General features: G+C 46.2%; 2 protein-coding genes across 7 annotated transcripts; both read right to left on the minus strand.

The window, feature by feature from the left end:
- Positions 1-25511: 25511 nt before the first annotated feature.
- Positions 25512-29241, minus strand: LOC120673349 (putative pentatricopeptide repeat-containing protein At5g13230, mitochondrial). Of its 4 annotated transcripts, XM_039954154.1 has the most exons (4): positions 26462-29241; positions 26289-26319; positions 26109-26144; positions 25512-25962 (listed from the first exon to the last, which is right to left on the minus strand). In XM_039954154.1, the coding sequence occupies exon 1, from the start codon at positions 29138-29140 to the stop codon at positions 26672-26674; it is 2469 nt and encodes an 822-aa protein (XP_039810088.1). In that variant the 5' UTR covers positions 29141-29241; the 3' UTR covers positions 25512-25962; positions 26109-26144; positions 26289-26319; positions 26462-26671. The 4 variants fall into 4 exon arrangements, with proteins under 4 accessions (XP_039810088.1, XP_039810089.1, XP_039810087.1 ...); XM_039954155.1 differs by lacking the exon at positions 26289-26319; XM_039954153.1 differs by having other exon boundaries at positions 26109-26319.
- Positions 29242-34149: 4908 nt separating this feature from the next.
- LOC120673350 (light-mediated development protein DET1-like) lies at positions 34150-42189 on the minus strand. Of its 3 annotated transcripts, XR_005674623.1 has the most exons (12): positions 41850-42187; positions 40424-40848; positions 40080-40308; positions 38835-38930; positions 37895-37963; positions 37573-37629; positions 37401-37481; positions 37154-37318; positions 35323-35418; positions 34995-35040; positions 34818-34917; positions 34150-34514 (listed from the first exon to the last, which is right to left on the minus strand). XR_005674623.1 is itself a non-coding variant. In XM_039954156.1 (11 exons), the coding sequence occupies exons 1-11, from the start codon at positions 41928-41930 to the stop codon at positions 34378-34380; spliced, it is 1536 nt and encodes a 511-aa protein (XP_039810090.1). In that variant the 5' UTR covers positions 41931-42189; the 3' UTR covers positions 34150-34377. The 3 variants fall into 3 exon arrangements, 1 of the variants encoding a protein (XP_039810090.1); XR_005674624.1 differs by lacking the exon at positions 34995-35040 and having other exon boundaries at positions 35336-35418; positions 41850-42186; XM_039954156.1 differs by lacking the exon at positions 34995-35040 and having other exon boundaries at positions 41850-42189.
- Between the last annotated feature and the right edge of the window lie 29664 nt (positions 42190-71853).

A 71853-nucleotide genomic window follows, 5' to 3' on the forward strand; every position in this document is an offset into this window, starting at 1 on the left:
GGTAACACCTCAAGTAAGCCACTGCTTGAGGGCAGCGTTTGGCTCGCATCACCGACGGGAAGGTCAGACTTCCTCAGCTAACTGAGGATCCTTACCTTCTTACCTTAGCGTAGGTGCGTCGTTACAGAATTTAAAAGATTGATTGTGCACAAAAGTAAGGTTTGACATAAATGTACAGTGCTGGAAGTCAGATATAAATAAACCATAAGTAGATAGCCACCTAGTAACTCCCATAAATTTCCTTAGGGCTTTACATTCTATGCACAATCCTTAACGAAACCAACGTAGTTTTATAAATACTTTGTTGGTCCAATTTTATACGGAAATCAATTTTTAAGGTTCCAACACCTCTGGTGTACACTTGCAGCTCTAATACCAGCTGTGGCAGAACCACCTGAATTATCCCGACTCAAGTGCGCTGGCCATCACCATAAAGACAACACCGACTCAAACGCACTTCAAACGGAACAATTCTTGGTCTATCGGGTAATGTCCCGATACAACCACCGGATCTCAGATCGAACAAGCATACCCCGCACGAAGGCGAGTCCAGAGATATTACAAACATATATTTTACAACACAGGCATAGTAGTTATTACAATAAGTTCAAAGTATTACAACAAGATAACTTGATTATCTTCACAAAGTAAGTTTTAGTTAGTTCACATAGTATGTAAATCATGGTTTGCTAAGAATTAAGTAACTCAGTACACAACCAACATTTAAATTCATTAAAATTAATTCAAATAGGAAGTATAGAGAGCAATCTATCCTGTAAATTTCATACCATTTGATGCAGCCAATTATTCAGAATAAAACATTTACTCAGACAGCACCTAGAAAAAGATTAAATTCTATAGACTAAACTAGAGCAAAACAGAGACTATAAATTTAACAAGATATCAATATAGAGCTAACACAGCTACTGTAAAATTTTCAGAATTTATCTAGGCTTAAAACAGAAGTAATAATTTTGACAATCTTAAACCACATATGGTCAAACTAATTAGTAAAGAAAGTTATATAATGTTTCTAGATCCTAAATTTTACAGACTTGAACATATATCGAAAATAGAGTTCCACAAATATTCTAAGATTTTTTTAAGTAAGGAAACTATTTATTATAATTAAATCCTACTTAACAAGCATTAAATCAAAGATATAGTTAAACAGATTTGAAATTTACCAAACTTTTGTAATAGCAAGGTTTTAGTGACATACATGCATAGAAAAAGTTTCACAGTTAGACCTTTAATATTTCTACAAGCATAAATACATTAGCAAAACTAGTAGATCTAGGAATCTTGAAACTTTGACATAGTTAATGATGTCAAAAAGAGTTCAAATTCTTACCAGGTACTAGTAACACTGCAAGACACATTCTAGCCAAAAACCATATGAAGTTACTGAGTACAACTCCTAGAACAATTAAAGCCTAATTATTCTATTCTTTTTCTTGGATTAACATGCAAACCAAAACTGAAGATGTGTAAGTAACAAAACATGTAGGTTTAGTAACGAGGATTCCAAAACATTTGGATTTATATTTTTTATTTTTCTACGAATTTCTAGGCATTTTCAAAGTTTACTGATTTAAATTCTAGAGTTCATGTACATTTCTCAGTTTAACCCCTAGAAGTTTTTGAATCCTAACAGATAGGCCCTTGGCCGGAGTCAGAGCAGAGGGAGGGGTTTGACAGCCGATTACAGCGAGATGGGTCACCGGCGGCAATGGCAAAGGTGGGAAAAAGCAAGAGGGGGCTGAGCCGCACCTGTAGGTGTGCTTGGCTTGACGGGAGATGGCCGGAGGAGGCGGGTCTGCGGAGGAGGATGGCCGGCGGCAGATCTGCGCGATGGCCGTGGCTTTCCGGCGGCGAAGGGGTGGGATGGCCTGGTCTGGGAGCTGCGCGAGAATGAGGTGGAGCTAGGGGTGGGGTCTGCGCGGGCAGAGCTGCCGTGGAGGAGCGGGGCGACGGTGAGCTCGAGCTCGCCGGCATTCGGGTGGGCGGTGGCGGCGTTCTGGGGTTTGGAGCGGTGAAGTGGCGAGGAAGGGAGGAGTTTGGAATGCGGGGGTTCTCCTAGTGCTGAAGCACACGAGAGAAGGCGAGCCGGGGCTCTTCCCCAAGCTGGCCACGGCGGCGGCGAGGTGGCGGCCGTGGAGCATGACCGGGGCAGCGTGGCGAGGGGAGGATGGCTCCAGCACGGGTGGGAGTGGGGCCAGGGGGTTGCGGGGGTGCCGCGTGTGGCAGTGGGCAGAGAGGGAGAGAGGAGGAAGATGACAGTTGGACTTGTTTGCAAATTCAGAAAAGTTTAGGGGTCCTACTGTAAAACAAAAATAACTAATAAACTAGGGCTCAAATGAAAAAGTGCCCAACATTAAAGTTGTTCAACTTTTCAAGATCTACAACTTTGGTGTTGTGCAAAAATTGATTTGATCAAAGGTTCAAGAGTTATTTTGAAAACATAGAAAGGATTTTGAATTTAATGGACTTTCAACTTTTTCAAAGCAAATTCATCTAAATTTCAGACTGAAAAGTAAAATTTCCTGCCATTTAATGATTACACTGAATTTTACAAAGAAACCCTCCACAAAAGCAATATTCACCCATCTTATTCAAATTAAATTATAGGAAGGTCCTTGCATCAAATCATATTTACACAATTAACCTTATATTTTTAAAATAAGACCCTTGTTCAAGCAAATTAAGAACATGATGCATAAAATAAATACAGTTCTACTGTGCTTACACCTAGGGTGTCACAACACAGTAAACCGACCAACCAAGCCCTGGCACCGACTTACCTGACAAAGGGGCCCACAAGGAGTGCACCAACCAAAGATGGGCCCAAACCGCCTCAAAAGGGGGTTGGCCGAACCCATGGTTCGGCCGAACCCCCACTGAGGCGGTTCAGGCTAATATTTATGGATGGTGGGAACCGACCTCTAGCACTATAAAAAGGGCCTCCCTCACCCCCTCTCACACACACCATCAATGAGCAACACCGCCATTCCAAGATGTACTAGTGTAGTACTAGCTGGAGTTGGGAGTTAGGGAGAGTGGTACAAGGTTTCGGAAGAGCCCTCGGCGGTCTGGCAAATTTTGTCTCGGCCCCTTTGTAAGACTCAAGTGCTTTAGATTTATCTTCTCTATTTACTGAATTGTCTTCATGGTTATATATTTCATACCTTAGTGCGTTAGTTAAGCGTGGTTGAGTGTAGTGTTTATATTATGGCACGGAATCTCCGTTCGACCGAATGCTCTGGTTTTCATGTGGCTAGAGTAGTAATCAATAGTGTAGACGTGGTGTCTATACTATCGGTTACCTGAGGTTGCGCCCAACCCCACGGATAGTTGTTGTAGCCCCGGGGGTGACAGCTCCAACCAGGCCTTTGTATTCCACCACGTTCGCGTTGGTGTTTCCGTAGTGTTGTTGGCGGCCAGACCCCGATCACCCCTTCCCAGTCTTTTCGAGGATCAGAAAGGTACCGTCGCTGCGATGTGCCAAGGTATGATCGCTATGTTTGACCTTTGCTTAGTTAACCCCTTTGGTATGAACCATAGTAGAATCGCAGTAAGGGAGAAGTAATTAGGAACCTTGACCTCTCTCGTTGACCTCCTAGCTTTGCTTGTCTGCTCTGCTATCTTATCATGGAGTTCTCCTGTGTGTGTCACTTATACAAAACTCCTATTCTTTCGTATACCCCCATATTAGTCTAGTGGAGTTCTCCTGTGTGTGTCACTTATACAAAACTCCTATTCTTTCGTATACCCCCATATTAGTCTAGTTTATATACTAGCTAGTAGTTACGTGGTGGCTATTTATCAACTTCTTTAACCATTACTTTCTTGAGGATAAATACGATACCCTGTAATACTCTTGGGTGAAAGCTACAACGTCATCCGTTCTCTTGCGGATTTATATGTTTGCATTAACAAATGCCAACAAGCTTTCTGCCGCCGTTGCCGGGGAAGCAATTGGCGTAAAGATTTTGATATTTATCTTGATATCTACTAGCCAAGTTTACCACTAGCTTTAAAAAAAAGAGTATCTTTACGAGCCCACGGTGCCTAATCTTTCATGAATAATCAAACCACCACCCTTCCATCTCATAGATAGGTACATATGTATACACACTAACTCTATGTAGATGGAGAGAAGGTCGCCGTCATGAGAAAATAAGACCATCATACGTGACGGAATGACTACATTGCATCACTCATAATTCAATCATCAATTGTAAGTGATGAATAGACCAAGGTAAGAGAACCAATCCAAAAACATTTGATTCCCAAGTTCATTTTCACCACTGCATTTTTGTAGTTCATCATATATCTAGTGCTTTCCTCGGGTGGCTCCTAGTCTTTGAGCTGTATTCGAGCACCATGCCTAGTCTAGGTAGATGACAATTTTATTTTTATCTATCTACCAAGTCTAGCTTCATGGGAGACGGATGTTAAACGCGACCATATCGGTTTCATATGTTGGCAATGCCAGTCGGTATGGTGTTTTCATTAGATGGTCGATGCTACGAGCAAAAGCTGAAGCCTAGATTTTCATGCATCTCATCACTCATTTAATTTCTTTTTTCTGAAACCATGGCATGTTTTTTTAAATGCACTCATCCACCCCGTTCGCATTGTTTTGCATACAAAAAAATGGTTCTTTAATCCATCATTCAGTGTTCGCACATCTATTGGCTGTCATTAACGACCAATTTTGACTGTCAACTCCTGCACAAAAGGGAACCACAAAGTGGAATAAATGCTAGCATAGGGTTTATTTAATAACAAATTCCACATATGGTGCTTGAGAATGTGTGCATGTGGTTTTGAACTAATTTCGCAGGTTTCAAGTACACTTTGGCCCGACATAAATCGCAAAAATTATCAAAGCACCGATTCAGGCTCAAATGGACCAAGTGTAGCCCAAGAACCCAGTTCAGACCACTCAAGACAGGCCAAGCCCGACTGGGTTAAGACAAGGAGGCCCAGGACAGCCTGCTGGACGAAGCTGGGGGCAGTTAGCCCACCTGGCAGGCCGACAGACCTACTGGTCGGCCGACCAGGCCCATGGGCCCCACCGCCTCAGCTTCGACACATGGCGCCTCCCTGCTGGTTGCTTAAGTCAGTTCCAGGTGCTTCAGCCCGTGGCTCCCTCCTATAAATACAAGGGGAGGGGGTACAGGAATGGACACACACACATCACACCCTCTCAACTCACCTTTCTCCCTTGGAGCTTGAGGCTTTCATCCTAGATGCTTAGGTAGACTAGGAGGTGTAGAAGATGAGGAGAGTGAGGAGGAGTCAGGGGGAGTGCTGAGTCTGTCAGCACTCTTCTCTGCTTGTACCTCGACGGATGCTTATTCGGTTGTAAGTGTTCGAGACTTTCTTTGTTTGTTTATTTGGAATTAGAGTTTAGATCGCAAGTTATCATCTCTGCCTTATATTAGTTGATGTGTATGCTAGCGAGTAGCATTTGATCTTAGCTTAAGACCCTGGATAGAAAAGGGTAGTCTTGGCCAGGGCTAAGGTTAGTAGGGAAAGGCGTAGACGTGGTGTCTAGGCTGGACTATACCACACAGTTGTCTGATAGTCCCACAATTTGTAGAGGTAGCCGGCAGGTGGTGACAGCCCTGTTCGAGCATTTTAGTAATCCTCCACGTTCGAATATCAGATAGAGCACATATTGGAACTACCGGTTTGCATAAGTCGGTCGATACCTTTAGCTCGAAGTATAACGGTGACGTGATCTCTTCTTGTAGGCATAGATTCTAGATATAGAAGTCCTCTCTTCTATCTTCTCCCCACCGATGCGTGTGTCCTTGGATGAGCCTGAACCTGTAGATAGCGTACTCACGTTCCTCAGTGGATACGATACCCTGGAATATTCTTGGGTGAAAGCTACAGCGGTATCCGTGCGCTTGCGGATTTTATTCGTGACGTTGCAAAATACCAACAAGCTTTCTGGCACCGTTGCCGGGGAACAGTAGCTACATTATCTACGGACTCAGTCATCCCCGTATCTCCCTTTTTCTTTTTCCTTGATTCTACCTCAACCCCCGCTACCCATAGAGCAGCGATCCCTTTTACAGCTCTCTTCACCCAAGGGCGAGTTCTACGAGCCAGCACCCTCTGCTGACCCAATTCTTTCTACTAGCTATGAACTCGACTCAGGCTACATAGCCTTTGTTCAGGAAAATTCCTTTTCAGAAAGGGATTGTGAAAATCCCTAACATCATCTGCGCGAGTTCGAGCAAGTATGTTCATGCAAGAAAATTTTGGGCATGACACACGAAACTCTTAAATGGAAATTGTTTCCTTTTTCCCTTTCGGGAGAAGCGAAGCAATGGTACATTAGTGTCGTAGGCGGTGTGAATGAAAGTTGGATTGAACTTCGGGATAGATTCTGTTCTGCATTATTTTTGCTTTCACGAATACGTGCCTTATGAACAGAAATTTTAACTTTCCGTCAGAATGATAAGGAATCAATCGGTGTAGCTTGGGCTAGATTTACCTTATTGGTAAAATCAGGCCCAGACTTGTCATTACCTGAGCATTTATTGCTCCAACATTTTTATGCTGGTCTTGACAAAGGGTCTGCACTATCTCGATCTTACCTCTGGAGGATCTTTCGCTCATCTTACCCCAACTGAATGTAGGGAAGTCCTCGACAAAATCTTGGACAAAACCTCTTTCGTTTGTATCCACGAGCCAGTCCCCACAGAGCCCGAGATGCGTCAAGCGGAGCCTTCAGAAATCGAATCGGAATCCCCTGAAAGCCAATCAGTAGATTAGATCTATGAGACCACCTCTGAACATAAATCTGAAACATCGGAGGAAGAAGACCCTCTACCTCCGGAATTTCTCCGAAGTATCGAGCCAGATGTCTTTGAAGATTTCAGCAACACCTCAAGATACTTCTGCCAGAAGCAACCACCAAACCCTGTCACTCCTACGGATCCCTTAGAGGAGAGTTTTCTTCGGGAGACAGTTCAAGAGTTGACAACATTGATCAGCAATGAATGGCTGCAGGAAGGAGAGTCATCCGTATCTCCAATTGATCTAAACTCTCCCTCCACATCATTCCGTTGCCGTCTCCAAAATCAAAATGTGGACGCTCTCTATAGTCCCGCTGTCGGAGCTAATCTCATGTCAGATGAGTTTGCCTTAGCTTTTCTAGGCAATTACAAACTCACTCCGACAGACAGACAGCTCAAGAGACCTTCAGGTTCTCTTACAAGCAGCTACGGGATAATCACCGATGTGCCATTATGGCCCAATGATGTTAAAATCTGTCTGAACTTCCATATCTTCGAAGATCTCAACTTCGACTTCTTGATAGGACATCCCCTTAAAGCTCTCTTTTCGGATGTTCCTAAGGATGGATGTTTAAACATCAAGTTAGGAAAGGACACATTCCACATCCCTGTGGATCGAGCATTGACATGCTCAGTGGAGGATCTCCCTATTCCAGAGCCGATCGAGGAAATAATGGCCACTTCCACCTCCGAGTTTTTTGACTTGGGCCTCGAGGAGGATATCGAGGAAATGCCGGAAGAAGTCAGTGATGCAGAAGAAGAATCCGGTGAAAATTCTGAATAGCTCGCGACTGAGAATCCATCACGACCTCCGATTGAGCTAAAGCCTTTACCGTCCGGGCTTAGATACGCCTTTCTGAATAGAGATGTAGAGTCTCATGTGATCATCAGCGACAAACTCTCAGAAGAGGAGATGAATAAGCTCATTGCTGTTTTAGAGAAGCATCGATCGGTCTTCGGCTATACCCTACAAGACCTCATGGGCATCAGTCCTACCCTCTGCACCCACCGAATCCCATTGGATCCCACAATAGCACCTTCTAGGGAACCCCAAAGAAGGTTGAACAATGCTATGAGGGAAGTGGTAAAGAAAGAGGTTCTTAAACTCCTAGATGCCGGAATTATCTATCCTGTTCCGCATAGTGAGTGGGTAAGCCCAGTCCAAGTTGTGCCCAAGAAAGGAGGCATGACGGTGGTGGAAAATAGCAAGAACGAGCTAATTCCCCAACGAACCGTCATGGGATGGAGGATGTGTATAGATTACAGGAAACTCAACAAGGCCACTAAGAAGGATCACTTCCCACTACCTTTCATCGATGAGATGTTAGAGCGGTTGGCGAAGCACTCCTACTTCTGTTTCCTTGATGGTTATTCTGGTTACCATCAAATACCCATCCATCCCGAAGATCAGAGCAAGACCACGTTCACATGCCCCTATGGAACATATGCCTACCGACGAATGTCGTTTGGGTTATGTAACGCACCCGCATCATTCGAAAGATGCATGATGTCCATTTTCTTCGACATGATCGAAGAAATTATGGAAGTTTTCATGGACGACTTCTCGGTCTATGGGACGACCTTCGATCATTGTCTAGAAAATTTAGACAGAGTCTTGCAGAGATGCCAAGAGAAGGACCTGATCCTCAACTGGAAAAAATGTCAGTTCATGGTCTGTGAAGGCATCGTTTTAGGACACTTAGTGTCCGAAAAAGGGATAGAGGTGGATAAGGCGAAGATTGAAGTCATTGAACAACTTCCGCCTCCCATCAATGTGAAAGGAATCAGAAGCTTCCTTGGCCATGCCAGATTCTATCGAAGGTTCATCGCAAACTTCTCCCAGATTGCTAGACCCCTCACAAGTCTCCTAGCCAAGGATGCTCCTTTCCAAGTCATAGATGAGTGCCATAAAGCCTTTGACACGCTCAAAAAGGCACTCATCTCGGCTCCAATCATTCAACCCCCAGATTGGAAGCTCCCATTCGAGATCATGTGTGATGCTAGTGATTACGCGGTGGGAGCCGTACTTAGTCAAACCAAGGATAAGAAGTATCACGTGATCGCGTACGCAAGCAAGACACTTACTGGAGCTCAGCTCAATTATGCCACAATAGAAAAGGAGCTCCTAGCAAGTGTCTTCGCTATCGACAAGTTTAGATCCTATTTAGTGGGTACCAAGGTCATCGTCTATACAGATCATGCCACACTCAAGTACCTCTTCACTAAAAAGGATACTAAACCGAGGTTGATCAGATGAATTCTTCAACTCCAAGAGTTTGATTTGGAAATTAAAGATAAGAAAGGAGTAGAGAATTCAGTGGCGGATCATTTATCGCGTATGACCAATACGAATACCCAAGACCCGACGATAAATGACTTCCTATGGGATGATATGCTTCTCAAGGTAACAGCTTCGCACCCCTAGTATGCGAATATCGTAAACTTCATGGTTTCGGGGTATATACCCCCAGAGGAAAGCAAAAAGAAGTTAGTGCACGAGAGCAGACGCCACCTATGGGATGCACCATATCTGTACCGAGTCTGTGCAGATGGGTTACTCAGACGTTGTGTACCCACGGCAGAAGGACAAAATATCATAGAGAAATGCCATGCGGCACCATATGGAGGTCACTATGGTGTATTTCGTACTCAAGCGAAAATCTGACAGAGTGGTTTCTATTGGCCATCTATGTATGAAGATACAAAGAACTTCATCCGCAGATGTCCAAACTGCCAGAGGCATGGAGGAATCACAGCTCGCGATTCAATGTCCCTGAACTACAATCTTTAGGTCGAACTTTTTGATGACTGGGGTATTGATTACATGGGACCTTTTGTAAGATCCCAAGGATGCGAGTATATTCTGGTCGCCGTAGATTACGTCTCCAAATGGGTCGAAGCATGCCATGCAGAGCCGCTGATGCAAAGCATACCCGTAAGATGTTCCATGAGATTATCTTTCCAAGGTTTGGCACACCACGGATGGTAATTAGTGACGGAGGGTCATACTTCATTGACTCAGCCTTCCGGAACTTTCTCAAGGAACTAGGGACAAGGCACAACATCGCGACTCCATATCACCCTCAGACCAGCGGTCAAGCAGAAACATCTAACAAGCAAATCAAGAATATTCTGCAGAAGACCGTGAATGAGATGGGGAGATGGAAGCTGAAATTACCGGATGCACTATGGGCATACCGCACAACATACAAGACACCCATTGGAATGTCACCCTATCAGCTTGTTTATGGGAAAACTTGCCACTTACCCGTAGAGCTGGAGCACAGAGCGCATTGGGCTATCCGGAAGTGGAACACGGATCTTAAAATAGCCGGAGAATACCAAAAGCGTCAAATCGCGGAATTGGAAGAATGGAGAGACAAAGCTTATCATAGTGCCTCGATTTACAAAGAAAGAACCAAGAGATGGCACGATAAGCGATTGAAGTCTAAGAACTTCAATCCCGGAGACAAGGTATTGCTCTTTAATTCCAGGGTCAAGTTATTTAGTCATGGGAAACTACGAAGCAAATGGCAAGGACCGTATCACGTCATCGACACATCACCACATGGAGCCATACAAAATGACGATGGAAACGCCTATAAGGTAAACGGTCAACGACTCAAGCTTTTCCTAGACCATAATAAAGCTATTGATGAGGAGATAGATGTGATTGACTTAGTTGATCCCGTACTTACATTCAAAAAGAGCCATATAGGCCAAAAGGGAAGGTGGGCCCATCCTACCTCTCAAACTTATAAACCCACCAGTTGACCCGCGCAAGCTGGGGCCCACTGGGGCCCAGCCTGGGCCAGCCGACCTATAGGTTTGCCGAATCTGGGCCAGCCCCAGTGAGGCCCAGCTTCGGGGCACGGCCTGCTTGACCCACCTAGAGTCCAATTCCGCGAGGCATGACAGCGTTTCGCTATGAGAAAAGGAGTCTCGTACCATTCTTCCTCTCTTCAGAAACCCTAAACTCCATACCTTGTTTTCATCTATTCCCGAAAATCTCCATTGGTTCCACCAGCATTCCATCACCATCAACCCACGGCCGATAAGGAGATAGTCCCTTACGTTGCGCCAGAATCCCGCCAGGACAATCCACTTAGCCCTATCAAGTAGTACTTCACGGAGGCTCATCAAGAAAAAGCCTTCTTGGTGACAGTAACCTCGCCGTCAACACCTCGAAGCATCCCCAGAAGGAAGGACCCAAGGGGCGCTAGGGGTAGGTCGGCCGATCACCTTGGTCGGCCAATTTCCCCACGAGCCCATTCGGCTCTAGGCTCCTCTGGTGGTTCTCCATTGCCTGGTGGAGCACTTCCAGATGAGGTACGGCGAAGCAAACCACGAAACAGGCCCTCCAAAAAGAAATTGGAGGTCTTTGCGGTCAAGTTGTTCTAAGACGAGAATGCACCCGGGCCAAGACTTAAGCCCGATGAAGAATATGTGCACTCGTGGATGACAAAGGAGGGCCGGATAATCAGCCACGACTACCGGCACAACAAGATATCTCCTGATGAGATGCCACTCCAACCACGCCTCACAATCTTTGGAGTGAGGCCACCAGCAAGAGCGGAAGATTATCAGGACAAGTCTGAGATAAGGAAACTTTCCAACGAGCTTACAAAAGCTCATATGGCCGGTATCAGATTGGACACATCTCAGCAGAGGTTGAGAGAGGAGGTCAGAGAAATGCAAGGGGACCTTGATCTTTACCTTGAGTTTCTTGATGAGAGGATGGATCGTCTAGCAAAGGCACTAGGGATCCAAAACTTTGAGTAGGGATCTTAGATAAGACCCCTCTCGTTATCATAGGTTTAGTTAGGGCGCTAGTCTTAATCGAGTCATTTAGGTTTAGGTCAGTCTAGTCGCGCCCCGTTCTTTATTTCATCAAGATTTGTGAACTTTGGCTCCCCGGTGTTAATGCCGGCAGAGCCCCATTATCTTTCATATTTGGTTTGTTTTGTCTATGATCGAAGAGCAGGTCAAAAACAAGTGTGGGGGGAGATCCCATGACGCTACACATCTACGATCACATTCACACGTCACGTGCACCTCCCGCTCCGACTCATAAATTTGCACTACCTCACTTGTTTCCTACCTTTGGCGTTTCTAAACATGAGCATATCTTTTCAAATTCTTGAACCTGTTTAAGAAATTTGCTAATAAGAGCTCTTGATAGATGCCTTGCATAAATGTTTTTTATACCGCGCTTAAGTTTGTGAACCATATTTTATAGGACCCATGATGCTTAGTTGTTGACTAACGTGACATGTCTGGTTAAAGTTGTTCGTCTCTTTCATGTTGACCAGTCTGGGATTTTTAGTTAAAAAACAAAAACTAAGTTCTTGGTCTTATCTCTTTATCCACCATGCTACCAGAGCCATATAAAAATCCCATGCTATGTCTCTCGGCTACATGATTGAGCTTGATCAATTTTGTGACCCATCATGGTTCTGCTCTGTTTGTGCACTTGATTTAAGGTTTTATGTTCAGATGAATCTTGTGCTCCTTAAACACTGTCTGACAATGTTATCAAAAAAAAGAGAGATGAAAAGAAGGCATGCCAAAGAAGCATGACCAAAAAAAAAAAGAGAGAGAGAGAGAAAAAAGATGGCATGCCAAAGAAGCATGACCCAGCAAATAAAATCAGACATGAAAAGGAGCACATATTTTTCTGTGCACTAACCTGATCAATCGTAAATATGAGTATACACCTGTGGATCCAATCTTTGATCTTGCAACAGATTTGGGCCAAGCAGACGACATTCTACCTCATCCATCGAAACTCCATCTATACCATTAGAGCCGGTGAGGTAAAATAAGGATAAATGCTGGTAAGAGGCTACGAGCGACTCTGAGAGACCCATGGAGGAGAGTAAGACCATGAACAATTTTATAATAATATTTTTCAAAATCCCCAAGTCTGGCAACATGACAGGATGACACTTGAAGCCAAGATCATTCTGCTCTTCAACAACTCAAGATATCATGATAGACACATTCAAGTTCACAAGCAAGAGCAAGGTATGAAATAACTTTTGTGCAGGATATTCTATCAGGAAGCTATCAGCTCACCTTAGTCCTGACCTTTACTCGGGACAAGCAAAGGGCCAAGTGTGGGGGATCTTATTGACGATCATTAACGGCCAATTTTGACCGTCAACTCCTGCACAAAAGAGAACCACAAAGTGGAATAAATGCTAGCATAGGGTTTATTTATTAACAAATTCCACATATGGTGCTTGAGAATGTGTGCAGGTGGTTTGAACTAATTTCGCAGGTTTAAAGTACACTTTGGCCCGACATAAATCGCAGAAATTATCAGAGCACCGATTCAGGCTCAAATGAACCAAGTGTAACCCAAGAACCCAGTTCAGACCAGGATTTACGAATCCGACCGGTCCGGTCAAACCGGCGGGCTCCGGTTCCGGTATACCGGACCGGTTTGACCAGAAACCGGTCCAAACCGGTTGGATTCAAATTTGAATTCAAAAGCCCCAGTGCTACTGGTTTTGATCGGTTTACCAACCGGTTTGACCAGTTTACCGGCCGGTATGACCGGTTTACCGGCCGGTTTGACCGGTTTACCAAGTGGGCCTTAATGGGCCGTCCCATTTTTTTCCTTTTTTTTGGTTTCACTTCAAATTCCCTAAAAGTATGTTAAATGAACAAATTTTTGAGAAAAATTGACACCATTATATTCGTCGCACTTTGAAGTATTTTTAGGAATTTTTTTGGGAATTTTTAATTTTTTTGAATTCAAATTTGAATTTTGAATTTGGGCCGGTTTGATACCGGCCCAAACCGAAACCGGGCCGGACCGGTTTGACCGGTAACCGGTCAAACTGGACCGGTTCCCACCGATTTTGTTAACCCTGGTTCAGACCACTCAAGACACCCTAATTTAAATTTCCGTATTTAATAAAAAATTTAATTGGCTTTATTTAATTTTCTAGGATTTAATTTGCTTAGCCTCGCATTTATAATTTATTTTCGTTTTATAAAGTAATTAAAATTTATCTTAGGTTCAAAATGTTTGTGCATTCATGCTGGTGCGTTATTTTATTTATTTGAGTGCTAGGGTTTGAATTCAAATAGTTTGAGTGTGGTTGGAAAATAGAAAAGAAAAGGAAAAGAAACCCACCCGGCAGCCCACCAGAACCCCTCCTAGCTCGGCCCAGCGCTGCAGCCCAGTTCACCCCCACCGCCTTTTTAAACGCGCCCCGCACCGCCCTAAACCCTATCCTCACCCCATTTTCCCCTAAACACCGGCGCCGCCGGCATAGGTCATCGCGACCTCTTGCATCGCACCCTCTCCCTCGCGCCTGCACGTCGCCCTGCATCGCCGGCGCCCCCAGCCTCCATGTGCTCCTGCTCTGCGCCAATCTCCTACTCGCGAAGCACCAGGAGGCCAAGCGCCCAGGCCTCCCTGCGCCCCTGTTCCCCGGCCGGCGCCCCCCTGCAGAGCTGGCCAACGTGGCGCAGCCCTAGGCAACTACAGCACGAGGCCAGTGCCTCCTCCCTACCGCGCATGCAGAAGGGGCGAGCGGCCAGCCCTGCATGCTCCCTGGAGAAAGGTGCCCCTTGCATGCGTGCGCCCCTTCTGCCTCCAGGATGAACAGAGCCACCGTCTCTCCTTCCGAGATGACGTTTGGCCGCCAACGTTGCATCCTGGTGCAAATATGCTATAAATCTCAAGCTCTCCTAGTTTTTGCGTTCTAACTCCATTTTAGGCGTTTTTTATGTCCACGCGCTCGTTGTAATGCGTAGAATAGTTCTAGCATAGTATTGTTTGATGTTTTCTTGTATTGTTGTACTGTTTCTTAGTTTTTGCTATTGTTTGCATGTATGTTTATGTTGTATATTATTTTTGGCCATGTGTTCGTGAGTAGACGTTGATCCAACGAAGGAGCCCCAATACCAGTAACCTGGAGCAGCATCCATCTTCAGATCAATTTGAGCAGCAGCAGGAGCAGTTTGAGGAAGGCAAGTATAACATGAACAACCTATCACTTTTAAATACATTTTCATACTGCATTTTAATATTGTATGCCTATAAGGATTTTCCTAGCCACTTTATTATCTTATATATATCCCTTGGGTTGCATTTTGGTTAGTTGTGCTAGGTTGCTGCGCTATAACACACTTGGTCCTTTTTAATTAATATGATTAATGGTTTATTGCAACCTAATTCTGGGAGTGGCCCTCTGTGCTCCGTGCTTGAGTGGCTCACGTCTCGTTAAAATATGTTTTGTTAGAAACATGGTTTAGGGGGCCAGCACGGTGCTTAGTGCTTGGTTGGCCACTCTCCATAAGGACCGGTTCATAGAGCGACAACCTGGGACAACAGTGCTACCACAAGACTGGAATGGGACGGTCTTGGCGTAATAATTAGGTCTTTTTGGTTTGGAGTAACTTACCTGCGGGGCAGGGGAGGTAAGCTTCTATGGCCCTCGTACTGAGTGGCCTCGTCTGTGCTCCGTGTCTTGACGCCCACTAGACCTGCTCCATAGTCGCCGATCCACCCTCGCGGTTACTCCTTACCAACGAGATTCTTTGTAAAGGTCTCATAGTGAGTTTGCTAGCCATCTCACCTAAGGAAGTGTGATGAACAACTAGCATAGCTCACGACTTGTGGGTAAAGATGTGCAACCTCTGCAGAGTGTAAAACTGGTATACTAGCCGTGCTCACGGTCATGAGCGGCCCAGATCCTCCTTTTGATTAGTGGGGTTATCTTCCTTTGGTTAGGAGGGTTTCCCCAGGTGGCTTGTTTTGGTATGGTTCTCAGTAGTATCATGATTAATTTTGATTAATTACTATGTAACTGGGTTTATGGTAATTCATCTATTTGTAGTAATAGCTTTAATAAAATTTTGCCAAGACTTAAAAGCTAATGCAGTTATGTCAGCCAACCTTAGAGCCTCATAGTTTGTGTTATACTTGTTGAGTACAAGTTGTGTACTCACTCTTGCCTACTCTACTCTTTTTCCTCTTGGGGATACTCTACTGCTGCTCAGTTCCTGCCGACGCGAGGGAGTTCACCCGGAGCTACCAGGAGTATGGGGACTTCTAGGCGTTCGTCTCCCAGTCGACGTCCCTGTGGTGCCCAGCTTCCGAGAGGCTTCATATATGTTTTACGCTTCCGCATACTCTGTATCAGACATTTTGTCATTAATGTAATAAATAACATTCGTACTCGCTTTATTATATCTTTTTACCTGATATGTGCTGTGATATATTGTTCATTCTGTTGTATATACGTGTGACTTGATCCTAGCACGTATATGATTGCTCGGTTTATGTCCCTTTATAAACTGGGTGTTACAACCAGGCCCATGGGCCCCACCGCCTCAGCTTCGACACGTGGCATCTCCCTGCTGGTTGCTTAAGTCGGTTCCAGGTGCTTCAGCCCGTGGCTCCCTCCTATAAATACAAGGGGAGGGGTAGAGGAATGAACACAAATATCACACCCTCTCAACTCACCTTTCTCCCTTGGAGCTTGAGGCCTTCATCCTAGATGCTTAGGTAGACTAGGAGGTGTAGAAGAAGAGGAGGAGAGTGAGGAGGAGTCGGGGGAAGTGCCGGGTCTGTCGGCACTCTTCTCCGCTTGTACCTCGACGGATGCTTATTCGGTTGTAAGTGGTTGAGACTTTCTTTGTTTGTTTATTTAGAATTAGAGTTTAGATAGCAAGTTATCATCTCTGCCTTATATTAGTTGATGTGTATGCTAGTGAGTAGCATTTGATCTTAGCTTAAGACCCCGGATAGAAAAGGGTAGTTTTGCCAGGGCTAAGGTTAGTAGGGAAAGGCGTAGACGTGGTGTCTAGGCCGGACTATACCACTCAGTTGTCTGATAGTCCCACGGTTTGTAGAGGTAGCCGACAGGTGGTGACAGCCCTGTTCGAGCCTTTTAGTAATCCTCCACGTTCGGATATCAGATAGAGCACATATTGGAACTACCGGTTTGCATAAGTCGGTCGATACCTTTAGCTCGAAGTATAACGGCGACGTGATCTCTTCTTCTAGGCATAGATTTTAGATATAGAAAGTCCTCTCTTCTGTCTTCTCTACACCGGCGCGTGTATCCTTGGATGAGCCTGAGCCTATAGATAGTGTACTCACGTTCCTCAGTGGATACGATATCTTGGAGTACTCTTGGGTGAAAGCTACAGCGGTATCCGTGCGCTTGCGGATTTTATTCGTGACGTTGCAAAATACCAACAACATCCATTTGAATCAATCTCAAATTTATCATATTCATGCTATGCTTTTATGCTTTGGTTTGGGAGTATTGTACATACTTCCATACGCTTTTAAATTAAGCATGGTGCTTGGGTTAAATGCCTACCTTAATCAAATTAGACATGGAGTTCAATTTCATTAATTGAACCGAAACTGCTAGTATAGACTTTGGATGTATGCCTGGACTAACCCCTACAGGAATTTCTCAAAACCATAAGGGTAAGTCTTTTGAGATGAATTCAAATGAAGGAAGATCAAAGTTCATTTGGTGAACTTTCAATGAAACCTTGATAAAAAAAATAATAATAATAGCATGCACCCGCCAAGCCAAAAACCACATAAAAAGTCACGATGGCATGGTGGAGGCAAGAAGTGCAATGATCCAGATCCTCATCTCGAGGACTGGATAACGAGCATTTAAGCTAAATCCAAACGGTGAAGTCCTGCTCAACGGACTTAAAATGTAAGCCATTGCCGAAGGTAAATCAGCAGTTATCAAACTTCTGATGCATTCTTAACTTCAAATCTTTTTGGAAATGCATCAATATATATGAAAAAATCTTCATCCTTCCAAAATAAAAAGAAAAATATTTTTATAATAACAAAAAAGTTACTTTAGAATAAAACAATAACCTCCCTTATCCCCCATAATAATAAACTTAATCTTTGTGCTAGACAAGTTCCCTTCGGGTATTATTTGCCACTAACAATTACAGGAATGAAGGACGAACAATGTCTAGGATCATGGGTGTAGTAATTCACGTTACGGAGATGCTTTAAACATCCGCCCTTGGTTTTTAGTGTCAAATTATATAAAAATCAAGTGTGGTGGAACCCGACACTACTATGCCATCTCTCGGGCATGCTGGTTTGCACTCCATTTTCTCACCCATGTTTTGCTCCTATAAGTTTGATTATGCCTAAAAGTGTCATACATGTTAATCAAACTTACAACATGAAATAATATCGTGCCAAACTATGAACTTGACTTTATAAAGATTGGCTAGTATAAACTTTATTCCTAGTTCATACACTTGTAACTTGTGGAGGAAAACATGTCAACTAAGTTGTTGTGAAGTTAGAAATGGGAAGACAAAAGAAATCCTATCTTTTCTATGTAAGCTCTTGGAGATTTACCTTTTGATAAAACATAAAATCAAAAGCCTTACTTTTCCTCTTTGGTGAAAATTCCTACCAAGGCCAAATGTGTTTTATGATATAAACTTTCCACATATGCTGCTTGTTTTTGTATTGAGCTTTATCAAGCTTTGTTGACCTGTGTTGAGAAATTTATCATGCACTCAAGATCAAGATCATGTACACTCCACCAAATAAATGCACTACTCCTACACTAGGAGTAAACGCAAAACATGTCTTTCATTATATCCACCCAAAAATGTTCTACCCCTACACTGGGAGAGAACAAAAATACGCTTGTTAGGTTCCATCAAAATAAATGTTGTGAATCCTTATTGATATCTCTCTCAAAAATTTTGCTGCGAAAAGAGGCATGAGGCTATCAAAAAAAAGAGAGATGGAGAAAGAAAAAAAAGAATAAAAGAAAGAAAAGAGAGAAAGAAAAAAAAGAAAAGAGAGAAAGGTGAGCATAAAGATAGACCATGTTCTCAGAAAAAAATTTCCAGTGCCAATGAAGAGAGAGATATCTTTTAATGAGCATAGTAGAATTACATTAGCCAAGAAATATTCCACCTAGACCCACACACATGCACATCTTGATCTAAGAGTATGACATATTTCTCCAATGGGTCCATTGTTTGACTTAACAATATATACAATGCAAGTATGCCTTACTCTTTCCCTACCTAGAGCTCCATATATGCCTATTAGAAGTAGGAAAGAAAGGCAAATTATCAAAGCCTTGGTGAGGGTGAAAACACCATTGAGGGGTTTGAGAGTACCATTTGAGCTTCATAGTTGGGTAATGATGTCTGGGTGTCTAAGTCGTTCCCCTTCTCAACCGCTCAAGGCAACATGGTAGACACTTCAAAAATCCACAGGTATGAGGAATGACATGGAATAACTTTTATGCTAGCATCACATCTTTTGAAGTCATGCTTCATAGTTACATATGACTTTGCTCGAGGACGAGCAAAGAATAAGTGTGGGGGACCTTGTTGACGGTCCTTAAGTGCAAAATTAGACAGCCGACTTCTGCAGCATTTCATAATATTTCATTCACCAAACTTAGTTCAAGGGCTTATAGCTAATCAATTCCATGAGTTTTGATGAATTGTGACTTGCAGACACCCATGAGTGAAATACAAGGGAAAACACAAGTGAACGCAGAAGAAACACACAGAAGATCCTGTCCTGCGTCACACTTACAAGATGGGCCCATTTGACAGAGTAAACTGACCAACCAAACCCTGGCACCGACGTACATGAAAAAGGGGCCCACAAGAAGTGCACCGACAAAAGATGGGCCCAAACTGCCTCAAAAAGGGGTTGGCCGAACGGCCAAACCCCCACTGAGGTGGTTCAAGCTCAGCTTTGGCGGGAAACTCAATCTTATCCTCTAGAAGGTGGTTGCTAATGTTTCCATATCTATGGATGGCGGGAACCGACCTCTAGCACTATAAAAAGGGCCTCCCTCACCCCCCTCTCACACACACTATCAAGAAGCAACACCACCATTCCAAGATGTAGTAGTGTAGTACTAGCTGGAGTTGGGAGTTAGGGAGAGTAGTACAAGGTTTCGGAAGAGCCCTCGGCGGTCTGGCAAATCTTGTCTCGGCCTCTTTGTAAGACTCAAGTGCTTTATATTTATCTTCTCTATTTACTGAATTGTCTTCATGGTTATCTATTTCATACCTTAGTGCGTTAGTTAAGCATGGTTAAGTGTGGTGTTTATAGTGCGTTAGTTAAGCGTGGTTAAGTGTAGTGTTTATATTTTGGCACGGGATATCCGTTCGACCGAATGCTCTGGTTTTCATATGTGGCTAGAGTAGTAATGATAGTGCAGACGTGGTGTCTATACTATCGGTTACCTGAGGTTCCACCCAACCCCACGGATAGTTGTAGTAGTCCCGGAGGTGACAGCTCCGACTAGGCCTTTGTATTTCACCATGTTCGGGTTGGTGTTTTCTTAGGGATGTTGGCGGCCTGACCCCGATCAACCCTTCCCAGTCTTTTCGAGGATCGGAAAGGTACCGTCGCTTCGATGTGCCAAGGTATGATCGCTATGAATGACCTTTGCTTAGTTAACCTCTTTGGTATGAACCAAAGTAGAACTGCAGTAATGGAGAAGTAAATAGGAACCTTGACCTCTCTCATTGACCTCCTAGCTTTGCTTGTCTGCTCTGCTATCTTATCATGGAGTTCTCTTGTGTGTGTCACTTATACAAAACTTGTATTCTTTCTTATACCCCATATTAGTCTAGTCGGTATACTAGCTAGCAGTTATGTGATGGCTATTTATCAACTTCTTTAACCATTGCTTCCCTGAGAATAAATACGATACCCTGGAATACTCTTGGGTGAAAGCTACAACGCCATCCGTTCGCTTGCGGATTTATCTGTTTGTGTTAACAAATGCCAATAGCAAGCCACAATTTGACAAACCCGAGACCGAAGTCATCGCACAAAAAATATACGAACTTACTGAACTTCAAAATCAAGGAAAGTTCAAAGCCAAGAGGGACAAGAATGTGCTTAGTACTGCCCTTGGGACCAAAAAGCATGGAGGGCGCGTCAGAGGCGTGTCCTCTAAGTTGACCTTTAGGGATGGCTTCCAGGAGGACCGGTCTACTTACAAGAGGCATGACCGCTACGGAAGAGATGATTCAAGTGGCTGAGAAAGCAGTGGAATCAAAGTTTAAGGAAATGTTAGCACAAATAGCAGAACAGCAGTAGTCCAGGCAAATATGGATGAATCTGTTGCAATTAGGGCAGCAGCAGTCCGGCCAGATGGTGACGATGCCTGCTCCGGTATTAGCCCAAGTGAATACAACCTATGCTCAGAGCAGTGTTGCCTCAACCATAGCACAACCATATCCGGTAGATTGTATAACAAGTACTGCTCCATGCATGTTGCTGTATCCAATAGGCAGAGCTACAAAGACGAAAGAAGTTGACAAGGCCCACATGGATCCTGTTGGGGGTTTATTTGAGGGAAAACCATTCCCACCCCTATATGCATGCGTGCGAGTGCAGGAGCTCCTGAAATCAAGCTATGAGGACAATGAGATAGATATCCCCATTTCAGATGGGAACATCACGCTTGGACAGTTTGTTGGCATCACCATTCTGTGGCACAAACGAGATACTTGTTTCACCAGAAGGGCTAGCACATCAGACTCTACTGGCTCCAGCATATCTACCGGCCCCGCCACCACTAGCTCCAGCATTGCCAATAGCTCCAGCATCGCCACAAGCTCCAGCATCGTCACCAGCTCCAGTATCAACACCACCAGCCCCAGCATCGCCATCGGCTCTAGCTTCGCCACCACCGGCTCCAGCATCGCCACTAGGTCCAGCATTGCCACCACCAGCTCCAGTATCGCCACGACCAGCTCCATTTTCACCACCACTAGCTCAAGCTTCACCGCCACTAGCTCAAGTATCATCAACACCTGCTCAAGCATCACCACCATGAGCGCACACGACACGGGGTCCGCCACCATCACAACAACAACTTGGGCAGTTGTATGTACCACAAGTGATACAATCATACCAGAAGGAAGGCTCAGAGATTGTACATAAATGGCATGCAGAAAACACCAAACAGAGGTCAAAGGATAAGTCGAAGGACAATTCAAAGGATGTTTCAGGTTCTAGTGCCACCAAACGACCGGGCTTTTCCTTGCCCCGCACTGACCATGAGTTCTGTTGTTATGTTGGGGTCAATGACATAATAGATTTACCAGATTGTCCAATAAAATTTTAGTATGGTAAACCATTTCTACCCGACTCATTGATGGAAGAGGTTCCAGGTTTCATGAAGAGGATGCACAGTTGGTACACAAGGGCATGTAGATTTGGCCTCAGAAGCATTTGGGCTTGGTATGATTCCGATATTTTCGGATCAAAAGTTGTCAGTGTCAATGATATCATGTTCGATTTTCAAGACATCCAGGAAATGTTTCGCCTCAAAGAACTAAGCATAGAAATGGTCAGACTCTGGTGCATGTAAGTGCGCATCCAAATTAATATCTTATATGCAATGGTCTACAATTATATATGTATACATATCTAATTAGTTGTGACATTTTATTCTACAGGATGCAACAACGACAAGTGGATGCTCTAAAACAAAAGATCGCGTTCCTTGACCCGGTAGCTATTTGTGAGTCCAGGCATTACGGGCCAATGTTGTGGAAGGACGATCACGGTGAGTTTAAAATTGTTCACGTGCAAGGCAAAACTTGATAAGCAAAAAAAGGCACACAAAGATATAGTTAGGATAGTTGGTGCCTACATATCGCTTCAGATGCAACGGTGGCAGGACAGTGATGTCATTTGGGCACCATACCACTTTCAGTAAGTGTAGTCTCAATTATTTGTTATAATATGCACTTGCTTCGAGTAAATGCTTAAGAAATCATATATGAGATTTTTGCGGAAGACACTAGATTGCATTTATGATACAGCCAAAGAAAGGAAGAATGCTTGTATTGGACTCCGCTGATTTTGCACCGACCAGATACGCTGAATCTGTATCCATCCTCAACATGTTAGCAAAAATATTATCCTCTACATGGACATCATACTAAATCTTGCAGACATAAATCACTTCTTATTTCTTTGTTTTATTAAAATAGGGCTTATAAGCACTACATTTACAAAGGAGGAATTCATCATGCCGATAGAAAAGATTAAATGGTGATGCGCACAAACTTTCCATGCCACAAGCAACCTGCAGGTTCAGTGTACTGTGGATACTACGTGTGCGAGCACATGAGGCAGCTTGGGAGATACACAAAAGATCCCGAATGTGTAAGCATCTACTCTTTCCTAGGATAGATGCATAATTGCATATTGTAATTGCTTGCATCTAACACTTGGCTGGATTTTTCCATGAATTTTTTATTTGCAGGATCAACGGAAAACCCACGAAGGTCCAATCCATGAGCAACAACTTCTCCATATAGTCAACGTTTATGTCGCTTCATTTTGCATGAAGTGGTCCATATACCTGGAGAATTTGCTCACCCTGAGCATGAATTATCAACCGACAACAAATATGCAAGCCTACGTCAGTGGGACAAGAACTCCGTGCCAACAATAGTAGCGTTACGCAACATAAATGATGTCTGTACTCTAATGATGCACTGTAATGATACTTCTATATGATTTTATTTTGAATTTATAATTAGTTATGTTTAAGAAATATATTCATCATCGATCACAAAATCCTGAATCACGCAATAGCTTGATAGGTGAAAATTGGCGGGAAACACAAATTTAAATAAAGCGGGAAACGGATTTGGAAAAGCTGAATAGAATCGCACACTAGCTTGATAGGTGAAAATTGGCGGGAAACATAAATTTAAATGATTTAATACAGCGAGAAATAGATTAGAATAAATTGGCGGGAACCAGAAAATATTTGAAAAATTGAAAACGGTTAGGGGGAAACCAATTTACAGGGGCGGGTCATGCCGTGAGCCACCCCTGTAAAAGCATTTCCAGGGCGGCTCAAGGCATCAACTGCCCCTGGAAACTCTATTTTCAGGGGCGGCTCACGGAATGACCCGCCCCTGGAAATGTGTTTACAGGGGTGGGTAGCCCGCCTCTAGAAAAGTCAATTTTTAGCTGCGAGAGATAGGGACGGGTGTCGCGCTCGCCCCAACAAATGTTATTTTACCCATCCCTGAAAACGATTTCTGCAGTAGTGCAAATCATCCGATAGTTTGGATGGATCCCCTCCCTCGTATTGTAACCGATATTTTGGCTCGCGATTCGGTTAGGTCCCGGGTCCTGAAGAAAGCAGTGAGGATTGAAATAAAAAAAAAGGCCTAGGAGAATGTTCCTTAGCCCTTAGTAATTGCATGGTCGAAACTTCACTTTGCCACTTTCTTCAGCTTACTGCAAGTAGGGGTGGTAAAGGGCCCAACATTTTGAACTAGAAAATCTAAGGATCGGGCCCTAAAAGGACCGGGCTCTAAACATATGTATTTTTGAACTAAAAATTTCAAGGCCTTTATTGGGCTGTGAAGAGGCCATTAGGGCCATGGCCCATTACCACCCCTAACTGCAAGGCCCCAAAAACAATCCCGCCGCCCATGAAAATATCCTACAGCCTAACTCCACCTGACGCCTTGCTCATCTCTATCGACACTAACCATCCACCCAAGCCAAAGATTGCACCACTACCACTATTTGCATGTCCCGAAAAGTAGTAAATATCATTCTAGATGTAGGAAAATGTTCCAACAATAAAAAAATATATTTGAGTAGTAGAAAAAAAAATCTTGTGAATAAAACAAGAAAATGTTTCACTGGTAACAAAAATGCTCTATGTATGAAAATGAATTGTTCCAAGATGAACATGAATTGTCCCATGATCTAGGTCCTTACTTTCTGTTCTTCTCCCTGATCAACAACTACAAATGTTAGGGACTAGGAGTACTGCGGAGAAGAATTCAGAAGAACATCCATGGAAAAGGAGAGGAAAATCAATTCCAAGCACAAATAATCTCCACAAGAAAGAGGAGAGGCATGGAATAGGGAGAACTTGATTTTAATGCTAGGATACACAAGACCAGGAGGAAGCATGGCGCTAATTGTGGTGACACCCGAAGGGAAGTAGCAGCAGTAGCTGCTATGGATAAGAAACATGAAAATAAGAAAATGGGATGGGCCACGCGTGATCATAAGGAATGAATAATCCAGTTCTGCTTTTAATTGTGGTTATAGGGAGGCACATGAAGGTGGATTGATGGGATACTTTGGTACGAAGGAGGTGCAGACAATGTCGGCATGTAGAAACCGGTCGCAGGGCCCCTGGAGACCCCATTTTTGAGTTTGGTGGGGGAGAATTAGGGTTGGTGAAGGGTTTTAATTTTTAGCCAAGATAATCGGAGACATATCCTGTGCAATCAAGCTTATGGTGCAATCACCGTGCAATCCAACTAAAAAAAGTCTCAAAAAATTCTGAAAAAAATCTTGAATGTGCATCTCAACCTACTTCATCTATATATAAAATTTCAGGGTCAAATTCGTCCTCCTCTGGAAGTTACAAAAAAGACAAATTTTCTGACAAAAGTAATAGTTCAAATGCAACCTAAATTTGTCTTTTTTGTAACTTCCAGAGGAGGACGAATTTGACCCTGAAATTTTATATATAGATGAAGTAGGTTGAGATGCACATTCAAGATTTTTTTCAGAATTTTTTGAAACTTTTTTAGTTGGATTGCACGGTGATTGCACCATAAGCTTGATTGCACAGGATATGTCTCCAAGATAATCTATGGGTCGAGCTCTAAAAGGCCAAGTTCTAATTCTATACAATTTTGATCTAAAAATATTAAATGTCAAATAGGATTATGAAAAGAGCATTAAGGTCATAGTCCATTACTACCCCTAAGGAGAATAGCCTCAAGCACACCAGTGATCACAGACAAGCACCATACAAGATTTAGACATGTTTGAACCATGTGGTGACGTAACACCCTCTGGTCGGATCACTTTTTCGGGGCTCTAAATGCCCAAGTCTGTGGAAAATACAAGTCTTTTTCCTATGTCCTGTTTGTAGCTCCCTCTAGCTTCCAACCCTTGCCCAGACCTCGATCCGCCCCTTTTATACCTCCCGGTGGTTTCCACATGTGGTCGGGCGAAGGGATAAGGTGGTTAAGAACTTTTGTCTTTAAAAACCTACCCGTCATCTCTGGTTGTCGAAAATTCCAGCCAGGTTCAATTTTTCCTCTCCGTTTTCTGCAAAAAAAAAAAGCAGAACGAGATGTGATAGAATTAAGTTCTGAGTGTTTCCTTTCAAACATGAAAAAATTGCAAAAACACACACAAAAAACTATTGAATTAGATGAAAATTCCACCAACTTGAAGACAAGAAAATCTCTGACCTTCTGTATTGCAATCTCTTGTAACACCTCACCACTCTGCAAAACAAATATCCTCTGCTATCAACCATATCAAACACAAGCTGTGCATGAACAAACAAGTTGTTCCGGGCAGTTTATGCATATGAGAAACATATCTTAGAACGGTTACTGATGTTGCAGTGGAACCTTGCAGAAACTCACCCATCAAAAAGCCGGCAGTGAAGAGAACAATCTATAATACCAAAAAACAACAATTGAAGGTGACACTGATGCGCATGCGCTTGCCCTTAACAAAACAAATCTTTTATACTCGCTAAAATGAGAATGAAAATGGATGCCTATGAGAGAAGAACAATGATTAAATTTTTGTCTACCTAGTAAGTTGAGCTCAACAATCTGGAGAACCATCAGCAGTACTCTTCCAATTTAGCAACATATCGTCCTCATTTCATCCACAACATTGAGCATGCATATGTATTTTTGGAGTTTTTTCATGGAAAAAAAGATTTCCCACAAAAATCATACTGCCAGCACCATATGGAATATGCTACATTCTGCCAAAGTAAATCATGAACAACACCACATCACCAATAATCACCACATGAGCATATCCCTTGCTCAAAATGATGAAAACGATTGATATCTCTAACGATGATTTCCCGTTGAACAATTTTAGATATCACTTTAAATACGGTATGGCAGTCCAAGCAGGAACGTAAATTTTTCATAATCCGTATTGGATGGCCAGGAGGTGTCATAGCAAGGCCATATGCCAAAGCCAGCCTTTCGCTATGCACCCATAGCATGCGAGCTTTTTCTTCCTCGTCCACATCATGCAACACTACATTAATATCTGGAACATAACCTTCTCTAATGGCCTTCAGGCTTAGCCATTCCAGCATTGCATTGATTACTCGCATATCTGGATGGTCAACTGATCCCACTGAAAAGGCATGAACTTCCCCCTTGATTTCAACCCAACTAAGGCCAGCCTCTTTCTTTACACCTATGTTCCTCATTGATTTCCTTAGAAGTGCAACTTGATCCAAAATTCCAGCTGCAGCATACATATTTGACAGTAAGACATAGGTTGTCTCATCTTGTGGTTCAATCTCAAGCACCTTCTCTGCGGAAAACCTTCCCAGAGCTACATTCTTATGGACTACACATGAGCTAAGCAAGGCCCGCCAAACCATAGCAGATGGTGCTGAAGGGATATCCCCAATAAACTTTAGAGCATCATTAAGATGGCCAGCACGTCCCAGAAGCCTAACAATGCAAGTATAATGCTCCATAGATGGTTTGATTCCATGATCCATCCTCATAGAGTTAAACAGGGCGAGTCCTTGGTTGACTAAGCCTGTGCTACCACAAGCAGATAGGAGAGCAACAAAGGTGACATCATTTGCTTTTATACTAGTTTTCTTCATCCTGTCAAAAAGTTCCAAAGCATCCATGCCTCGTCCATGAAGAGCATATCCTGAGATTATGGCATTCCATGAGATTACATCACATTGTTTGATAGTTTCAAATACCTTTAGAGCATCCTTAATGCATCCGCACTTGGCATATGTGTCAATCAGTGAGTTGCAAACAACAGTGTCACTACTGAATGTGGATTTCTCAATCAAGCTGTGAATTTGGACAGCATGTTTGATGGATGCTGTACTTGCACAAGCCCGGAGCACACTGGAGTATGTAACTTGAGTCGAAAGCATCTGCGCAGCACGCATCTGTCGGAACACACTCAAAGCATCTTCCCCAAAACCAGACTGGCAGTAGCCGACGATAACTGTGTTCCAGCTCACTTCGTTGGCATCCTGTAATGATGAGAAAATCTCAAGTGAATTTTCCATGTTCCTACACTTGGCATACAGATCCATTAGTGCATTTCCAACAAATAGTTCAGACTCATAGCCTAACTTTATAACAAGGTTATGAATTTGCTCGCCCAGATCCAAAAAGGCAACATTAGCACAAGCTTGCAGAACACCAGACAAACTAAACTCATTAGGCATCACAGAAGACCGCATCATTCTTAGGAACATCTCAAATGCGTGCTGATTTTGATAGTTCTGAGCATACCGGGAGATCATAAAGCTCCAAAGTAAGACGTCTTCATGGGGAATCATCTCAAAAATAGTGCGGGCATCCTCAATGTCTCCACATTTGGCATACATGTCAAGCAAAGCGCCACCAACATGAGGCTCGGTATCACAAAGGGTTTTGACTGAGCAACCATGGATGCCCTTGCCTAGCAAAGCAGATGACAAGCAAACAGCAGCCTTGAGCACACTGGTAAGCGCAAAAGGATTAGGCTTGGAACCTGCCATCCTCATCTTGGAGAAAACGTTAATCGCATCCTCAGGACTGTCATTCTCAGAATAGCAAGAAACCATCGCTGTCCAAGTGACGACATCCTTCCCCATGATCCCATCGAACACAAGCCTCGCATCACGGACAGACCCGCAAAGAGAATAGGCATCAATTAGCGCTGACCCCACAAAGGCATTCTGGTCATGGCCCAACTTGCATGAGCAGGCGTGCACGCTGCAGGCAAGCCCTGGAGCATCCATGGCAACTAGCAGCTTCAGGATTGTGGTGAGCACGAACTGATTCACCTCGTGACCCTCCCTCCGCAGCCTCAGAAACAGCTTCGCGGCCTCCTCGAACTCCCCACGCAACGTGTGTCCCTGCACGAGCGTGACGAAGGACACCATGTTCCGCTCGGGCATTCCATCGAACACGCTGCGCGCGGCGGCTAAGGGGCCGAGCTTCGCGTAGAGATTGAGAAGGACGTTAGCGCAGAAGGTATCCAGCCGTACCACCCCGCCGCGCTGCACGACGCGAGCGTGCACGGCGCGGCCAGTGCGGGCGTCGCCACGCGCGATGCAGCGTTGCAGGAGCCTTGCGCACGCGTAGGAGTCGAGCTTGGGGAGCGCGAGCGAGGCGAGCTCGTCGCCCAGCCACTGCAGCGCCGCGTTGGTGGCTAGGTCGCGGCGGGGCGGGCCACTGGGTCGATAGAAGGTAGAGTGGAGGAGGCGGCGGATCATACGGGCTATGGCAGCGAGGAGGGGGAGCAGCAGAGGCGCGTTTGATTTTCGTCTGCTAAACCAGGTGCTCCCATCCCCATAGCTCCGGGACAGACTCACGCAACTCACAACGAGCGCTGGTGATTTTACCAGTCGGTCTGGCCAAACGGCCCATATTGCTTTACTGACATTGCATCGTCTCTTCAAAAATGGGCTAGTATAGTGGAAAACTTCCTTTTTTAGGGGTACAGTGAAAAACTTACTGAAAGACGAAAAGTACATAAAAAACTTACAACATACATTTTGGGCATTGTCCTATGTCTTGATTGAACATCAATTAACCGTCCTACCAAAGCTAAGCAATAAAAGAATACTCCCTCCATTTCCAAAATAAAAGTCCGCTTAGCTTTCAAATTTATCCAACAAAAAGTGTTCATTTAATTGTAGTAAACTCTATCTAATTAAAATAAATATTTCATAATAAGAAAATTTTATATAGAGAAGGGTATGGAGCCGATAAAATGATTAAGTATATGATACTTTTCTGGTTTCAATACATTAGTATTTATTGAGTACTACAAAAAAAATATGTTAATCCATGATGAGTTTTCGATGACATTTTGAATTTTCATCACCAATTTGCTAATAATGGCCAATTTTGGCTCAATTTGGGTCCAGATTTTGTGATAAACCTGCACTAACCATCATAAAGTAAAATAAAAATCATCACGGATTTGATATCATCATTAACTGACAGTGAAAAATACATCACTGTTGGCATGGGCCCACTAATCAACCTAAGGTATTGGGTTTACGCACATATTCAATGTGCTACATAATATTTTGTTCAAACTTAAATTAAGCTTTTTTTAGGTTTCTAAATTGCTATTGCATAGAAAAATTAAAGAAAATGGCTTACGTGTATGGCAGCGGTCAAGCAGTGGAGCTGATGCCGTCATGGATGTCTCTCCGACCCTTCCTCCGTCTCAGAGGTAACAAGAGGGGTGTGACCGTGTGAAGCCCTACTGGTTATATATATTGAAAAAAAGAAAAGAGTTTTACAAGTGTTTATAGCTAAAAACAACAAAGTGAAATTACAAGACAGACTCTAGCCATTGTACAATTGTTGGGAAGTATTTTCGTTTGGCCTTATGGATCACCATGGCAAACTCTCGCCTCAAGACATTCTTGGTGCCTTGAACAGATAAATTTTCATTCTTGAATATGAAGTTATTCCGAGTGATCCAAATGCTCCACCATATTAGGATAATATATTATTTCCATGAAAAAAAAGGTTTCGTCAATTGTAGCTTTAAGTCTTGCAGTGCTGCAAATGGATCAACATTTGTGTCCACATGTAACCCAATTGAGTTCCAACTAGCCACTGCAAAGGGGCAAGAGAGGAAGAGATGTTCCACTGATTCGTCATCTTGACATACACACATAGCACAGCTACAATCATCAAGATGCATTGATCTTCGTCTCAACATTCCTCTAACGTTCAGCCTGTCTTTTAGGAGCAGCCAAAAGAACATATTATGTTTAAGCCGGCAGCTTGCTCTGTCTCTTCAACGTTCGCTCTAACGTCGGCAACGGGTCAGTGTGAGAGTTGGCTAGATTTGTGCTTTTGTGGAAGTATTGAGGGCCTGTTTGGTAGGGCTCCAAAACAGACTCCAGCTGGAACTTTGCCAAACAGTTTATATTGGATCAGCTCCAGGCAATGAGCCGCATCTGGAGCCCCTTCCGGCTTCCACTAGAGAGGTGGAGCCACGAAACGTGGCTCCAAGTGACTCCGTGAGTAGAAACCAATACAAGGAGCTATTTTGCCAAATATTTTCCAAAACGACTTCAGCTCCACCAGAGAAGCCGCTCCACTAGAGTAGCCAGAGCTGTATTTTTGGAGGAGCCGGAACTCTGCCAAACAAGCCCTGAGTCTTGGCGATATTCACTGTGCTGGAGTTCGATCCCATCGAATGCTTCAACTAGGTATGATTATGGTGCTGCCAGGGTGGTGCGGAGTGGAGGTTGTTGGTATAGCTGGCCAAACGGGCCGCACGGCACGGGCCCGATTATGGAACGGCATGATTGGCACGGCCACGGGTGGCACGACTGGCATCCCGTGCCGTGCCGTGACGGTCCACAGGCTGACCTCCAAGCCCGGGCACAGCTCCTGGAGGCCTTAGCCGTGCCGTGCTGTGCCCCTGGCACGACGTGCCCAGGCTGAGCACGCCGGGCCAGGAAGCACGCCGGGCCAGGAGGCACGGCTTGTACAAACCACCGAATCATTACAAGTTTACTTAAGGAAATCAAAGGAAGAAATTCAACAGATCTCAACTTCATCTAGTTCATAGCAAACAAAGACACAATTCAAAGGAAAATCAGCGGCGGCGGGAGCAGCATGACCCGCAGCGTCAGCGGGGTTGCCGTCGCCCGCGCCACCATCCTGAGGAGCAACGCTGCTCCCAAACAGCTCCTCTCGCTCGGCGTCCATGTCGTCCTCGTCGTCTCCGGCTTGACCTAGCAACCGAAGCTCATATTTGCTGGATGTCGGATCCAACTCCGGCGCTCGGTTCCTCGACGACGCCTGCAAAACAGAGAGAGAAGAGAGTGAGACGAGTGAGATCCAACCCTAACCCTAAACCTAACCTTAACCCTAACCGGCTAACCCTAACCCTAACTGTACATACTACAGTGACTCACCGGAGCGCCGGAGCACCGGAGTCGCCGTCGTGGATCCGTTGGAGGACGACGAGAAGCCAGGGAGACCGGAGCGGGAGAAGACGGAGCATAGAGAGGAGGTGGGGGCCAGATCTAAGAGAGAGAGAGAGGGAGAGTCGAGATCAGAGAGTGGACGGCGCCGTAGATCTTGCGCGGCGGCCGGCGGTCGGTGGCATCTCGGCGGCGAGGTCGACAACTTGGAGTCGGAGAGCCAAGAGCAGACTAGCGGAGGCGGCGCGAGTCGAGCGAATGGGCGAGGCGGCGAGCGGGGGGGGGGGGGGGGCGGACAGGAGGAGGCTAGGGTTTGCCTCCCCGGTCCCCGTCCGCCCTTTTTATATAGCTGGGGGAGGAAAAGAGCCATTGGGCCGGGGGGAGCCGTTGGGGTGTTGGGCTGGGCCGGGGGTGGGGGGCGCGGGGACCGTGCCTAGCGGGCCGACGGCCAAATCTGTTCGCGGGCCAAATCTGTTCGCGAGCCAATTCTCGTGCTAGACGGGCCAAGGTTTAATCGTGCCGGGCCGGGGCGGCCCACCGTGCTGAATGTAAGGCCCAGGCACGGTTTAAGGTTTGTAAGCATGCTCGTGCCGGCCCGGGCCCACAAAACCCCGTGCCGGGCCGTGCCATTTTTTCGTGCCACGGGCCGGCCCATCGTGCCTCGTGCTGCATGGCTAGCTATAGTTGTTGGTATTGTGGTTTGTGTGGAGGGTGGATCTGCTTTTCTTCCTAGCTGGCTTCCAGGCTTCCAGCGACGAGGGTGGATCCTTGGTCAGGGAGGCATGGGGTGTAGCCCGGGCCGATGTTGCTCCATTGTTTCAGTTTGCATCCTCTGTGATGGGATGTTTCTACTGCTCGTTTCAAAGCTTGTGTGCGACGGTGTCTCTCCTGGCTTTGGTGTTTATCCTGTCGTGCCCCCTTGCTCCGGTGTTGATCTTGCCGACGACGACGGAGTTTGGCGTCCGGCTGTAGCCACGGCAAGCATGCAGGATCCAAAGGTGCAGATTGTAATTTCTATTTTTTAAGGTCTTCTATAAAAAGTTGACTGGATAGGGGACAGCTATCCACTCTGTACCCTTCTAGTAGGTATCTGTATTTGTATCTGTCCATCTACGTTTTCCTATCATATTAATACAAGTATATTTCCATAAAAAAACTTTAGTTGATTATTGACCCGTTTGTACAGTATGTAACTTACTACAATATCTCCAAATATATAATATATTTTCTTTTACTAGCGATGATAATATATTTTCATTTACTAGTGATGACAACAGGCTTCAGAAAAATCTTAATAAAAGAGAAAAGTAACTCGAATAAAAATTTAGTGTAAAACCCAACGCAAGTAACTTTTCACTAGTAGTTTTTAGGAGATCTTCTAGTTATTCACAAATAAAACTCGAAGAACAATGTGCACCCCATTTGTTCATGCATAGTTTTTGCAGGCAAAGTGTCAGGATTTCCTCGACGACTCTACGCTAGCCTGTACTTAGTGGGCCGAGAAATTGGGAATGGTGAATGGTCCAATATTAAGCATCCGTCTACGCAAGCAATAATCCATTTTCCATGATCGCTTATCTTCGGTCTTGTTTAGTTGCGCTGTTTAAATTTTTTGAAAAAACATCTTTCTACATTTGAAGTACTAAACATAAACTAATCACAAAATAAATTACAGAACTCGTCTGTAAATCGCGAGACAAATCTAATGAGTCTAATTAATCCATCATTAAAGGTTGTTACTGTAGCAATTCAACATCTAATTACAATCTAATTAGGTTCATTAAATTCGTCTCGCAATTTATAGACAAAGTGTGCAATGCGGTTTTTATTTCATCTAGATTTAATTTTCCATGCAGGTGCTAGAAATTTTTTTTAGAATTTTGAACTTTGCAAAAACAAGGGGTTGAATCCAATTCCCATGCTACAGCTGGAACCCAACGCATCCTTTCTTTGCATGGCTCGACGCAATCACCAATCCATTTGAGAGTTTTGCTATAACCAGGTCAAAATAACTTTCATGAAGTAATAGGAAAAGGCAACGTGCATTCTTTTCCTACTAGGACAACCAAAACTTGCTACTGCTACAGTCCAAACTAACCTGTCATTCTTGGCCGTTCAACCATCCAAAACAATATCTCAACTTAGGTCACCCCCATCTTAAGCATTCGATATCCAGCTCTCTTGCAAACTTCAACTTGCCCAAGAACAATTTTATGTAACCAGACTCTTAAGCCATACAACCCCTTATAGCCAGCAAGCGTATCTAACGCTCTGAGCTCTTGGCAAACTCGTCATCTGACAGCATAACAAGGTCAACACTGTGAAGCCAGACCAAGATGAATAACGAGCCTCTTTACATGTTGTTCTTGTTTGGAAGGGAAACCAAATAAGTCATTATCAGTTCCCAACAACAGATCTCTTGTTACCCAACCCCCATTATAACATCCACCATCTAAACATCATCCTACAGATGGCCAAAATTTTGCAGCAAGCAGTGCTGCAAGCACACTGATGGTACAAATACAATTAGGGCAACACCTATACTTTTCCTATCTCCTGAAATGGATATTGACAACAGTTGGCTGCATATAAGTCTGCTGAATTGAAAGTGCAAGTGGAAAAAATGGGTGAAACAAGAAGGATGAGATTCTTTTCGCTCTGCTGTCAGAAGCACCAGAATCCGAACCTACAGAGTAAAAGAAAAGGATATGATAATGTGAAGTAAAAAATAATACTAGGAAAACTCATGTTTTTTCCACTTGCAGAAATAAGGGATATTTTATTTCTTGTGGTACCCTAAAAATGGTGGTACGTTTCTCTTGTCAGAGGCAAGGTAACCTACAGCTCGGTATAGGCACACGATTCACGATTGCACTACTGTTGTGTTCGCTTAGTGACTGTAATTGCACTTGATAGAGGCAATGTTGATATATTGCCACACAAGCTAGCTCTAGAATCTTAGCAGATGACCACACCAATTGACCAATACCTGGCTTGATCTTAAATTTGACAACATTTGGTGACCTCACTGATATAAATTTTATTGGATGCTCTGTGCAATGCCGGTGCCGATCAATTGCTGAAATCAGCTGCAAGGGAAAAAGGAGAGGAAAATTACCACAAGTCAGAGCAGAGAAGGAAAAATAATCGTATCAATAGATCATACACTTTTATCTTATATGGAAGCCAAGATGATTACAGGGCTCATGGAACTGCATAGAACAACAAAATGGTGGAAACTGTGAAATTTCTAATGCTCGTTGCTAGCATACCTACCAAGTAACCCCATGTACAGCATTGATTAATATATGTGATATTGCACAAATATATAAATTGAATTAGCAAGGTAATTTTTCTCATGGCTAGCGTTTTGTAGGATTATGGCTACTAAATTTCAGGGAAATACCTACATATAAACAACCATATACTTAGGGTATACAAAACATTATATACATTGCTTACAGTGTATATTTCTAACGAGGCACAGAGCATACCTTCTCATCATACCTAAAAAGGGATAGATCAAAGTATGGTGAAGGACTCTGTGATTGGCATGTGTAAGGCAACGATGCCATCATCTTTTTTACAAACTGCCAAACATAAACAAGAAGCGTTTAGTCGTTTACTAGAGGCTTCAGCATAATATCTTCAATAAGAACAAGTTAACTGATCAAAAAAGCATCTATTAAGAGATTAAGTGCCTGAATATTGAGTTGCATGCACCAACCAATTCAACCCAAAAGCTTAAGCTGATGGGGAGAGGTGGGCAATTCACTTATACTTCAACACTCTCCCTCACGTGCAGGCTCCGCCTAGGAGTGGTAAAAGGTCTCAAAAATATTTTTTTAATGCATTTCAGTTATAACCCAACAAATTTCTCCCTCCAAGACTTGCTTTCCTTCATCGTCTTCGCCTTCACCCATCCTCTAAAATTTCCCTGTCACCACCAATGAACAAGGTGGGCATTCGGTTCTTCGGTTCGGTTCGGTTCCTCGGTTTTCGAAGAAATTCGGTTCCTAGAAAATAGGAACCGATCGGTTCCAAGAAATTTCAGGAACCGAGTATTTCGGTTCTCGGTTATTTCGGTTCGGTTTCGGTTCTAACCGAACTAACCGGATTTTTTTACCGAAAGCTAAGATAACAAGAAAAATATACATGTTCTGTAGCAAATTTAGACAATACTTCCTCTACTTTAGAGAATAATAATTGAGAAGAGAACAATAACAATATAGTAAGAGAAATACATGGCAATTGAAGTATGATACATCACATGTAAACTAAATATACTCTTACAAAATGCAAAGTTTATGTAATTCGGTTCTTTCGGTTAATTCAGTTACCCGAGGCTAGGAACCGAATTTTTTTCGGTTATTTCGGTTCTTCAATATCTGGAACCGAACAAGGAACCGAATTTTTCGGTTCCGGTTATTTCGGTTTCGGTTCTGGTTCTTTCGGTTCGGTTCTTCGGTTTCGGTTAAATTTGCCCACCCTGCCACACCCATCACCCTCTTTCTTGCCATCACGCAAGGCCACCTCTCACAACATAGGCTGTTCTCAATCTAGCTGAAAGCTATGAGATATGAGTCATGATGGCAGCCCAAGGCCAGAGGAGCAGTACATGCCATATAGCAGTGGAGTTGACGGTATAGTTAGGCCAAGCACAATGGTAGAGGTGTGGTGGGCAAGGATAAAGCTCAGCTAGGCACCATGGTAAAGCCAAAGGCATGGCATAGGCCAATCCCAGCAACTAAAGCTCAAGGACCTGAGTTACTGAGTCTTTCTAACAGCCACAAAGTTTTGCACTCATCAAAGTAGTCAAAAAAAATGTGCATAAACTAATAGTTCATGTCTCTACTTTTCTGCAGAAAGATAGTATATGTTTTAATATTAACAAGCAAACACAACAGGCTAGGTTTCATATACACTGGAAGGCACACTCAAATCTCAAAAACAAGAATTCAACTGTTTTGTCTAGTATAATACAACGAGCATGTCCTATCATATTAAGTGCCAGGTTAATGGATCCTTCAGTTGATGAGACCAGAGATATTTGCACAATTAACAATTAAGGAAAGCAATACTTCGTCAATAAAACTGTTTTATGAAATGTGTTATTAAATATCATATGCTGCATTTAAAAACATACACTGGAGATCAAGTGTTGCTGCATACATATATCTATATAGTTTAGTATATTGTTCTGTGTACATGTTTGCACAAGTTTGGAATATGAGGTAACACCAATGGAAGATCACGTCATATCTTGTCAGACCAAAAGCTAAATGGTCTTTGAAATTTGGACCATACTTGATCTATCAATATTACCTGTGAGGAGCTGCTTGCTTTATTTTTTAGTGTGTGAAGTTGATCAAGAGCATGAATATCATTGGAGTGCGACGAGATAAATTTTCCATGCGATGAATCTTGTGGATTGGCATGAAAATGGTCATAAAATTGTTCAAACAAGGAATAGAGCTCCTCCGATGAATTCTGTTGAGAATTTATAAAATAAACTCAGCACACTAAGAAGATATGATGCAATGTGTAAATCTATTTCCATGGTCGTAAGTACCTGGTAAAGCGAAACGATATCAGTTGTCTCCATGTTATACACGGCAAAGAATGCTAAGTTTTGATCTGTGCTTCGAGAAACCTGGGGATATCCAAAAAATGTTTGCAGTTACAGTTAGAAGACATTAAGGTATGCAACGCCTACTGGCAGGATGACAGAAAAGAAGACTTACCCCTCCATCCACACTACCGAACTTGATAAATAGGTGATGGCGATCCAAAAACTGTACCTGATCAACTATCATGCTGTAAGCACCTTTAGCAAATAATTTGTTAAGAGAAAATTATCTGTTTCCCTAACGGCACAGGCCTTGACATCAAGCCCATGCTATCGCTGAGAGCTAGCCCGGTAGCTAAAAAACAACTTCAGTAAGTGCCAGCAAACAATTAAGAATCTTTTTGGCCAAGCAGAAAAAGGGAAGTACCTTCCATATGATAAGAAAACAAGGTGAATGTAAAAATAAAAAACAGAAAAGAATATGCAACTAGTAGTACCTTCCATATGATAAGATCAACATAGTCTTGGAAGTGAAAATAGAACTTCTTCTTGAGATGCTGGACCCTCTGCAAAAAAAATTCAAAACTTCAAAGTTCAAACAAGAGAAAATATTTTTACTTTAACAAAACATGTTATAAAGGCAGTAATGTCACAAATGGAGCAAGTAAATTAGCAATAAGAATGTTATCATCCTAACATTCCAAAGGAAGAAACAATAACTATGACAAACAAGGATAGATGAAGTAGTCACCTTTGTAAAAGGGGCAAAAGGGTTTCTACCCCTGGTTTGCAGCGAAATGGTGATTTTGCCCTTATTTTTTAAACTTTGTGATTTTACCCTTGTGATTTCAAAACGAAGGCAGACTTTACCCCTGGTCTGTTAAGTCCCTCTAACGCTGTTAATTTTTGGGCACCTGGGTGGCCGTGAGCGTGAGCCGGTCGGCCGCAAGCGCGCTCAGGGACAGTGGGGCGGGGGCGCGCGGGAGGGTGGGGACAGGACCGCAGGCCGCCGGCCGCCGGGTAGCGCCTCCGCTGGTGCAGGCCCTCCACGGGTGGGGAGGGGTCTGGTTCTGAGATCCTGATTCGTTCCTCACGGGTGAAAGGAGATGTTAGGGGTATTACTATCTTTTCCTCTAGGTGTTTTTTCTTTTTCAATTTCCTCCACTTAATCCCAGCAAGGCAAACGATGTTACAGAGTAGGGGCAAATGGCTGCTTCGTTTCAAAATAACAAGGGCAAAATCACAAAGTTTAAAAAGGAGGGGTAAAATCACAATTGAGCTTTGAAGTAGGGGTAGAAACACTTTTTTCCCTACCAAATATGGGTTAAATTAAATAAAGATATAGCTTTCCTTAATTGTCTAAAATGATGAGATCAATCTAAGAGTATATGTACAAATATTGCTGGAAAATTATTCAAACGAGGTAAAGTAGCTAACCAAAGTCTGATCTGGAACTTCGTTCCATGTTTTGCGAAAAATATACGACAACAACCGTTGCTTGATGCCCGGAAGAAAAGAACCCCCAAAACCAGCCTGCATGAATCAAATTCATTAAAAAGATCATAGATAATTTTTGTCATCCAGATTTATCATGTACAAGTTCAACGCTAGAAAATAAACAATCAAATATTCCAGCACAAAGGCACATCTGAATGATGTAGCCATATTTATGTTCTTCGAAGGAAAGTCATTTCAAACAGTGATACAGAATACAAGTTTCCAATCAGAACCGAAAAATGCATTTAAACTATTCAAATATACTATATATCTAATGACCCATCAAAACTGGACAGACTGCAAGTAAAGCTTGGCATCTGTTTTCTTCCGGCAATCAATCATATCGCCTAGCAACAACTAGGTTTCTCACACATTGCTGTCCATAATAGGACAAACCAGTACTTAGACCAGTGGCACTTGTAGTAATTTCAGCTCATCTGTTAACTTCGAAGTCAACATAAACATATACACACCTACTATCCCATCAAATTGCTACTACAAATTAAAGCATACTTTGCATCCTTTCTAATGTGTATCAATGGTAATCATTTCTATTTCAAAGTACCTCGAATATGAATAATGGATCCTAATTTAACATTCTTGCAATACTTCAGAGACAATAACACACTACCAACAGACAAAATTAACGCGCAATCACTATCTATTTGGTATAGACTGGGTCGGCACCAACAGACAGACCACCTCATAATCTACTCCCTCCATTCCAAAATGTAAGAGGTTCTAGCTTTGTCCTAAGTCAAACTTCTCCATTGACCAAGTTCATGAAAAAAAATGCACCAACATCTGCAACATCAAGTTAGTTTCATTAAATATGTCTTGATAGTGCATTTATTTGGTATTGTAAATCTTAACATTTTTTAATAAACTTGGTCAAAGTTAGATAAGTTTGACTTAGGACAAAACTAAAACCTCGATTTTGAAACGGAGCGAGTACATTGATAATGTGGTCAGTATTACAATGATACTGTCATATAGAGTAGGGAATGTTTGATGAGTGATGACCATGCAAAACGCTGTAGACAGAGGTCCTAATTGATATATTAATGATAATATGTACAGTACAGACCATTTAACATGTGCACTTTACAAGTGTTCACCCAAAAAGAAGAAAACATAATGTAAAATAAAATCCAACAAAGCTGTGGTCCTAAGATTTGCAGATACCTGAACATGTGAGTGAAGAAATAGCTCATCATCTTCCCGGCAGAAAGCGCCAATTCTGCGTACGTCAACAAGGTTGCCAGAATCTCGGATCTGTAGGATATGTATTGTTTGATATCTCAGAGAAACAATACATAGCAGGTCCTCATACAAGTAAGCACCAATACTATGTGCCAGATTGATAAAATCATTGCAGAAAGCCTTTTCATCCAGTATGACGCCATCTTCTAGCCTGATAACACAAATACAGATGTCCTAATCCACCCAAACGATGGAAACAATGGTTACAAAATATATTGTAATTTAGACCCCCAAAAACTGCATTCCTCCTGAGACATGAACTATACCTCACAAGATAGAAAGTTATTTTCTCAATTGATGGCACGCCATGTATTGCACCCTCAGTGGCAGTTGAATCATTACTTTGTGCGGTTGATGTTGCAAATAAGCCAAATTGATGGCAATCCATGTACAGGAAAAAGTCCTTGCAAATGTATTCATTGCTGGATGCAAGTGGAATTGAGTAGAGCTGCTTAAAGAAGCTATCAAACTTCTTTGCTTTTGGTGGAAGATCATGAGAATCACATTCTTCAGTGCATGAATATGTCAACCAGATGGGGCGGTATACAATCAAATCTTGGTGGTTTCGGCTAAAAGCCACAAGATATTTCCCATCATCAGTGAACTTGCGAAACGAATAGTCTGGGCAATCTATGTCATATATCGTGTAGCTTGGAACCAAATTCTCATAGAACTGTCTAACAGTGTTAACCTGTCAGCGGTATGGAAAGAACAACAAAAGACAGCTCAGATCTACTTTCATGATCAGAAGAATAATTGGAATTTAATTTGAAGATTAAAGAGCATGCTATCGCCCCTAATTATGTGTTGCTACAACATTCACCAAAGCAGAAGGCTACAGAATATACCGTAACATGCAGAACTGTGCATACATAATGAAATCATATGAGATAAATCATATTGCTACAGATTCTCACTCTTTCTTTTTTCATCATCTAGCCTAAATATAGAAGACCACAAATGTTCTCTGGTTATCTGTTCTTCAGTTCTCTGTTGCAGAGCATAATATTCTCTGGTTTCGATATGCAATAATTAAAAAGAGGTTAGCAGAAGAACTCAATGTGGAATGTTACATCATTGTTTCAGACTTCCTGTCCTGTGTCAAGTTGACACTATACTACATTCATTTCCATTAGCTAACATAAACTATGCAGCTAAGAGAAATACACAACCATATCTACTGATGAGGTACTCTGGAATAATAACTGATCTATAAATGTATCATCTGAATAATCATGAGCTAGCATAGATTAAAGAGAACATTATCGAAGCTAACCCACAATCATTTGGAGCATGGCCTAGCGATAGCATTCAGAAGGCCTGATTTAGCTTTTGTTATTTTCCTGCACTTCAGTGATCTTTGTAACCAGGAAGGTCATTGTTCACTATATCATTAGGTATGTCTAATAATCTCGGGCTTCCGTGTCCTACTGCATAGACATCGACGCAGCAACCCTAGCAAGCCCACAAAGGCAGAGCAAAAGACCCTTCAAAAAAAAGGCAGAGCAAAAGCTATTCACACAATCTTGAGGCGAACTCCAAATAGCAACCACACCTAACCCTCTCCAGACCAAAGCAGTGGTTCCCCGACTCCAATGAAGATCCTCGAGACCCGCCACACGACCCTACCAGACACGACAGGAACTGAACAAGGAGCAGAGGAAGGGTGGGGACGAGGACGAGGAGACGTACCGTAGCGCCGGGGCGCGGGGAGAGAAGCTGGCGGTCGAAGACCCTGGAGGCGAGGTTCCCGCTGCGGAAGAAGCGCACCATCTCAGTCACCGCGCCGCGCGTGGCCGCCGCCGTGGAGGCAGCATCGCACGTGCGCACACGCTAGGCGGGTGGCGGAGGGAGGGAATAGGATGGGACGGCCGCGCTGGGGGGAAGCTCTGGGGTTCTCCTCGGGGATGCGCCGGTGGGGAGTGTGGGGGCGAGGAAGCCAGAGAAATTTTGGGGACGGGAGAACCGGAGAAGAAGGGGGATCTTCGCTTGTGGCGGTGGTGAAATTTTGGGAAGCGGACGGAATGGGAGTGGTGTGGGGAGCGTGTGGGGGAAAGAGTGGGGTCGCAGCCGGACTGCCGGAGGGAGTTGGGAGTTGGGACGTGAGGCCGGTGGGGGAACACGAGAGTGGCTGTGGGCCTGTGGCCCGGCGCCCATTGTCTCGACCGGTCACCGAAATGGCGCCTGTGCTTGTCGCAAACTAATTTTATCAAAATATTTGCCACTCCTCGTTTTGCCAACTTTAACCAAACATTTTTTCTTAAAAATATTTGTACATACATAAAAATCTCCTCTGCGTCGAGCGGGCAGCTCCCGGGGGTGCCACCAGAGGGGGGTCTATTTATCGCGCGACTAGAATCGCGTGCCTCGCAGAAGCTCCAGCGGCTGCGACATTCGGCGGCAGAGGAGCTCCAGCGAGCTTCGGCGGAGGCGGAGGTGGCGGACGCGGCGGAGGCGAAGAGGCGGCGAAGGAGGAGGAAGGCGTAGGTGTTGACGTCTTTTTGGGCCAATACACGATCGCGCTAGATCGCGCAGTAAGCAGCGACGCAGCACCAACTGGTCAGACCGGTATGGTGGACCGATCAGACCGGTCTCGCCGAGGTAGCCCGACGAGGATCCAACGAACGCCCACCCGGGTGGAACCCCGTCGGGGCAAGCGCACCTTGGATTGCCCTAGGCTCGGCAGGCCAGCTAGGGCGCGCCCCTCACGCCATGGAGATGAGAGAAGAACAGCACATAGGGTTGGAAAAGTTTAGGGCAAAGAGAAAGGTAAAAAAAATAAAAGTATTTGATAGATTCGATTGGATACCTCTCAATCGGCCATAACCCTTTTATATTTATAGGGTGGGGAGGTCTGTACCCGTGGGAGATTGAAAACATGTTAAAACCGACCTAGAATCAAATTACAACTCTAATTCGGACTAAACTATCCAAAACCGGTCAGACCGGTCACTAAATCCGGTCAGACCGGATTTATTGTGGTGTATAATAGCCAAAACCGGTCAGACCGGTCACCCAATCCGGTCAGACCAGATTTACCCAGGTAGGAAAACTTCCAGTCGTCATATCTCCTACATCCGGACTCCAAATCAGGCGATTCATATATCCGTTTCGATCGTCTCGATGAGGGCTTCATCTTGGTGCACTCAAACTCTTTATTTGACCTGATCTTAATGCTGTTTTGAGTCTTTTTTTTGTCTCATTGATGAAATCATATCCAAAATATCCCAAAACGATCTCCTTATCCTGCACAATGGTTATATATGCTAAACTTGCAAAATAATATGAGTTAATAATGAATTGGCTATTTTGGCCTTTATCTTGTTTGTTTTAGGTTATGCCAATTTTGAGTGTTAACATATGCCCCCCTGTTTTTTTGGTAAAGTTTGCGTACCAAGAAACATTCTCAATGGTTAAAATTGCTCAAGGACGATGATGAACAATGCATCGGCCATATATGCTTCTCTATACTTCTTATGCATTCTAATGTAACTGAAATAATACACTAGCAAGTAGAACGTGTATGGAACTACTATTTCAACTTTCGAACATCTGACCATATATTAATAACAAAAATTTTGATACGGCCATGGTGGCCGATCATATAAATCATAACTCCTTGGGAAAACATGAGCAAGATGTTGATAGTCATAACATACCAAGGATCATAATAACACCATGGACTAGAATTGGATATACCTGAATATGTACTCCATGGCACATGCTTTGACGGAATAAACAATGAATACCAATGAGATGATCGCCAATGTTGTTGATTTTTCTTTGTTCATGATGAGGCATAATTTCTTCTTTGATTCCCTTCTAGTCGGTTAATCTGTTTTTCCTCGTCCATCTTTTGATACTTGAGTAGTAGCTCTTCAAAACTTGGTCTTTTCCTCGTCATAGTTTTGGGGTTGTTCCCAAAATTCCCAAATGGACCAGTCAAACCGGTTTCATGACTGGTCAGACCGGTCTTTGCAAACTTGGAGCTCCTCTTTGGCTCTTGCCCCCCAGCTGAATTTTATCGTTTTTCAGCTATATCATTTGAAGTATGGTCTCCATTGGGGACAATCTGAGCAACAGAACTAGCCCATGTTTCTTCAACGGTTGGCTTTTCTATATCTTATGTCAAATCTGAATTTTTGTTTAACCGTCCATCTTTTTTGACACGATAAACTTGTTTGATCACCTTGTATTTCTTTTTCTGTATAGACCGATCTTTTTCATTGAAATGGTCATTAATGGTAGGTGATGGTTTACCAATTGCCGGCTCCCTATAGGTAATATAATCTGGACATAAATATCTAGGAAGAGACGGCATACATGAATTATAATACCATGACGGATAAAAACAAGGCATGCTGTAATAAGATCCGCATGGCATAGATATGGTGACCTATGTGACGAAAACGGCATTGAGTTAAGAAAATTATCTCGTTGCCGATTCCGATCATGGAATTGTTGTCTTGGAGTAGATCTTGATTGTTTTGGATGTTTTAGCCGACTAGCATCATTATTTTATTTTTTGGATTTAGCCAGAAGATCTCCAAGAAAGGGCTTCAACTTTTTGTTTTGATGCTTGTGATGGCCTTTGGATTCAACGGTTTTCCAAACACCAATCTCGGGTTTTTTGAGCTTAACCATCTTAGGTTTTGATTTATTTTGCAAAACTCTAGATGAGCCGGTTAGACCGGTCCTAAGACCGGTCAGACCGGTCGCGGTGCCACCAGTACCTTTGCCTTTTTTTTTGTTGCCCCCCGAGTGTTGTAGTACTAGATTTAATTGTGCTCTTGCTAGGGGATTTTGGTTCGATAAATTCTTGACCAACAACATCACAAGTTGGTAAATCATTGCAAGGATTATTAGTCGGCTTTTCAATAGCCGATTTTTTAATAACAAAAGTTGCAACTGAACTATCTTCTTTATCAATTAAATACTTGACAAAATCAGATAGCGCATTAGATAAAGTACCTGAAGATTGCATCTCCATTAATACATCGATGGTGGATGGTGGCTGCAACTCCTTTATCTTAACGACTCCTTGCTCCGTTATACGAAAACAGGACAGAAGTAGGCCTTCGACTGCTCTGTCGTATTCTCGCTTGTCGGTGTCCTGACCTGGCGGCCTAGCACCAACTAGTAACGATGCTGCGTGTCCCTAACCTAGATGGTTGATGCAATAAGTAACACAGTAACGCAAAGATTTATCCTAGTTCCGGCCACGGGGCCGTACGTCCAGCAAGGGTGTGCGAGTGCACTGTATTATCTTACACCAAAGTGCCTGTAGTAGGGGAGTACAAGTAAGGCGAGATAGGGAGGAAAGCTCCCAAGTCTCTGCTAAGTGATTGAGGCAAGTGCCAATATCAGGAGAGTGGGGATGTGTTCTGCGAGTGGAAGGCGAGTGAGCGGATGGAAGCGCAGAGAGATGGCTTGGGAAGGAGCCCGCCTCTTCCTTTTATAGACACAAGGAGGGGGCGGAGTACATGTACGGGGAGATTAGAAGTCGTCGTTTTCTCCCTGAATCGGGGGTGTGCCGTGGTCGGTGACTGTTGGAAGTACACTGTGGCACACTGGAGAACATGGCGCCGGGCGTGGCAGTCATCCTGGACAGCCTCTTGGCCTTGCAGAGATCGCGCCGGTGTCCTGGTGGCTCCTGTGGGCGTCATGGTGGTTGCTATGGAAGGTACCGTCCTCCATGCTTGAGCTGGCGGAGTGTCGAGGTTCAGCTAACGGGGGTCTTGCTCTGGTCAAGGTCCGTACCTCGTCCGAGGGTTGCGCCCATGCTTGCCGAGGGTTCCGCAGTAGAGGAGGGTACGGGGAGTTGGCAGTAAAGTGGCAGGAGCAGTGCCAGGCACGTCCGCACAGGGTGTCGCAGGTTCCCACAGGGTCGAAAACAGTGCCGGGGATGGTGGTACAGTGACCGGAGTTGGCGGACGGGACTCCGGTCGCAGCACGCTGTGCGGCATGGTGGCCCGACAATGCCTGACCCGCGTTCTGTGGTGGAGTGGTTGGCATTAAATGCCTCTATCAGTCGGGCGGGCGAGCAGATGGGTTGCTAGTTCCATCTGCCGAGGGTGTCCTCGAGCGAGGCAGAGTTGGCTTGCTCCCCGAGGGTAGGTCCGTTACCCTCGAGCGAGGCGGAGATGCAGCGCACCGCCAGAGGCCTCGGCGGGGAGGCCTCGAGCGAGGCGGAGATCGTTCCACGGGTTCGAGGGGGCCTCGAATGGGCCGCACCATGGAGTTGGGCCGCGAGCCAAGTGTGGATTGGGCTTCTTTGGGACCTGGAGAGGATCCGGGTGCTGTAGGAGAGATGCAGATGCTCCATGGTATCCGGGTGCAGAGCGACGACGGAGTTGTCATCATTGGTGGCTTCTTCCTCTCCAGGATCACCGTCGAGTAGTCCTTCTTCCCCTCTGGATCGGAGGAAGACGGCTTGCCTTGGTTCACCATGACTGCAGAGTCTGACAAGGTGGTTGGCACTGTGGGCCCGATTGCTTAATTGTGTTTTGCGTCTTTGAGGGCGGTTTAGTCCCTAGATTAAGGTGCCCCTAATTATGGTATCCGACAGTAGCCCCGAGCCTTCGTAGGGATGAGTATCAGTCCTGCAGAGGCTTGATCCCTCGTAGTTGTGACTCGAATGCTAGGTTGTGGGTTTTATTCCTCGAATGTGTGAAGTTTCCTCCATGGGAGCGCGTCAGCGCACCCGCGGGTGTAGCCCCTGAGGCCTTGGAGGAGAGTGCTAGCACTCGTCCAAGGGCTATGAATGTCGTATTGCGTGGTCAATTGGGTGAGGCAGTCACTCAGCTTTCGTTTCAGCCAGCCTCGGCGTTCTCCAGTGCTGGTGAGGTGGCCCCTTGCCCTCCTTGAACCAAACCGAATGGCGTGTTGGACACGCAAGGAAGTTTTGTTGATCAGCGAGGGGGGTTTGCTTAGTACGTGGAACTTCACTATCTACGGCAGCCGATTTATTCGAGGATACGACCTTAGCCGCAGCGTGCGAGGAGCCCCCGGGCCCTGGCCTATGTGAAGGCGTTCAGGGGAGCCCTCGACTTAGCGTTACGACCCTCGTCGCCCTTTCGCAGGGAGGATGGGTGAAGCAAGCCATGCTACCCATGCCCGGGCCGCGAGCTATGAATGCTTCAGTGAGCTGTTAGCGGGTAGTTCAAGTGGACGTCCGTGCCTCGTTCGATAAAGGTTGGCTCGTGGTCCATGGACACGTCACATAAAGCGCTCGCAAAGGTTCGCTAGGCAGGGCTCGGACCTATTAGATAGGATCCGAGGGCTCGATGCTCTCCCTCGATGGGATCCCCCTGCTAGGCACCCTCGACTGGCCTTGAACACTGCGTAGGACGTCTCAAACTCCGCGTTCGAGGGTAGCTTGTATGGCACGTCCATGTTGTCCCTGACTTTGGTGATCTGGGACGTTTGTCGAACCCCTGGCGGGCCAGCCTTCGAACCCCTGATCAGTAAGGCATCGGAATAAGATTCCTTCGACGGTAAGGAACCCCGAAGGGAATATTCCGTCACAGTCCGCATGCGGCGCGGAATCGTGGGTCGCGCGCAGGTCTCCCGCTGGTCGGGAACGACGTGGCCCGGCACATGCATTGCGGGCGCGCCTTTTCAGGCGGCAGACTCGGGCAGGCGGAGCGGCGTGGGCGGCGACTGGTGGATGTGACGGCGCTACATTGCCGCTGTGTCGTGCCAGTTACCGCACTGCGGTAATTATTGCACGTGCGCGCGGGGGGTCTCATAGGCGTGGGGTCCAGCTGTCAACGACCATGAAATCTACCGCATTTAATGCGGCGAATCCAGGGCCGCTGCGGAGAATCCTGCCGGCGTAGTGATAAAAAGAGAAACGGCGGATCCCGAGCTATTTGAGAAAAGGAGGCGGTTCGGCTTATCTTGCTTTTGCATTTGCCTTCCCCACCTCCACTGCTTCCCCTGCATCAGAGCCCAGAGCCAGGAAACGAGAGGAAGAAGAGGAAGAAGAGGAGCGAGCATACTTTCCCTTGCTCGAGTCTTTATCCATCCTCTCTCTGTCGAAGCAATGGCGTAGCTGGCCGATCCGGCACCGTGGGGTAGGTCCACCGCCGACGAGGCATTTCTGGAGTCGTTAGTCGCCAATGGTTTCTTGCCGCCGAACACCGATGCGTCGCGCCCGGTGTGGATCGCCCCGACACCGGAGGAGAGGGAGCCGCAGCCCCCAAGCGGCTACGTCGTGAGCCTAGCACGGCTGCACGAGCGGGGATTCGGCGTCCCCGCTGGCCGATTCATCCGTGCGCTCTGCCATCACTACAAGGTGGAGCTGCAAAACTTTTCCCCCAACTCCATCTCACAGTCGGTGGTCTTCGTCGCCGTCTGCGAAGGTTATTTGGGGGTGGAGGCGCACTGGGAGATGTGGAAGCACCTCTTCTGCAGGGAGCTCTACACTGAGCATGTTCAGCAGGGGCCGAGGAGGGCCGCCCGCGTTGGTGGCCTCATGCTGTAAGTGTGTGAGAGGAGGGGGGACCACTATATCCCCTGCAAGATGACGACAAACAACACCGGGTGGAGCCGAGGGTGGTTCTACCTGCAAAACGACGGCGAGAGGCTCCCGGCGTACACCGGCAAGGTCCTGAGGGACAAGCGGGATGAGTGGGGGTACGGGGTGTTGCCCGTCATGCGCCAGGCCAGGCTCGGAGTCTTCATCGATGCGCTGCAGCGCCTGGTGCACCAGGGGCTGACCGCGGCCGCCGTCATCGCCAACTTCCACCGGCAGAGGGTGCTCCCCCTGATGGAGAGGAGGTTGGCGATCTACCAGCTGATCTCTGAGGCCGCGCCCATGGTCTCGTGAATGTCGAGGAGGCTGCTCTCCTGTGATGCCGCTGCCTAGAGGGCAAAGAGCGCGGTGGCGCACTTCCTCTCCGAAGCCACACAGCTCTAGGCGATCAAGATATGCCCTGCAGAGGGGTACATCCAGCTGGTAGGTTTAGCTTTCGATTGTTGATGGTTTCGTGTTACTTTCCCTTACCCTTCCTAATCCTTGTCATGTTCGCAGGGACTGACCCGCACCGGGTACGTCTCGGAACCTTCGCTCCCCGAGACCCGCGCCGCAAACCGCCTGCGCGCGCAGGAGGAGAAGAGGAGGATGGACAAGGCGAAGGTGACCCGCGAGAGGAAGAGGAAGAGGAAGGAGGACCACGAGAAGGAGAACAAGAGGTGGAAGAGGGAGGGCCTCTCGCCGAAGACCACGGCCGAGTCCACCCCTGAGCCGAGCTCCTCGTTCGGCGTGTCGGCGGCGGGCGAGAAGAGGCCCGTGCCGGCGACGATTGAGAAGACGCCCGCGCCGAGGGCGGACAGTAGGTCGCCCACGCCGGCGGCGGGCAGGAGGTCGCCCACGCCGACAGTGGGCCAGAGGTCGCCCGCGCCGGCGGCGGGCGGGAGGTCGCCCATGCCGGCGGCAGGCAGGAGGTCTCCCATGCCGGCGGTAGGCAGGAGGTTGCCCACGACGGCGGGGAGAGGAACACTCGCGTCGGCGATGGTGGTGGGCTGTTGGTGCTCCTTAAGTATCTATTTTATCCCCTTTTTAACTTTGATAATGGCATGAATTTAATATCAAAATCACTAACCATCCTAACATTGACCCGATTATTGGCCGTTTTCGCATTTGCACACATATTTTGGAGGTACTTCGTTTTTGCAGGTTTTTGACCAATTTTGGAGCATGAAATGATGAGGCCCACGATCACGCGATGACACAAAGAAAGACGAAGGCCAAAGCCCGAACAAAGGACCAAAGGCCATGAAGACTAGAGGCCCATTCATGCACATCCACCCTCCAATGAGGCCCAAAGGACAAAGCCCACAAGATAAGATCAAGATACTTCGGGGCTAAGCAAAGCAAAGAGAGATTTAAGGAAGGATTTTCCATCCTATCCTTTTCCTCGAAGATAATGACGTCCCACGGGGTGCAATCGTGAAAGGCATAAACTCCAGAAGACTCCAGAAGACTTGGGGAGAAAGGAGGACGCGAGGCGGCAAGGAAATGGGCCAGGCCGGTTCCAGGGCTTCTCGGCCTCCCCTTCAACCTAGGGTTTCTTAGGGCTATTTAAAGACCCCTCCCCGAGGCTCAAGCAGAGATCAATTCGCGAGACGACGCCAAGGAGCAGAGAAGATAGAGGGACACCTCTTGGAGAGCCGAGGGTCGTGCTAGTTGTCTAGGGGCTTCCCTAGCCGACGTGGGAACCTTGCAAGGAAGACCACGTCGGAGTTCTGGAGCTAGGATCATCAAGATCAAGGTAGGGCCCCGGTTATGATCTTGTGATGTACAATCATTCATGGTGAAGGTATTTGTGATTCCGAATGTTAACGACCATATTCTCTCTTTCGATTTCGTTCTTTTCTTTGGGTTTGCTTCATCCTAGATCTATTATCGAGATAGATCGCTTAGCATGATCTTGTAGTCATGGTGGCTAGAGGTTCATGGCGGAACTACCAAAGGGGGTTCGACTTGCTTCAGGGTGCTTTCGTCCAAAGGGGGGCATCGTGATAGGGCGTTTCTTTAGTAGATGGGGGTATCGAAGGATCGGATTGGAGATTTTGGGTTTCAAGATGCTTTTCATTGAGATTCACATCTATCTTGCTTCACTATATCTAGCTGGAACTACAACATATGCATGATCTAGGTGATCTAGATTGGTTATCTCTAACTTTCTCTTGCTACCTTCGGTGTTTGTCGTTTTAATAGATTAGATTCGTTTTTCACCATCTCAACACAAAGGAATCTCTATGTTAGTAGATTGTTTCTTGTATCTTTGGTTCCGTGGATTGATAAACCTTGGGGGAATACTCTAAGGGAAAAGCTACACGAACCGTGCGCTTGCGGTATACAAATCGGGGTGCTAAGGAGCGTCAACACGGGTGAGCAGACGTCTGGACCCGCGACGGCGGCGGGCGGCGGGACGTCCACGGCGAGCGCGGAGACCCTCGGGCGGACAGCGCCAAGGGTGCAGGCCGGTCCAAGGGCGATGCCCCCAAGCCAGCCGTTAGGAAGCGGCGAAGTGCGACGGGCCCCGAGCAGCTGCTCGGGCAAGCGCAAGCCCCCAAGTAAGTAATTCTAGTTCCTCTCTTCATATTTGTTTGTTCGATTCTCTGGTCTCTGCTGATCTCGGCTTCCTCCTCTACCTGGATCAGCCTGAGGGCTGCTACCCCAGACACCGCCCCGCTCACGCCGTCCAAGGTCCTCAAGTCCGGGGCGAGCGCTATGCCACGCTCGGCGGCGCAACCCCCGACCGGAGGGCCTCAGGAGATGGAAGCGGCCATCGCGAAGCTCCGGGAAGCACTAATCCAGGGAGCCCAGAGGGTCCAGGCGCAGATGGTGGTGAGCGATGCCGGCCAAAGCAGCGCAGCAGTGGCTGCTCGGTCGGGCACCGAGGAAGAGGCTGGCCGGTGCAGCGAGGAACACACTGCCCGGCCGGATGCCGGAGAAGAAACCGGCCGAGGTGGCGCAGAAGACGCCGCCCAGCCGGGAGCTGGGGACGATGCCGGCCGCGGCGGCGCAGAAGACGTCGCCCAGCTAGGGGCTGGAGGAGGAGATACTGGTGGGGACGCATCGGAGCGCCCCGCCAGCCAGACGGAGGGAGAGACCCCCACCCCTGAGCCCACGGGGGCCTGGGACGAGGGTGCCGCAGCAGCAGCGGTGGCACGGACTGCACCAGTGGTGGTGTCAGCGGAGGTGCCGGCGGAGGAGACACTGGCAGCGGCAGCGCCGGGATGGTATGAGGATCCGTGGGACATCGCGGTCGCGGCCGCCGCGCCCGGCACCTCGTCAGTGACGGAGAGACCGGTGGGGGACCCGTGGGAGGTTGCCGTCGCGGCCGCCCGCATCGCGTCCACCCCCGAGGGTGGCCTTGACGCTGGACCGTCCAAAAGGGCCGGGCGCGTAGATGACTGGGCAAGGCCTCATCCCGAGATTCCCCTGGTGTTCGACTGTAATGAGAAATGGGAATATGAGGCCTGGGGTGAGTTTATCGAGGCCGACGCTGAGATCAACGACGCCCTCGCCCTTGCCCTGGACTTCCATCGGGGGAGGGGTCTCGACGCAGTCAACGTAAGTGACTATCCCATGAGTTGCCCGTTTCTTGTTGCATTTGTGTGGTCTTTGCTCATGCTCTCCTGCTCGCAGCTGTTGAGGCAGATGTTGCAAGATAAAAACGACGAGCTGGCCCACCAGTACACCAGGGTGCATTGGCTCGAGGAGGACAAAGCCCACCTTCTCGCGCAAATAAGCGAAGTTAACGCCCTGGTGTTTGAGCTGGAGGAGCGGGACCATGTGCGGTTGGACAAGCTCACCCAGGCTCGCCGCGAGCGCGACGTGCAGAGAGCCGCAGCCGAGCAGAAGGCCCAGGAGGTCGAGGCACAAGCAGCCGAGCTGCGGCGGCACTGGAGCAAAAAGACAAGGCGTTCGAGGCGAAGGAGGCTGAGCTCCAGCGCAAGTAGGCTGAGCTCCAGGGCAAGGAGGCGGCCATCATGACGCTCACCGAGACCCTTGTGCAAAAGGACATTGTCCTCAAGGCACGAGAGGTGGCCGTTCGGGACACATAGGCCGCCCTCAAAGAGAAGGAAGCCTCCTTGTCCGCGCTCCAGGAGCAGGCGGACACTGTGCGGGCTCGACTGGAGAAGGAGCAGGAGTGTACTGAGGGTAAGTACTTGAAATTCACTTGACTTATTTTGAGTTTGCCAAAACTTATCTTCACTTTCTCGTTCAGCATTGAAGAAGGCGGTGGCGGACGAGACCGCGGCGAAAGAAGCCCTCCAGGTCGCGTATTCATCGGCACAAAAGGACCTTGCGGATCTGGAGGGCACCGCTGTGGCCGTGTACCAAGAACTCGAGCGGGAAGGGGGCTCTTCTGGGAGCTCGGTGGCCAGCCGCCTGCGATCCTTGGGTGGTCAGGTAGCCGAGCGTCTCAAGAGTGCCTTCCGCCTCGGCGTTCAGAGGGCCCTTGGCGTGGTGTCGACGCACTACGTCATGGACCTCGAGCGGGTGGCGATGGGCTACGTTGTCACGCCTGGCGTCGAGGGAGATGACGCGGTGGCTGCTATGGAGCAGGCCGATGCCGCCATCGAGGGTGCCGCCTCCGCCTTATCCGTGCTGCTCAAGGGGGACCTCCTCCCCGACGCTGAAGATAATGCAGCCGAGGGTCCGCGCGACGGGGTAGGAGACCTGTAGGAAGCTTTGGCCGTAGAGCCCATGTAAATGAGTTAGTATTTTGTCTTAACCATGTTTTTTGTGCGAGAAACTGATTAATGTAAATTGATAGTGTGGCCTCTCGAGGCCTTGTGAATTCGCACCCTCGTTTTCTTTACTCCGTTTTCGTGTTTTCGTATGTGACTTAGATAAACTTCTGCGAGGAATTTCGCGTTCATAAGCAACTTAGGTGTAGGGAGGTGAGTGGGGATGCTGTATCTCAGAGGCGTAGGTGGTCCCACGGCTCAGCCGATCCTGTTCCATAGTTGCTTACGCCTTGCGTCCATTTTTCTAAGTATATGAAAAACTTAGGTACGAAATTTTTTCGAAAAACGTTGGCATTTTTGGGGACGTTCGGGGTTCCCCCGTAGTAGCCCCCGTGGGAGGCTTGGGTTTGCCGAGGGTAAAGCCAAGTCTATCTCAGTGCTCGTGCGCATCCGAGCCCCCGAGGGTTCGGATGGTTCCCAAAAAATAAACAAGTAAAGTATACTCTTTATTACTTCGGGAAATTCAAAATATAAGTACAAACTATGTACAAATAGCTTGGAATTTCAAAGATAGAAGCGACATAGCTGCTGAATATTTCAAGTTTTGGTGCAGACTTCACCCTTCTCATTAGCTAACTTGTATGTGCCAGGCTTGAGCACTTCCCCAATGATGTACGGGCCTTCCCACGACGGTGTGAGCTTGTGGCGTCCTCTATTGTCCCGTCAAAGCCTTAGCACCAAGTCCCCCTTATTGAGGTCTCGGCGCCGAACTCTTTACGCTTGATATCGCCGCAGAGACTGTTGATATCATGCCAAGTGTAGGAGCGCCACGTCTCTAGCTTCGTCCACTTGGTCCAGCGAGTCCTCGCGGGCTTGCTGGTTGTGCTGCTCTTGGTAAGCCTTTAGCCTCGGCGACCCGTACTCCAAGTCCGTGGGGAGGATGGCCTCGGCGCCGTAGACGATGAAGAACGGGGTGAAGCCTGTGGCTCTGTTCAGGGTCATTCTCAAGCTCCAGATAACCGAGGGTAGCTCTGTGAGCTACCTCCGGCCAAACTTGTTCAGTTTGTTAAAGATTCTTGGCTTGAGGCCTTGTAGAATCATGTCGTTGGCACGATCCACTTGGCCATTCGTCTGTGGGTGCGCCACAGCCGACCAATCCACGCGTATGTGATAGTTGTTGCAGAACGTCAAGAACTTCTTGCCTGTGAACTGGATGCCGTTGTCGGTGATGATCGAGTTTGGAACCCTGAACCTGTAGACAATGTCGGTGAAGAACAACACCGCTTGCTCAGACTTGATCTTGCCGATGGATCGAGCCTTGATCCACTTGGAGAACTTGTCGATCGCCACCAACAAGTGGGTGAAGCCCCCGGGCGCTTTTTGTAAAGGCCCAACGAGGTCCAGCCCCGACACAACGAACGACCATGTGATGGGGATGGTTTGTAGTGCATGAGCCGGGAGGTGCGTCTTCCGAGCGTAGAACTGGCAGCCATCGCAGGTCCGCACGATCTCGGTGGCGTCGGCGACTGCAGTGGGCCAGTAGAAGCCCTGCCTGAACGCGTTGCCCACGAGGGTGCGCGGCGCCGCGTGGTGACTGCAAATCCCGGCGTGGATGTCTCGGATCAGCTCCTTACCCTCGGGGATGGGGATGCATCGCTGCAGAACACCCAAGGGGCAGCGTTTGTACAGCTCGTCGTCGATCAAGACAAAGGACTTGGCTCGCCTGGCGATGCGCCGTGCCTAAGCGTGGTCCGAGGGTAATACCCCTCGGATCATCCAATCGAGGTACTGGGCACGCCAGTCGCGTGGAGGTGGTGCCTCGTCAATCTCCATTGCTTCTGCCTCGTTTACCGAGGAGATCTCAGCTTTAGTGTCCATGGCCTCGGACTCCTCCGTCGGGGGGTCTTTGGCCGAGGGCTCGGCGGTCGCAGCCCCCGAGGGTTCGGGTGCTGCTCCGATGGCTTCTGCTAGGTTCTTGAAGTTGATGGATGGCTTGGTGAGGTCGCGGGTGAAGACGTTCGGGGGGACGGTGGTCCTCCCAGACGCGATCTTGGCTAGCTCGTCCGCTTCCTCATTGTACTTGCACACGATGTGGTTAAGCTTGAGCCCATCGAACTTGTCTTCGAGGCGATGCACTGCGTTGCAGTACGCCTCCATTTTTTCGTTGTGGCAGCTGGCGTCCTTCATCACCTGATCGATGATGAGTTGAGAGTCTTCCGGTACGTCGAGGCATTTGAAGCCAAGCTCGATGGCGATGCGGAGGCCGCTGAGGAGGGCCTCATACTTCGCCATGTTGTTGGACGCCGGGAAGTGCAAGCGTACCACGTAGCGTATGTGTTCTTTGAGGGGTGAGACGAAGAGGAGACCCGCGCCTGCACCAGTCTTCATCACTGACCTGTCGAAGTACATAAGCCAGCATTCTGCTTGAATCTGGGGTCGGAGCAGCTGAGTGTCGGTCCACTCGGCAATGAAGTCTTCCAAGATTCGGGATTTGATCTTGCGAGGTGCGTAGGTAAGAGTCTCTCCCATCAGCTCCACTGACCACTTGGCTATCCTACCCGTGACCTCCCGATTGTGGACTATCTCTCCCAAAGGGAAGGACGAGACCACGGTGACGAGGTGTGTCAGACCCGGTGTAGCGGGACTGCTTATAGGCATAGAATGTTCTAGAGTAAGGAATAGCTCATGAATGTACCTTACCCCTTTCGTAACTACCCGGATAGGCGTAGAACTAGCTGCAGTATAAAGGAAACTACCCGATCATGCTGGAGTAGGACTCCAACTGTACTCGGCTAGGACTTTCCATATAAACCTGTTCCCTCGGATATATAAGGGTGGGCAGGTACCCCCTCGAAACACATCAACACCTAAGGCAATACAAACCACCACACAGGACGTAGGGTATTATGCAACTCGCGGTCCAAACATGTCTAAATCTTTGTGTTCGTTGCACCATCGAGTTCCAGAGCAGTCGATCCTTACCTACAAACCTTACTGCTAAGGGTATCCCTGAGCAGACTTGGCGGTAAACACCGACAGCTGGCACGTCAGGTAGAGGATTCGGCGAGTTCATCGGCGAATTTGATAGCCGAATCCAACAATGCCAACAATATGCCGGAGGGCACAATGACCACCTTCAGCTCATGGGCCTGCACCGCCAAAGGATCGGATGACTACACTAGTCACCGGATTGCCCCAGAGGAGCCGGAGGCTGTCAACAACAAGCAAGATCAACTCGATGACTGCTTCAGTAAACTCGGCGGGAGTTCAACAACTCGGGCATCATATGCCCTCAGCCCGGAGAGCGTTGGGAATGATCCAGCTCCAACTCGCCTCGGCGAATACGTCGAGCCCGACGTTGTCCCCAATTCCGAGGATTTTTCGATCTACAGTCAAGATTAATCTGCTTCGTGACGCAGCATCCCGTCAGGCGACGCCGAATCGGCAATTCATCTTGCCTCCGTGTCAGAGTCCAAGGCGGAATCAACTGCATATTCGAGATGTTCAGCCCTTCCTCATTCGCTGCGATCTGCAGCTGGCGCGATCTGCAGTTGGCCACTACTTGCCGGCATGCATCATCTGCTGGGTCAAGGCAAAATCTAATAGGAATCGGTTTTGGCTATTGAGCGGTACGAAGCAGAAGAAGGCACCTCGATGGCACAATTATCAAATCCAAATCCGGAGGTCATGGTCAATTGATTACAGCAATTGCATTATTATATTGCATCGCTCAAAGTCCACAAGGGCCTTCGCAATGCATGTCCGTGTTTGGTTACTACAGGGAATTTTACGCGTACGTTTTCCGAGAAAAGAATCTCGCATGCATGGAGTACTAAATGTAGTCTATTTGCAAAAAATTTTCAGAGGTGTGTGTAATTTTTTGAGACAAATCTAATGACGGTAATTAATTGATTATTTGTTAAAGTGATGCTACAGTGACCGTTCTCTAATCACGCGGTCAAAAGCCTCATTAGATTTGTCTCGCGATTTACACGGGGGTTGTGGAAGTGGTTTTGTAATTAGACTTTATTTAATACTCTAAATTATAGTGCTCAAAGGGCCAAAAAAATTTCGCGAAATTTTTTACACCCCAAACCAACACAGCAATAACCAAACACAGCAATACGAGAAGCTATCAATGCTGTTCCCCACACCTCCTCGGGGCTACACAAATTTTGGGAAAATTACCTCCTACATAGGAGAAGCTACCAGGAAGACAGCTTGCAAAACAATTCTGCTAATTTCTGCTACGTGCACACCAAGGAAGCTACTAGCAAGATCAAGTTATCACCACTTCAACTTCGCGAAGATGCTCGGCAACCCACCGCTGACTACTCCAACTCCATGAGAGTGCTCGGTGATCCTCCGGCGATCACTTCGACCTCACTCCGCATTGTCCACGCGCCTTTGGCTACTTCAACTACTGATGGCGCGTTGCGTCCAACTCTCAGTATGGCCAGTGTTTACTAGTTCTCGCCCAAACTCTCAGTACGTCCAGTATTTACTAGTTCTCGACTAGTACTACGTGTGCCTACTGTCGACGTGTTGCGCCCAAACTCTCAGTACGGTCAGTGTTTACTAGTCATCGACTAGTACTACGTGTGCCTACTGACGACGCGTTGCGCCCAACTCTCAATACTGCCAGTGTTTACTAGTTCTCGACTAGTACTACGTGTGCCTACTGTCAGACTCGGGACAGCGGGACTGCTCATAGGCATAGAATGTTCTAGAGTAAGTGATAACTCATGGATGTACCTTACCTTTTTTATAACTACCCGAATAGACGTAGAACTAGCTGCACTATAAGGAAACTACCCGATAGTGTTGTAGAAGGACTCCAACTGTAATCGGCTAGGACTTTCCATGTAACCCTGTCCCCCCGGATATATAAGGGCGGATAGGGACCCCTCGAAAGACATCTACACCTAAAGCAATACAAACCAGCACACAGGACGTAGGGTATTACGCAACTCGCGGCTCGAATCTGTCTAAATCTTTGTGTTCCTTGCACCATCGAGTTCCATAGCCGTCGATCCCTACCTACAAATCCTACTGCTAAGGTTATCCCTGAGCAGGCTTGGCGGTAAATACCGACAGCTGGCGCGCCAGGTAGGGGGCTCGGCGAGTTCGATGGCCACTTTCGCTTTCAGCACCATGACGCCTCCCAGAGGTGCCACCTTCATCTTCGATTCGTCGGTCTGCGTCGCCAATGGTTCAGGTGGCTTCGATAGCCACTTAACCAACTCTGCCACGCCGAAGAGCTCCGCGTCGGAAGACTCTAACAAGCTTGCCGGATCTCATGATCGCGGCGTTATGTTGCTTCCCGACCTTGCCAAGGAGATAGAGTCAAAACTCGAAAACAACTCGAGTTCTACTCGGACTCAGATTGATCTCAAACCGAAATCCACTCGGATTGGGACTCTTATTGCGCAACCCATCTTTGGTTTGCGCAATTCATCGTCTTTTTACAAACAGATGATTAGATCCTCCTATGAAAATAGCCTGGATCACCTACTTCACGTCGAAAACCAATCAGCCACCGCTAGCCGGGAGGCACCCGTTTTTGACGTTTACCCAGATCCAGTCGAGTCACCTCAAGACAGCCTGGATTTCATCACCAATGCGCTGGCTAAGATGCAACTCAAGTCTTGCCGAGGTCATACCCTCGCAGAACTACTCGACAACCTGCGAGAATTCGCCAGCATTGATGATCTCCCATTTAAACACGGCACTCCCCTCGAAACCGAGAGGGAAACTGGCTCCGGTGGAAATGTCCTAGCTGATTACGAATTAGACCTGGAAAGCTTCTCTCACGAGTGTTTGGTTCCGGTAATCATCTAGCCCGGAGGTGCTCCAAGCCATCATGATCCAAACGAAGCCTTGGATCAGATCTCAGCAGACAACCTGACCCAAGACGCTCCAGCTGATGAAGACGAAGCTACTCGTACAACCCGCAGGGAAAGGAATCAACAAAAACAAGTGCGCAGGACTCGTGCGGCCAAACGTGCGCATCTCCCGCCACGCAACCTCAATAATGAATTCAACAATGCTGCGGATCCCATCTTCAGAACACCGATCGCCGCAATGACAGAAGCGAGCTTGCGACTCATGATGATGCCTCAGAATCCCAAGTTTGAACGAGTCATAAATCTCACGAAAAATGATGTTGAACAACTCGAGAAATAGAACCCCATGTCCTCGCTTCACGGTACGCGATCAAGGGCTACCGCAACAGCAATACCTCAAGCAAGCCGTACCCCCGGAGGCCACTAGCGTCAATAGCAGCAGGAACAGCAGAACCGAAGAAACCAAGAGGATCAGGAAGCTGCGAGTAGTCATTGCCCCAGAGGTGGCCAACCACAAGAAAATCAAGCTCCTGGCCCTCAGCCAAACCGCAACAACAACAGCCGTGGGAACAACAGGGAAGAAGTAGCCGATTCCATTATGGACGCACGGGACATCATCAATGCAAGACGCAGAGCACAGCTTGCAGACAACTCCGATCATTTCCCCGCCCTCAGTAGTGTCTTCGAGAACGTCGAGTACCCAAAGGATTTCAAGCCGACAAACATCCAGAAGTACGACGGTAAGCAAGACCCTGCTCAATGGTTACGTTTATATTCGACCGCTGTTAGTGTTGCAGGGGGAGACACCAACACCAAGGTCCTCTACTTCCCGATGGCCCTGGAGCCCGCACCCCTCACGTGGCTCGAAAGCTTGGCGCGCGAGTCCATTCACTCGTGGGATGACCTCAAGAAGGCCTTCATCGACAACTTCCAAGGGTCGCTACACCGTGTAGCTACTCGACACGCCCTATCCATGTGCAAGCAAGAACAAGGCGAGTCGATCAGATCCTACGTCAAGCGCTTCTTCAACACAAGAGCCACCATCCCCAACGTCGTCGATGACGACGTCATCGACTACTTCAAGAGCGGTATCACCGTCCAATCACTATACCGCGACTTTGGCGTAATCGGCCCAAAACAGTGGTAGATCTACGTGACATGATGCAGCGCTGGGCAGACGAAGAGGAGCAAGAACGCAGTCGCTTTCCCCGCCGCAACAACGACAACAACGGGAAGCGCCACAACGACCGTGGAGGGCCCAGCAACCTGCGGGATCCTACGCGTAAGCGTAAGCCTAACAACACTGTCGGCACCATGGATCGCACACCGCATGGTAAGAAGGCCGACAAACCGCAGGACCAGTTCGACAAGATACTTCACAACAAAAGATGTCCAATCCATCCCAAGAGCAACCACTCGATGTGGGAGTGCACGATCCTGCGCAAATCCTTCTAGTCGGCACCTGCAACTACTCTAAAGAAAGAACAAGACAAAGATGATGAAGACGATAAGAAATACCATGATGGTTTCCAACAACAGTAAAATGTTGTCAATGTCATATTTGAAAGAGATTCTAGCTTCTCCAAGCGAGCTCAGAAGCTCCTACTCAGAGAGATCCTCTCAATCGAACCAGCAATTCAGAGGCCACTTAAATATAGCGAAGTCCCCATTACCTTCTCCAGGGAGGATCAGTGGACCAGCTTCTCTGAACCTAGAAAGTTCCCGCTAGTGCTCGATCCAGTCGTTCAGGGCTCCAGGCTTACTCGAGTACTCATCGATGGCGGAAGTGGGCTCAACCTAATCTTTGCAAGCACATTGGTAAAGATGGACCTCAACTATATGAGTCTTCTTACTCCAAGCAAGGTTCCGTTCTACGGCATCATCCCCGGAAATTCCTCTACTCCAATTAGCTCGGTTACCCTCCCAGTCACATTTGGTACAGAACAGAACTTCTGGACAGAGTACATCAAATTTGAAGTAGCTGACTTCGAATCCTCTTATCATGCCATCTTGGGAAGACCTGCCCTAGCTAAATTCATGGTAGTGCCACACTATGTCTACCTACTCCTCAAGATGCCAGGCAACACAGGAGTCCTTTCACTACTTGGAGACCTCCTCAAATCCTTCGAGTGCGACAAGAAAGAAATAGATCATGCTTCTACTACCCGGGTTCCTAGCTCTGTCAGCGAAATACTTGCCGCTGCTAAAGAACTCTCACTCAAGGAGTCGATGCCTTCCAAGAAACCAAACCAATCATCGGTTAAACCGACCAATGGTGTGGGCACTAAGACTATCATCCTGGGTGACAAATAGGAACTCGAGCTCGTCGACTTCCTTAGGGCCAACCGAGACGTATACGCGTGGAAACCAGCAGATATGCCAGGGGTGCCCAAGGAGTTGATCGAGCACGCCTTGAAGGTTGACCCCAAAGCAACACTAAAAAAGCAACGGTTACGGCAGTTGTCACTGGACAAGCGAGAAGCCATCAAGAAAGAGCTGGCAAAACTACTCGCAGCTGGGTTCATTAAGGAAGTCTACCACCCTGATTGGCTGGCCAACCCTATGCTCGTCCAGAAGAAGAACAACAATGAGTGGAGGATGTGCGTCGACTACACTGTTCTAAACAAGCATTGCCCGAAGGATCCTTTCGGGTTACCACGTATTGATCAAGTAATCGACTCGACCGCAGGATGTGTCCTGTTATCCTTTCTCGACTGCAACTCAAGGTATCATCAGATTGCCCTAAAAGAAGAAGACCAAATCAAGACGGCCTTCATCACCCCTTACCGGGCATACGCCTACAAGACCATGTCCTTCGGGTTGAAGAACGCTGGCGCTACTTACCAGCGTGCGATACAGCTGTGCTTCTCGGATCAGCTACATCGCAATGTTGAAGCTTATGTTGACGACGTCGTTGTCAAAACGAAGACCCAGGATCAATTCATTACTGACCTGGAAGAGACCTTCAACAGCCTCCGGAAATTTCGCTAGAAGCTCAACCCAACCAAGTGCGTCTTTGGTGTACCCTCTGGAAAACTACTCGGATTCATCGTCAGTAACAGAGGAATTGAGGCTAACCCAGAGAAGATCAATGCCATCATGGCCATGGACGCTCCAGCTAGCATCAAGAACATCCAGAAGCTTACAGGCTGCATGGTAGCCTTGAATTGATTCTTGTCCAGGCTTGGCGAACGGGGATTACCCTTCTTCAAACTCTTAAAGCGACAAGATAAAGAGACAAGATAAAACTCTCAAGCATCATCTCCAGTCACCGCCGATTCTAACATCTCCACTACCCGGTGAGGAATTACTCCTCTACATCGCTGCGACTACCCATGTAGTCAGTACGGCGATAGTAGTCGAACGCCCGGAGGAAGGCCATGCTTATGGTGTTCAGAGACCAGTCTACTTCATCAGCGAAGTACTCTCTGAATCAAAGGTTAGATATCCATCAATTCAGAAACTTCTGTATGGAATTCTAATCACCTCCAGGAAGCTCCGACATTACTTCGACGAATACAAGATCTCAATCATAACTGACTTCCCATTGGGGGATATACTCCACAATCGGGATGCCACTGGACGAATCTCAAAGTGGGCAGCTGAACTGGGAGCTTTGGAAATCAACTTCAAGCCAAGAACAGCAATCAAGTCACAGGAACTAGTCGACTTCTTGGCTGAATGGCAGGAAAATCAAATTCCAGCACTCCAGAATATTCCAGAGCATTGGGTGATGTACTTTGATGGTTCACTCAAGATCGATGGAGGCGGCGCAGGAGTTTTGTTCATCTCCCCCAAGGGAGAACAATTAAAGTATGTGTTGCAAATCTTGTTTAAGGTCTCCAACAATGAAGCTGAATATGAGGCATTGCTACACGGCCTCCGACTAGCAGTATCTCTCGACATCAAGCGACTACTCGTCTACAGAGATTCTCTACTCGTCGTTCAACAAGTCAATAAAGAATGGGACGTCAACAAAGATACGATGGACGCATACGTTGCAGAAATCAGAGAGCTCGAAAACAAGTTCTCAGGATTGGAAATCCACCACATCGATCGTAACAACAATGTGGAGCTGATGTCCTCTCCAAACTTGGGTCCACTCGAGCAACTGTTCCACCAGGAGTTTTTGTCCATGAACTTCACCACCCATCAGTCAAGGAACAAAGCCAACAAGCCACTGACTCGGAGGCCCCGGCCACAGTCAGAGAAGTGTTGATGATTGATGAAGATTGGCGAACTCAGTTTATTGATTTCATCAAGGAATTCAAGCTTCCACCACATGTTGATCCTAAAAGCGCTGAAGCTGCCCGCATCACCAGGGGCAGGAAGGGTTTCGTCCTCGTCGGCGACAGCCTATACAAGCGCTCTGCTTCAGGCATCCTCATGAAGTGTGTTACCCTTGAAGAAGGCAAAGACATTGTGGCAGAACCACCTGAATTATCCGGCTCAAGTGCGCTGGCCATCACCATAAAGGTAACACCGACTCAAAAGCACTTCAAACAGAACAATTCTTGGTCTGTCGGGTAACGTCCCGATACAACCACCGGATCTCGGATCGAACAAGCATACCCCGCACGAAGGCGAGTCCAGAGATATTACAACCATAAATTTTACAACAAAGGCATAGTAGTTGTTACAACAAGTTCAAAGTATTATTACAGGTCCAAACTCAGTAAGACGTTATACAAGACATAAGTTTAAAGTTCAGAGTTAAAGCAGCGGAAAGAAAACACGACTGCTACAACACGTCGCAAAAGGATACCAAGCTAGCCCAAGCAAGGTATCACTCGTCGGGGTCATTGCCGGCCGGGGACGGATCCCATTCCATGGACCAGCCAGGGAGCAAAGAGCAAGGCCAAGTCAGACTAGCGGTCTTGTCCTCAAAACTCATACCTGAAACAGGATTCAACAGCAAGGCTGAGTATACTAATACTCAGCAAGACTTAACCGTCAACGGATATACTTAGTCCACTTAACTAGACTATGCAGGGTTCTGTAAGGCTCTGGTTTTCCTTTTTGCTGAAAAACAACAAAGAGTAGGTCCTTAATTTCACATTTTAGCTATCAATATTCTAGTTGATTAACCATTCTATGTAAGCAACTAATTCTAATCAACCATGGTAGAACTTTAGTCAAACATCAAGATTGATCATAATAACATTGCTCTTATTACTCTGTGTGGCAAAGGGATCAAGTAGTCACAATATATGCGAGAGACGGACGATTCGAATGGGATTTCCAACCTTGCAAGGTAAACCTAACACACATGTTTGGAACACCGTTGGGTCGTTCCCAAACAACCGTTGACCTTTCATTCCGGCTTGTGGATAGGGTCACTCTCCCCGACTACAGGGCACCAACTTCCTCCCGGCACCCGTGGTGTTGCGCAACATAAACATAAATAAAACCCTATCTCTAAGAGAGAGTGAAAGGTATATCCACTCACCGGTCCGATCAGCTACTAGGCTTACCGCGTACCATATTTACGGCATGTGGCTAGTACGTTCAAACACTTAACCACCGCTACCACACACCGCGACCTTATCAAGTTCATCAACACAGACGGACTTCAACAAATCCGTCCATGATCCTTATAATGATTGCAGAAAGTAAACAAGCAACTCCTATAGAGCTCGCGAGTGACAGGCAATCACTCGACTTTTACCGGTCCTATTAGCATAGCAATTACTCGAACTCAAGTCTAGTGTTCAGTACATAGGTTCCTAGGATCATGCATCTAGGGTTTCAATTCAAATCCTAAGAACTGTAAATGCACAAGTAAGTAGTATATAAAGTGCATAATTTGAAATACTGGGTTTATGTCCGGGGCTTGCCTTCGCGGTAGTCACTAGCTAAATCAGCCTTGGGCTCTTCCGGACTTTGGTCCGGGTCTTCAGTCAGTGTAGTGGCGTTCACCTGGGCTTCTTGATCACCTCCTTCAGACTCCGGGATCAGCTCGTACATCCCGTCAGCTAGAACAGTCGTATCTATATGTGATGCAAGAAACGGTATTACAATCACACACACTTTACGATAAAGTTGCAGTGTAACAACTAGCAAACATAACTTAGCATATGAGCAATTGTTTATAGAGTAGTTATTTAACATTTCTTACTACACAAAACAACATGATTAACCTCACAAGACAACTTGACTATCTTCACAAAGTAAGTTTTAGTTGGTTCACATAGCATGTAAATCATGGTTTGCTAAGAATTAAGCAACTCAGTACACAACCAGTATTTAAATTTAGAAAAATTACTTCAAACAGGAAGTACAAAGAGCAATCTATCCTGTAAATTTCATACCATTTCATGCAGCCAATTATTCAGAATAAAATATTTACTTAGATAGCACCTAGAACAAGATTAAATTCTACAGACTAAACTAGAGCAAACCAGAGGCTAAAAATTTAACAGGATATCAAAACAGAGCTACTGTAAATTTTTCAGAATTTATCTAGGCATAAAACAGAAGTAATAATTTTGACAAAATTAAACCACATATAGTAAAACTAATTAGTACAAAAAGTTATATAATGTTTCTGGATCCCAAATTTTACAGACATGAACATATGACCAAAATAGAGTTCCACAAATATTCTCAGATTTTTCTGAGCAAGGAAACTATTTATTATAATTAAAGGCTACTTAACAAGCGTTAAAGCAAAGATATAGTTAAACAGATCTAAAATTTCTCAAACTTGTGCAACAGCAAGGTTTTAGTAACATGCATGCATGGAAAAGGTTTCACACTCAGAACTTTAATATTTCTACCAGCATAAATACATTAGCAAAACTAGTAGATCTAGGAATCTTGAAACTTTAACCCAGTTAAATGTGTCAAAAGGTGTTCAAATTTTTATCATATACTAGTAGCACTGCAAGACACATTCTAGCCAAAAATCACATGAAGTTACTGAGTAGATCTCCTAGAACATTTAAAGCCTATTTATTCTATTCTTTTTCTTGGATTAAAATGCAGACCAAAACTGAAGATGTGTATGTAACAAAACTTTTAGGCCTTCTAACAAGGATTCCAAAACATTTGTATTTGTATTTTTCTACGAATTTCTAGGCATTTTAAAGTTCACTGATTTGAATTCTAGAGTTCATGTCGTTTTTACACTTGGATGCCTGGAATCAAGTTTCTAAATTACAAATAGGTCCTTCGCCGGGAAACAAGAACAGAGCCGCCGTTTCGGCTCGGATTCCGGTGAAGTTCGGCACTGGCGGTGAGGGGAAGGTGGGGGAAAACAATGAGGAGCTTGAGCCGCACCTTTTGGTGGCCCTGGCTCGGTGGGAGATGGTTGGAAGGGGACTCGTTGACGGCGAGTAGCGGCGGTCGGCGTAGGGGATCGGCGGCGAGGATGCTCCGGCGGTCGAGGGTGGAAGAGGAGTGGCCGGGGAGCTGCGCAAGATCGAGGTGGAGCTGAAGGTGGGGTCTGCGTGGGTGGAGTGGCCGTGGAGGAGTGGGGCGACGATGAGCTCAAGCTCGCCGGCGTTCGGGCGGGCTGTGGCGGCGTTCTAGAGGTTTGGGGCGGAGGACTAGCGAGGAAAAAGGGTAAAGGGATGCGGGGGTTCCCCTGGTGCTGAAGCGCATGAGAGAAGGGGAGCCAGGGCTCTTCCCCGAGATTGCAAAGAAACCCTCCACAAAAGAAACATTTGCCCACCCTATTCAAATTAAATTATAGGAAGGACCTTGCATCAAATTATATTTACACAATTAACCTTATATTTTTAAAATAAGACCCTTGTTCAAGCAATTTAAGCACATGATGCATAAAATAAATGCAGTTCTACTGTGCAGACACCTAGGGTGTCACAGACATCCTCCGAGAAATACACAAAGGAGTTTGCGGCAATCATGCTGCATCAAGGACACTAGTCGGCAAGGCATATAGGTCAGGATTCTTCTAGCCAACAGCTGTCTCGGACGCAGAAGACCTAGTCCGACGGTGCCCTAGTTGCCAATTCTTTGGCAAGAAGACTCACGTCCCAGCACACAACTTGATAACAATCCCTCCATCATGGCCATTCGCCTGTTGGAGTTTGGACATGATTGGACCATTAACCGTCACTCCAGGAGGATTCAATCATGTGCTGGTAGTAGTCGACAAGTTCACCAAGTGGATCGAGTACAAGCCCATTGTCAAGACCTCATCAGATAGAGCAGTGGACTTCATCTTTGACATTATCCATCGGTTTGGTTTTCCTCACACCATTATTACAGATCTTGGCTCCAACTTCACGTCACAATCTTTTTGGAATTTCTGTGACAATTCCTGCATCGAGGTCAAATATGCTTCCGTGGCTCACCCTCGGGCAAACGGCCAAGTTGAGCGCATCAATGGCTTAGTACTCGACGGCTTGAAGAAAAGACTCTATGGCGCCAACACCAAGAAAGGCGGCAAGTGGATTCAAGAACTACCTCATGTAGTCTGGGGGCTGCAAACCCAGCCTAGCAAAGCAACTGGATAATCTCCTTTCTTCCTTACCTATGGGTCAGAGGCTATACTACCCGCTGATATCATGTGGAAATCTCCAAGAGTAGAAGCCTATCAAGAAGGAGAAGCAGATGAAGCTCGACAACTTGAGTTAGACTCAGTCGAAGAGGCCAGAATCAACGCCTTAACTCAATCGGCTAGATATCTTCAAGGAGTCAGACGCTATCACGATCGCAACGTCCAGCAAAGATCCTTCAACATTGGAGATCTAGTACTTCTCCGGATTCAGGATGAGACAGGATTGCACAAGTTAAATTCCAGATGGGAAGGTCCCTTCATCGTAACTAAGGTTACAAGACCGGGTTCATACAGAATCACTGATGCAGATGGCAATGAGGTACTGAATTCCTGGAACATCGAGCACTTGCGCAAGTTTTATCCCTGATCCAAGCAACTAGTGGTGTTAGTGGATTTCTTTAATAAAGTGAGGATCCTTATTGGCATATCGACTACATTAAAGGCAATCTGACAGCATCACCAGTTCAGGATAAGCTTACACCATTTTCCTTCAGAACAACTACACAAGCTGCATCCTTTCCCTTAAAGGGCACAACCTACTCGTCTAGCTCGAGAAGGTGAATTGATACCTTACTAGTTGTCCATCTTGGATAACTCGACGTAGTTCATCTTAACAGGTCAACTATGAGGAACTCCAGCATTATTGTCAATGCAAAACTACTCGCTCGCTCGAGTACGTTATGGATACTACTACATTTTGTCCATCTTGGGCAACCTGACGGGGTTCGCCCTAACAGGTCAATCTTAGTAGTTACTCCAGTCTACAAGTTAGACACCTTACTCGCCTCGCTCGAGTAAGTTTTGGGATATCTTTCTGGCATTTACGTCTTGGACAACCCGATGGGGTTCGTACCTAACAGTTTTGCCTTAAGGATTACTCCTGTCCTTGATTAAAGGACACCTTACTCGCCTTGCTCGAGTAAGCCTTGGATATCCCTATGACATTTACATCTTGGGCAACCCGACGGGGTTCGTACCTAACAGTTTTGTCTTACGGATTACTCCAGTCCTTGGTAAGGACACACTACTCGCTTGATCGAGTAGTTTATGGGTATCTTTACAAGTTTTTTCCATTTGGATAGTCCAACGGGACTCATCCTAACTGATTAACTTTAAGGATCACTCTATGCGGGTATTCTATTGGTCGACTAGTTCATACTTATCCTACGGTATCAGATTATGCTGCTAAAGACACACCAACAGGATACAATCTATGAACAACGACAAGAGCTCACTGAAGATGATAAGAGTTGTTACAAGCAGTCTACTCTGCTATGTTCTTCAGAATTTCCTCCGCAATCACTTCTGATTCCTTACAATACTCTCAAAATTTCTCATCAGAGTAATTGGGAGCTATTCCTTTAGCTATCGGAGCCAGATTAAACTGAGGCAAGTACGACTTGACAACTCCTATCATGTGGGTTAGATAATTCTTGGAAGTAGCCGTCAAGACATCAAAAATCTTCTGGCGAGCTTCTTCCAAGCGCTCCACCAAGGATTTGCTATTTGACGACCCTCCTTAATCGACCACATCCACAAGAGCTTGAGCTGCTGCAACCAGTCGAGTATGGTCTTCTGGAGAACCTGATGGAAAGGTTTTTCAGTAATTATTATTGACCAAGAAAAATCAAGGAAAAAGATCGAGTACTTACAAGCTTGGGCAGTCTGCACTTGTTGTTGAAGCTTGGAATTTTCTTCCTGCAGCCTTGATTTTTCTTCTTCAAGATTTTTGATTTGGAGCTTCATATTACAAATCTCCAGATGATGCTGTTGATTTGCTTCATAGAGCTTATTACGAGCCACCAGAGACTCATCCAGATGTTTGGCAATCATGGCTCTCTGATCCTCCAAGACCTTTCTGTTGTCCACAGTCTTATACAGAGCATGAGACTTTAAGAAAGATCGATTGGCTACATCCTGAGACATACAAGGCGAATCTGGTCAGATATCAACATCTACTCGACAAAGACAAATAGTGGCAGAAGACTCACTTTGGTGAATTTAAAGCTCCATTGCATACAATCTGCAAGTTTCTTCATGTTGTCTAGAGACAATAGCGGATCATCAAACAGTTCCTTTCCCAACTCTTTCTGGGTTGACTGAGGCATAGACTGGAAGGGCACCAATCGAACGGAAGGACCTTTTGACCCTTCTGCTTCACTACTCTCAGATCCATCAGCTTTGGAGGCTCTTTCATCAGCCGCAGGAGTATCAGATTTTTCAGGGCTTGGTGCGCTTGGTTTCTCAGCTGTGTTTACACTCGGAAAACTAGCAGCCGGAGTCTCGAGCAATCCAATTATAGGAGAATCGGGGGCTGATCGACTAGTTTCTTCCGAACCACTCGACACCCAGTTACGGATGTCTTGGATTTGATCTTTTTCATGCGACGAAAGATGTTGGACCCTAAGCCAAGCAAGATTCTGAATAAAAAGCTAAGGCAAATGGGATACAATCAAGAAAATATTATATACTTACTCGCCGGCATCGAGACGAGGAATTTTCCTCTGCAATATTGATCCGGAGCCACCTTCCATTTCTTGCTGTTGTCAGAATCAGCATTTGCAGAAATCGGAGGCATACAATACCAGGATTTATAATTCTTCTGCAGAAAGAAGTCAATACTTAGTCAGAAGATCAAAACTGGTTAACTACAAGTACTCGACATGGTATCCAAAGCACGTACCCAGGCATTCTCGGGAGGATTTTGTGCTGAGAAGAGTGTTGGAAGCGTCAAAGACTTGTCGAAGTTATCGAGTACTTTGCAGCATCTCTTTATTACTTCAGACTATGCCAATGGCTCTGAAGACATCCTAGTGGGATCTTGTGTACCTTCATATCTAAAGGCAGGATGCTTTCGCAGCTGGAGAGGCTGCGTCCGGCGACTGATAAATGAGGAGACCACATGATCTCCAGTGACTTCTTTTTTCTTAATAATGGCAATCGCATGAAGAATGGCTTCAACTTGCTTGCCACCAGGTCCTCTACTCGACCAGCTATCCTGGACTTGGGGGGCACCAACAGTCCTTTCTGGAAGAGGGGATTCAAAGTTCCCAACATGGAACCAGAATTTCTTCCATTCGGCTCCTTGACCTGACGGATCATAAGCCAAGTACTCGCCTCGGTTCTCAGGGCGGAGTACCTATTCACATCCCCCGACGACGGCGGGATTGGTAGCATTAGAGATTGGAACAAGGAAGAAGAAATGTTGGAAAAGATGGAAATGGGGGAGAAGTCCAAGGAATGCCTCACAAAAATGAGTGAAAATTGAAAGATGCAAGATGGATTAAGGAGTGAGATGGTGTAATTGAATTCCCCAGAACTGAATCAGTCTAAAGAAAAATTCTGACACAGGAAGAGTGAGACCATGTTCTACAAAACCGTGAAACATAACGGTCTCAAGAGTATCTTCTATAGGGTAATCGTCTTCTTCACCAGTGCGCCATTGGCTTACGCCCTGCTCTTGGAGGAGACCCATATTCTCCAACTCTCGGACCAGTGCTTCAGACATCTTGCTTTTACGCCAACCTATGGACATATTGGCGACAGTTCCTTCCTTAACTTTGGATTTGTTCTTCCTGGGAGCCATCTCAAAGTCACGAGTTTTGGCTCGGGGGCTACGAGAGGGGCATTTGGATTTTGACTGAGAAGAGGCAAATGTGAAATCTGAGTTTGACGGTGGCCAGGAGTTCAAGGGGTGAAACCCTTGGAAGTTTCAACTGGCTTTATACGGTCTTCAGGGGCAACTTTGTGAATATTTGGGATGCCAACGGATTCTTTCCTTCTCAGGGAAGTTTTCAGTTTTTGCCACGAGTTTACATCAATTCTTAAATCTAAATGAAGGGATTTAAATTTAAGACTCGGGGGCTGCAGAATATATGTATCAGAGATTTATATTTCAAATTTTTGAAAAATAAAGAAGGAGAAAAAGACTGAAGTGACCCTCAGCCTAATTCTACGATTCAACCTAAGGCTCGGGGACTACTCCATATGGAGCGCGAGTACTTCGCACACCATATATGATAAAGATTGCGGGGCTTGATCACCTCACAGCCTCGGAGCAACCGCAAGTACTTGGAGAACTATTCGGCCCATCAGAAGGAAGATCTAGGAG

This window comes from Panicum virgatum, chromosome 5N (assembly GCF_016808335.1).
Source record: "Panicum virgatum strain AP13 chromosome 5N, P.virgatum_v5, whole genome shotgun sequence".
NCBI classification, from domain to species: domain Eukaryota; kingdom Viridiplantae; phylum Streptophyta; class Magnoliopsida; order Poales; family Poaceae; genus Panicum; species Panicum virgatum.

Excerpts from the sequence above, each read along its gene's own strand:
- LOC120673349 (XM_039954155.1), bottom strand. The coding sequence starts at position 29,140 with ATGATCCGCCGCCTCCTCCACTCTACCTTCTATCGACCCAGTGGCCCG.
- LOC120673350 (XM_039954156.1), bottom strand. The coding sequence starts at position 41,930 with ATGGTGCGCTTCTTCCGCAGCGGGAACCTCGCCTCCAGGGTCTTCGAC. Across the intron at positions 37,482-37,572 it reads TCGGTAGTGTGGATGGAGGG|GTTTCTCGAAGCACAGATCA; the intron begins GTAAGTCTTCTT and ends GGATATCCCCAG. Across the intron at positions 37,319-37,400 it reads ATATCGTTTCGCTTTACCAG|AATTCATCGGAGGAGCTCTA; the intron begins GTACTTACGACC and ends AATTCTCAACAG.